We start from the raw sequence: 69,606 nt of genomic DNA on the forward strand, positions 1-69,606 counted from the left end.
GCCTTTCTTGCACAATCCTCAGCAACTCGGCTTTTGTTTACCAGTTCAAAGAAAATTTTGATCTCCATCAGGTCTACTGTATTCGGGATGTCACTTCGCAGACCACCTTCATATTTTATGCATTTTTATTCTTCAAAATTTTCCAGAGCATCCTAACAAATTCTAGAGAACCGACATAATTCTTCAAACCGATTGGTGTACTCTGCCACTGACATAGGACCCTGCTTCAGCTGTAGCAACTCAAGCTTCTTCGCCATCCTTACTGAGTTTGGAAAATACATCTTATAAAACTCGAATTTCTGCTACCCTTCAAGGGTCCCAACTACCAAACCAAACACCTCTCGATAATTCAAATCGTTTCCAATATCAAATCATTTCAAAATCAAACCAATTCCAATATTAAATCTTTTTCCAAAACCAACCAACTCCAATATATAGCAAATCATTTACAAAAACCAAACCTCACATCATATACCATATATACAATTCATCAATAATTTATTCAGTTCATTCCTATCTTAAGGTCTTCTAGCCTAAGTTTTCACGTGACATTAAACATTAACTACGAGAAACTAAAACCATACCTTGGCCGATTCCTCCCTAAACTCGGAACACCTCAAAAACCTCTCCTTTAACAAGCTTCAAACTTTCAAACGTCAATTCCTCATGCTTAATCACCCGGATTTCATTCCAAACCATCCAATTGAACTCCAAATAAACAAGAACACAATCTAATTCACACAATATCACTATAATCATCACAGGGTTCACCAACTCAATGATTCACAAGGGTTCAACAGTTTCTTACTTTAATCTATTGGACAAAATCTAGTAATTTTTCACTACTAGAGTTCACCTAAACCATCAAAATCATTCAATTCCTCAATACTCAAACTCAAAATTTACGAAATTGAGGAGGGAAAGAACTAGGTGAGAAATGCAAATTTCTTACCACTTTGTTTACCACTTTGTTCAGATAGAATTGAAGAGAATTCTGAGACGAATACGTGGTTGCTGACGGCTTGTCAATTGGAGCTTCGAATTGAAAGTTATGGACGATTGAATTTTTTTGGAAACGTTAGGATTCTCTCCCCGATTTCTCTTCTCGACTCCCAAGGCTGAAATGAAAGAAGGAAAGCTCGTTTTCGGTGTTTAATAGGTTGGGTCTTAGACTCGGTTCAACTAGTTCGGCCTATTAGCTTGATTTTGAGCCAAAATCTTTAAAATTAGTATTAAAATTAATATTTTTAATATTTCTTCTCCTCTAAATTATAAAAATTGATTTTTCTAATTTTTTTTATTAATAATTAATTTATTAGTTAATTATTTATTAATTTTACGAGATTTACATGATGCGTCTTAATCCTATTTTTTTAAAATTCTAATTTTTGAAAAGTTGTTCAAGTTGACTTATAGTCGTTATAGAGTTAATTTCCTATACTTTTTCTTATATTTTATATCATGTTTCAAATATAAAATTTAAAAAATTTTATTTTTTATTTTTTGTTGATAAACTTTATTATATTTTTACGCTAATGCGCTTTCTAATAATTTTAATGTTTTAATATTTTTACTCTCTCAAATTCAAATTCTAAACAAATGACTAGTAAACTTATACTTGTTTCTGTTTTATCCGAATGCAACTAGTAGCATGACAATCAATCAATCATATTATATGTTTTGAATACAATATTCTCATGATTTTCACAAGAATTAGAATCAGAGAAGTGGATCCAAATAAACTAGTGCCGATAGTAGCAGAGACTGATTAAGATACAAGGTGTGTTAACAACGTCAAAGGATCATGCTATTATTGTCAATATATATAAGTAGATCTGAGAATTACAAATGATTATCCCAATATAATCCTTTATAGTTAATTTCCACAAGCAACAACATAAGTCAATGTGATGCCTTACCATATATGTTTAAGAGGGGGTGGTGAATAATCATCATCATAATTAATTTTTTGTCCAAATACTAATTTAGAAATGGCATAGGTAATACAAGTATAATTGATGACTTAATTTATTTAATCATATAGTTTTTTGTCATCCTAATATAGGGACATGGTTTAATTAATTAACTTAAGTTGAATTAAGAGGGCACAAAGTGAAACCCAGATGGAGTAATGTTGGCAACAGAGTTAGTTATCCCAAGAAAGCGCAAGGTTGAAATAAGAGACCCAACAGAAGGAAGGTTTGAGTTGCAATCAGAGAGTGGTGTTGGAACCATGAGGTTGCAACCATTGAGCATTGATGATAAATCATATACAAGTGAATCAACAGAATCCATCTTCATTGAGAATTTTCCGGCACCATTGGTTGTTGCATTAGAAAGCACCTTCCCTCCACACATTAGTTGCACTTGAGCATCTGATAAATATATCAAATATTAATGGCGAGACCAAACTATCACATAATTAATTAATTCAAAAATACTATTCATACACAAAACACTCTTAACATCTATACAAAATGGTGTTTGCTACTGTACGATAATAAATTTATACGTACCGATACGTTTAAAATATGGACAAGTAATAACAAGCCACGTGGAATTTATTTTCCACGTCAGCATTTAATTTTTTCTTTTTTAAATATATATAATATCACCACTTTTACTAATATACCTCTTTAATTAAATAAAAATAAAAATATATTTTTTATTTAATTTTATAGAGAGTCTTAAACATCCTTACTTTATTTGATTAGATAAAAATACCCTTTTAAATCAATCAAATTTTAGAATTCAATTAATCCTAATTTTATAGTTTCAATTAATTTAAAGAACAAAATAAAAACATATTAAAAAAAAACAAAAATCAATCATTCTTCGTCTTCTCCAATTCTCCTAATCATTTATCCCCTCTAAAGCAAAGCAAAACATATCAAAAAAATAAAAAATTAATATGTTCTTCATCTGTATTAAAGAGCTTCGTAAATGTCCTTAATGTGGTTGTTTGTTGATGTTTTGCGGCGATTTTTGCAGGATGAAGGGAAATAAGGTGAAGGTGCAGAGGGAGGTGAGGAAGGAGTTAGATCAGGGTATCAGTTTGGTCAAAGCTCCTTTGGCCCTTCAGCAGGATCCGTCTCTCACTTTACCAAAGATCAAAGTCATGGTTTTCCAACAGCAATCACACCGAATCAACCTATGGAAGAGTGATTCGTTTGGCAATGCTGGCCTTATTTTGTTCCGGTTCGATATTTGCGGCTGGATTAATGGCCTTCTATGGTTTTCGAGATCAATGCAGTCAACTATTGTTAGGGTTTTGCCGTTTTGGTGTGCTTCAGAGGGGAGGGGGCACGAATGATATTAGGAGAAGATGAAGAACAGATTGATTTTTTATTTTTTGATATGTTTTCCTTTGCTTGCTTTAGAGGGTGATGAATGATTAGGGGAATTGGAGAAGACGAAGAACGATTGATTTTTGTTTTTTTTAATATGTTTTTATTTTATTGTTTAAATTAATTGAAACTATAAAATTAGGATTAATTGAATTTTAAAATTTGATTGATTTAAAAGGGTATTTTTGTTTAATCAAATAAAGTAAGGATGTTTAAGACTTTTTATAAAATTAAATAAAAAATAATTTTTTTATTTTTATTTAATTAAAAGGGTATATTAGTAAAAGTGGTGATATTATATATATTTAAAAAAGAAAAAATTAAATGCTGACGTGGAAAATAAATTCCACGTGACTTCTTCTTACTTGTCCATATTTTAAACGTATCGGTACGTATAAATTTATCATCGTACCATAGCAAACACCATACAAAATACAGTTGTTACAAATTAATTGTGTATTTAAATTATTTTTTAATTAACAAAACAAAAAGAACACGTGTTTGGTTGTTAATAAAATACCGGTGTAAAAATGGTATTTATTATAAAAAGCGTATATTCGGCAGGATTGATTAATGAGTGAATTAATTAAGGCTATTGTTTATAATCAGTACAACATCAAACAATAATGCTAAAAAGACAGAAATAAAAAACCAGTTAAAAAGTAAGTTGCACCAATTAATGATGCTAAATAAGGTAAGTTCTAATAACTGTTTTTGACTAATTTGTTTTGGCTATTAAATATTTTCGAACATCAAATTTGTGCAAATTTTAACTAATATATTGAAATTAGGTCGAAGATGGGTTGAATTGAACCGAGTCAAACTTAATTCAAGTCATAAAAATTTAACTCGACTCACAACTCGACCATTAACAAATAAATGATGATTAATGAATTTTCAGCCTTACTTGAAAATGCTGGGGCTCCATCCCCATTATCATCAATATTGTCCTTCAAATTCAAAGTGCACAACACTGTCCCTTGAATGTTAGCTGAACCAAGGAGATCATTTAGAATCCCAAGCTGAGCTTTGGCTTCAGGAATTGCCATTGCAACAACAACTAAGAGAGACAACATAACAACAATTTTCATGGCCATGGCTATGAGAACTATATCTTATGATAAATTTTGGTTGCAACAATTTAGTTGTGTAGCTAGACAATTTATACCGAAGAGAAGCACCAAATTTTTATCATGCTTCAATAACATAGTTGGAATTTGGGTAATAGTGGGAAAACTTGTTATCTAAGTGACCTATACCAAAATGACAATATTCCTTTCCTTTCTCTCAGTAATTATTTTCAACCATACAACTTTTTTTCATTTTATTTTATTTTTTTTATTTTTATAAGCACATGTTTTATGAGCTGCATTTTTGCATGAATAGAATTATGCCATTATGTGTGGTCTATCAAAAACGTAAGCAACTAAAGTTTTATGTCTTCAAAGTAGAGTTCCCACTAATTTAGAGCTTTTTAACATATAATCATGTTTCTTATATCACACGATTCCTCCAACACTCGCCGGTGCTCATCACTTAAAAGGCATGGAGTGAAATGAAGATTAAAAGAGTATGATAGTCTTCAAAGAACGAAAAGTTTAAAATAGAATATGATATATAGAATTTATTATTCTATTAGTATTAATCTTTTCATTCATTATAATATTATTAATTTAATCAATAGAAATTGATCAAAATCTTTTTAGGCTTCATTTCATTTTACTTAATGGTAATGCATGCTAAGGAAATAATAATTTATAAGTATTTTATTTAATTTAATATTTATAATTTTATGTATATAATATTTATAGATATATATTTATTATATTTATTATTATTTAATTATTTTAGCGATAATTATAGGATACAAAATAAGATAATTTTATACTTTTTTTGGTTAGTTTTTTTTATTGTCTCTTAAACTTTCTTGTTTATTTAATATAAACTACCAACTCAAGCATAGTCTTAAATATTTCATCGTAATTTTTTTCCAATAATTACGCCATTATGACAGTTCACAATATTAAAGGAATTCACAAATCTTAGTCTCTCAAGATATTGTTCTTATAGTGAAATCAAGAATAATGCATCGATGGTTGAAGGAACTCTAAGAAGGATTGATTTCAATTCATTTTTTACGGTAGATCCAATAGATTTGTCAGGAGGATTGGCAGATACTTAAAAAAAAGGAGTAAATATTCATATTGTCAACCACGATTCTTTTTTAATACACTTTGTACTAGAGGAGCAGTTATCTTCAAGTGAAAATAGAGAAAAGGTAAAGAGATGAACAATACTATAAAGTGCTGCAACTGTTGGAGAATGGAGGGAAACAAATAGCTGTGGTTGGAGATTTTAATGCGATCAAGGCATATCATGAGAAAGAAGGTGGAAGACCAAAACCAGCAGCTACTATTCAAAATTTTAATGACTTTATCAACAGAGGAGAGCTGGTAGATTTGGTTATGAGGAAGACAAATTTACTTGATCAAACCGTCAATTTGGAGGCAATTTTGTGAAAGAACGACTTGATAGAGAGCTGGTAACAACGACTTGGCGTTCAGTATTTTCATATGCTATTGTTTTACACCTAGACAAGAATGGTTCAGGTCATAAGCCGCTATTGTTGTGCTCAAACAGAGAAGAACGAAAGTTAGAAATCATATTTAGGTTTTCAGAAGAGAGGTGGTGTGAAAATGAAGAGGTGAAAAACTTGGTTAAAGAAGTATGGGTTGAGGACATTTTGGGCTCTCCAATGTTTAGATTAGCAGGCATGCTCAAGAAGTGCTAGCACAAATTAGTTGAATGGTAGAAAAAGTTCTCCTTCGAACTCAGAATTTATTATTTCCAATCTTAAAGAGAAAATTACAGTAGAAACGGCAAAAGGAGAGCAGGGGGATCGAGTGGCTATTCGGGTATGCGAGACTGAATTGGAGGATGCTATGGAGGAGGAAGAACACTATTGGAGAGAGAAATCTAGAGTGCAGTGACTTCGGCAGAGTGATCAGAATTCTAAATTCTTCCACTCCAAATTCAAAACTCGGAGTAAAAGAAATAAAATTCACATGTTATATGATGAAGAAGACAAGGCAGCCACGGAGCCAAACCACATTGCAAAGATAGTAGAAAACTATATTAAAGATCTGTTTACTTCTTCTAACCCCAGAGACCCGAAAGAGGCACTTCAAGATCTACCTAATAAAGTGTTTGCTACTATCAATAGAGCCCTTACAAAACTGGTTACTCATAGAGAGATTAAGATTGCAGTTTTTTCTATTAATCTATTCTCAGCCCCCTGAAAACGACAGATTTATGCCAAATTCTTTCAATTTTTCTGGAAATCAATTCAAGCTTATGTGAACTAAGCAATGAGAAATTTTTTCTCAGGAGGTAAAATTTTAAAAGCTTTCAATCATACTCATATCTATCTTATCCCTAAAATCCTACATGCTACATCTATGAAAGAAACAGGCCAATAAACCTTAGCAGTGTATTTTATAAGATCATTTCAAAAATTCTGGTGCATAGACTACAATATGTTATGAGCAGAGTCATCAGTAACAATCAGAGTACTTTTATTAAAGGCGACTGATTAGTGATAATGTCTTGATAGCACATGAATTTATACACTTTTTAAAGAATAAGATTTATGGAGAGTTTGACTTAGCGTTGAAACTCGATATGAGTAAAGTGTATGATAACGTGGAATGGAGTTTTATTTGAGATATCATGAAACGACTCAATTTCTGTGATAAATTGATGAATTGGATTAAGGAGTTGGTGACAACAATTTTTTACTCTATTACTATGGATGAGAACCTCATAGTTTCTTTAAATCATATAGAGGGCTGTGACAAGGCAACCCTTTATCTCCCTACCTTTTCTTATTTTGTACAGAGGGATTCTCCTACCTGCTCCACAAAGAAGAACAGAGACATGATATTTCTGGATTGAGACATAATCATTGATGTCCAAAAGTCAGTTATCTTTTCTTTGCAGACGACTCTATTAGAGCTACGGAGAAAAGTGCTACCACCTAATTGAGATCCTATAAGTCTATGAAGAGATTAATGGATAAATGGTCAATCTAGATAAATCCTCGATTTTTTCAGCAAAAACACTCTTATCTAAGTTCGTGATCAACTAGCTAGTACTTGCGAATTTCCCACGTAGGCAATGAAAATAAAAATTTGGGATTGCCGGCAGTTATGCAAAGATCTAAAAAGGATAATTTCAACTATATTAAGGATAAAGTCTCTAAAAAATTGTAACACTGAAAAGGGAACTTCTTTCTTCAAGTGATAGGAAAGTACTAATCAAGACAATGACAACAGTAGTTCCTATTTATACCCCCAGTTATTTCAAATTTTCAGAGACATTGATTGAAGATATTCATAGAGCAATGATGTAATTTTAGTGGAGCCAGAAAAATATAGAGAGAAGGATGCAATAGATTAACTAAAAAATTTCATGCAGATTGCAACCTTAAGGGAGTTTAAACTTCAAATATTTAAAGGCATTCAACCCCACTATGCTAGCTAAACAAGGATGGAGAATTCTAACTAAGTTCCATTGTCTAATCCATAAAATCTATAAAAGCAAATATTATAGATTTTCTAACTTTTTGAGAGATGAAGTTGAAAATAATCCATCTTGGAATGGAGGAGCGTGTTGGAGGGAAGGAAGGTGATGGAGAAGGGTTTGCTATGAAAAATTCACAGAGGTGTTTCAGTAAATATTAAAGAGGATTCATAGGTTCCCGAGTTTACTGCTATAATCCTTATTCCTAATGCTAATACAGGACACACCAGAATGAGTTTTAAAGTTAATTTAGCCAGATAGAAAATAAAATCAGACATTGATAAACAACATTTTTAGTATAGAAGTAGCAACAACCATACTCAAAATAGTCATTTAAGAAGGAGAAGACACACTGACCCGGATGAAGACGAAAAATGGGAGTTACTCAGTGGCTTCAGGGTACAATGTTGCTTTCTAATTCTTTCACCCTCTCATCGAGTTTCACTTGAACAATGTCAAAAAAGTTCACTATGGTCATCAATTTAGAAGCTAAAGTGTCCATCAAAAATTAAAAGTTTTTTGTAGAAGGTGATGCACGAAGACTTACCAATTAAGAAGAAATTAAAGTCAAGAATTGTTGTAGTGAACTTGAACTGTCCAAGATGCGGATTGGAGGAAGAATCTGTTTTTCATTGTCTCTAGTCATGTCCCGACGCCATTGAAGCTTGGAACGATAACCAACTGTCCAGTGCTCTCCGAGCTGAAGATCCTTAATAATGGTGGATACAATTGATTGAATCCCTTTAGAAGAGTGGAGACTATTAGCGATTAAAAGTACTAACAAATCACACAACATGGGAGAATTGGAGAGCAAAAGAATAAAATGAATTTTATTGGCTCCCGAAAAAACTCCCTTTTAATGGCAGAAGCTGCATGAAAAATTCTTGAAAACCCACGAGCTCATTTCTATTTTCTTTTAATGGTTTCATTTTGTTTTAGTTAAAACTTTTTATTTTTTCCTTTTGATTGTAGTTTAATGTAAACTAATTATTCCATCTAATAAAATTATCTATCTTTTGACAAAAAAAAAAAAAAAAATCCAACATGCAATAGTTTGATGGGGTGTTTAAGTGAACAAAAATCAACTTTAGAATGATATAATTCTAGAGGTTGATAGTTTGATTAGTTGGAGGATGATTAAAGAAAAAGATCAAGACTTATCCTACACAACGAATATTATCTCAAATATCATTGAACTGATTCCAACTTTTAATTCCTTCTATTATAACTTTGATTCCAACAAAAAAAATTCACTAACAAATTCTTAAAAGCTTATTAATTTCACTAACGTTATAGGAGTTAGGAGACTAACAAATTAATTAGGAATGGCAAAATTCCCCGAGACGCGAGAATTTCTGCGGAGACTGCCCTGAATGAAAATCTGACTGTGAGAAATTTTTCCCGCAGGATGGAGACGGGGGATAAAATTTTCTCGATGCAGGCACGGGGACCCGAGCGGAGATCTTCTCTCCATCCCTGTTAATCCCCGAAATTCATAAATTTATTGAATTTTCCTTAATAGTTGAATTATCCTAATCCTCATTTGCATAACCCTTCTTCAATTCAGAGATCCCTAACGCTGTCTATACTCCATCCAATCTCTCTGTAGCCATTCCTTCGCCACTCTCTCTTCTCACCGCATCGTCACACCTCACCATGCCATCACTCTCATTGCGTCGTGCTCTCTATTTGCGGTGTTCCTTTTCGTAACTCTACAGTCGTGTCTATTCTCCTCTCTATTCCTGCGTCTCCTACCTCATCCACTGTTCTGTCCTCTGACTCGCTGTTGTGTCCCCCACTGCGTCATTTCGAATGAAGTCACTATCTTGTCGTTTAGATTTTTTGTATAAAATCTTGTTGTTTTTGTATAGGATGGATACTTACAGCTCTATTCATATAGAAATTAATAATTAGTTACAACTATCAGATAGATAGAGAATGAGACTCTATAAAAAATGGGGATGGAGAACAATATTTTCTCACGGCAGAAAATGGAGACAGAAACGAAAAGTAAATCTGGAGGCAAGATGAGGAGCAGGGAAACATCCCCACCCCTACCCTGTCTCGTTGACATCCCTAAAATTAATCCAGGAACAAATAAGTGATAATGTTTAATGTACAAGTAAAGAAATTTGCAGGGAGTGGACGAGTGGTTGGTTAGCTTCCTTACACCAATTTGGCACATTTGGTTGATGATTATAAATTAAAATATCTTTTACGATATATTCATAAGAATAAATGCAATTATTAAAAGATCCTTGGCAATGCAAGAGACTAAATGTGGGATTTGAATCCTCTAAATTTTGAATTTAACTTTAGAAAGTAAAGTATGATTTATCACCATTTATTTTATAGGTGGGATCAAAAGAATACATGAGAAAGAAAACATTCAATGGTGAGAGATCTCACTTTATCCTCTAAAATGAAAATCTAAAATTTAGAGGATCCAAATTCCGAAATGTAGGGGTAATACTATAGAAAAGAGCGGAATTTTGATAAAAAGTGAATATTATTTTTTTATTAAAAAATTTTATTGAACAAAATTTGTTATGTGTAACACACGGTTTTTTTTAAAATTTAGTGTAAAGTATTAGTTTGATTTTTAATATTTTGGTCAAATTTTAATTTGGTCTCTAATATTTTAAACGTTTTATTTTTATCTCAAAATGTTTTAAATAGGTTCAATCTGACCCTACCATAAAATTTGACTCTAATAATTAATAGAATGAGTACTAGTTAAGTCATATTTTTTTTTTTGTATGATAAAAAAATATAACCAAAACCTTTTTATAACATTTCTTCGCGTCAATTTATTTTTTTATAAAACTCTAAATCCTAACCATCAAACATCAACGCTTCAAAATCAAAGAAAAAAGTGATCGTTAGTGGATTAATTTTACTTACATATTGAAATCGAATGTTATTAGTTCTTCAATATACGAAATGTTTGTATCAAATTTAATGGTGGAACAATATTAAACCCATTTAAAAGTTTTTTAAGATTGAAATAGTACGTTAAAAAATTTTTGGGACTGAAGTAAGACGTTTGAAATGTTAGGAACTAAATTAAAATTTCATCCTAATATTAGAGACCAAAATAATACTTTATCTTTAAATCTAATATAAATATTTACTTTTCATCCAGTTTTTTTTGTGACTATTTCATCCAGTTTTATTTGTCACTAAATTTTTTTATTTGTGATTAATTAGTCATTATTTCATTATTTGTAGGTTGTTTTTGTGTTATATGCTTGTTGTGTTGAGCTTTTTTTCATCCTTCAAAAAATAAAAACTAAAAAATTTGAAACATTAAAAATTTCAGAGTTTTAAGATGCATTTAGCTTGGTTTTTATTTTAAATATTTTTTGTTCTTAGAATTTTATAAAATAAAAAATAATAAAAGTAATAAAATTATGTGTTTAGAAAGAAAAAGAAGACGGACAAATGAATATGCTCATTCCTCAAGACGACGACGACGACGATGATCAAGTTAACACATTTACTCACTGTCACTAACAAGCTTCCTCATTCTTCCAAATCATGCTATTCGATTTGGAACCCTAATCGTTCCTTGTCTCTCTCTTCCCCTTTCCATTCCCACTACTATTCTCTCACAGGTATGTACACCTACCCACATTCTCTTTCTCGCTTTCTTTCTCCCAATTCCCACTTCTATGCAACAAAGTTCATTTTTTTAATGCAAAAACCGTTCATTTCAAGCTTTTATACTTGTTTCAGATCACAGGGTACTCCACAGGGTTCTTGAACAATGCAGAGTTTCCAGGGATTCCAAAACTGCAGCAAAAACCCATGCAAGGCTTGTCGTACTTGGGTATGCTACGTACCCATCACTTGTTTCTTCTCTGGTTTCAACCTATGCTAACTGTCACCTACCCCACATTGCAAATCACGTTGTTCATCATGTTTTCACCCGTGTTTCGAACCTATTCAACATGAACTTGATACTTGAAAGGTTGATGAAAGTTGGGCAATGTGGTGTTGCCAAGAAGGTGTTTGTTAAAATGCCTGTTCGAGATGTTGTTTCTTGGAACACCATGATTGGAGGGTACGTGAAGAACTCGCGGGTTGTTGATGCACTGAGCATTTTCAGGGGGATGCTGAATGCTAAAGTTGAGCCCGACGGGTTCACATTTGCTTCTGTGGTTACTGCGTGCGCACGCCTTGGGGCTCTTGCTAATGCCAAGTGGGTGCATACTTTGATGGTGGAGAAGAGGATTGAGCTGAACTATATACTTAGTGCTGCATTGATTGACATGTATGCTAAGTGTGGTAGAATTGATGTTTCAAAATGTGTTTTTGAAGATGGTGTGCGCAATCATGTGTCAGTTTGGAATGCTATGATTAATGGGTTGGCAATTCATGGGCTTGCTTTGGATGCAGCTGCAGTGTTTTCTAGGATGGAGATGGAAAATGTTTCACCTGATAGTGTTACTTTTATTGGGATTCTGATAGCTTGTAGTCATTGTGGATTGGTTGAAGAAGGTCGCAAGTACTTTGATATGATGCAGAATCAATTTTTAATTCAGCCGCAACTTGAGCATTATGGAACCATGGTTGATCTGTTAGGACGATCAGGGCTTTTGGATGACGCGTATGACATGATTAAAGCAATGCCAATTGAGCCCGATGTTGTTATCTGGAGAGCACTTTTGAGTGCTTGTAGAAACCATAGAAAGAAAGAACTTGGTGAAGTTGCAATTGCCAATATATCACGTCTTGAGAGTGGTGATTTCGTCCTGCTATCGAATATGTATTGCTCTTTAAAGAACTGGGATAGTGCTGAGAGGGTGAGACAGATGATGAAAAAGGGAGGAGTTCATAAAAAACAGGGTAAGAGTTGGATTGAATTGGGGGGCAGCATTCACCAATTCAAGGCAGCCAATCACTCGCATGCTGAAATGAAAGCAATTTACAGTGTGTTGGAAGGACTGAACCAAAGGGCTAAGCTGGAAGGCTTTGCTCCCATGACAGAGTTGGTTTTGATGGATGTTTCCGAAGAGGAGAAAGAGGAAAATTTAAACTTTCATAGTGAGAAGTTGGCCTTGGTCTATGCCGTGTTGAAAACTAGCCCTGGAACTAAAATCAGAATTTTCAAGAATCTTCGTATCTGTCAAGACTGTCATAATTGGATAAAAATTGTGTCCAGAATATTAAACAGAGAAATAATCGTGAGGGATCGCATCCGTTTTCACCAATTTGAAGGTGGTTTTTGCTCTTGCAGAGACTACTGGTAGAGGTAGCTATTCGAAGTAATACTTAGACACTTAGGCATTTATAGCACTTGAATCTTTGGCGTGCCTCTCAATAAGGGTAATGTTTCCTTTACCTCCAGCCGATCGCATACCATCAATGTTGATTTTGCAACAGCTATGGTTGCAAGCAAGGGTGATCAAGTGGAAAACCTGAGGATTTCAAGTTGGCATTTTGAACTTGCCCATGTTAACAATGCATCACTTGGGTACCATAAAATTATTGTTACAACTAATGCCAAAAAAAATGTCGTTGTTACAACTTAGAAGTTAGAAGCACTGAAATTGAGAGTTCCTATTATTATGATGGTATCAAGTGCCTAATTGGGTAGCATTGGAGATTGAAATGCTCTGATTGGACTGAATGACACATCCTATTATTCTGCCTGGGCTATGCATGATTGTGTGAAAGTCAACGGAAACCAAGTTTATTGGCATATTGCAAATCATCCAGTACCTTTCTATGTGGGTAAGAATATGCTTTTGGCATGCATTACCAAGTTACCAGAATTAATTGCTTACGATGATGCCATTAGATTACTTATTGTTCTGAGAAGTGAGTGTTAGGCCATTGTGTTCTTTTTAATTAGGGGGATGAAGAATGGGTGGAGGTCAAATTAGGCTAACCTACGTCATGTGGATATGAAGACCCACCAAGTCACCAACTTCTTAAAATTATGAGAGACCAAACTATTATGCATAAAAATGAAATAACAGTATAAACATAAGATTTAATATATGCATTGTCTTCATATAAATGTCAAACTGTTATTGCATTTGTTTGCAAAAAGTGTCCAATTTTAATCCTTTTGAGGTTGGGGAAAAAAAAAACTTAAAAAGAGCGTATATTTTGGGGAAAATAAAGGATAAAAAAAGAATATCATGTTACCAACCACAGCCATTTCTCTTGTATTTCTTTCCCATTGGACTCTCTTTCTCAAGTCATGCCAAACTACTTTTCCTAAAATGTCCCTAATCTCAGGCCATCATGTTTTACATGATCAAACTTTGTGCTTAAAAAATGTTTCCATTACAATTCAACTTTATAAACATTTTGGCAAAATAGAACCTTACAATTTGTATTCTCTATTGGAAATGTTGACACAGCATGTCAGCACTATCATTGATCTTATTTTCCCATCTTCACATCATTTTGCACTGGTACTGGTTGCAGGTCTAGCAATCCTCTACTTTGCATACAGAAGAAAAGCACCAATTTACTTGATAGACTTTACCTGCTACCGTCCACCTAGTTCTCATAGGCTACCTATTGCCATGTTTGAAGAGAATAGTGTTTTAGATGATTTAGATCCAGAGTCTGTTGCTTTCCAGTGCAAGATCATAGCGAAATCTGGATTCAGTGAGGAAACAGCCATTACTCCATCTTTAGCACAGATACCAAAAGTAAAATCTCTTGCCTTAGCCCTTGATGAGGTCGAAACCATAATGTGTTCAGCAATCTCAGACCTGTTTTGGAGAAACAACATCAACCCGAAATCCATCGACATACTAATCACCAACAGTTGTGTGTTCTGTCCTACACCATCTCTTAGTGCCATGGTGGTTAACAAGTTCAAGATGAGGAGCAACATCATGAGCTTCAACCTATCAGGTATGGGGTGTAGCGCCGGAATCATATCGGTCAGTCTGGCTAAGGACTTGTTGAGGGTTCATAGGGGCTCATTAGCTCTAATTGTGAGCTCAGAGACCCTTAATCTGAATTGGTACACAGGTAAAGTACACTCCATGTTGCTGACTAATTGTCTCTTCAGAATGGGTGGTGCTGCTATATTGATGTCTAGCAAGGTTAATGATAAACATAAAGCAAAGTATGAACTACAACATATTGTTAGAACGATCAATGCTAAAGATGATCAAGCTCATAGATGTGTCTACCAGGATGTGGATCCAGAAAACAAAGAAGGTATTGCGATATCAAAGGATGTTGTCCATGTGGCCGGAGATACATTGAAGAAGAACATAGCTTCACTAGGGCCATTAGTTTTGCCATTGAGAGAGCAATTCCTATATGTAATTTCTATTATATGCTGCAAGGTGTTGTATGGAAGAAGATCAGGCATCTATACTCCAAATTTCAATCTCGCCTTCGAGCATTTCTGCATACACTCCGGGGGAAGATCTGTCATAAATGCCATTGAGAGAAGCTTGAGGTTAAGGAAACAGGACGTGGAAGCATCCAACATGACCCTTTACAGGTTTGGAAACACGTCGTCTTCTTCGATTTGGTATGAGCTTAGCTACACAGAAGCGAAAGGGAGGATGAAACGTGGCGATAGGGTGTGGCAAATCGCCATTGGAAGCGGATTCAAGTGTAGCAGCGCGGTGTGGAAATGTTTACAGGACGTGACCCCGGACAATGGCAGTGCTTGGAGGGATACAATTAACATGTACCCTGTACAAGTAACTGATATGAAAATAAGCTGAAGCTGCTAATCACTATTGTGGAGTTTTAGTTCCTTGTACACATTTTGTGTTTTGCTGCTTTCAACTTTCAAGCTCCAACTTCTTTATTCCTTTTCAATGATCTTTAATTTTTAAACGAATAAGGTGTAATATCTGCAAAATTCTTATCAAATAGCACTAGCTAGGACTTCAGTGAAGAAACAAATCAAGTGATAGATTTCAAAAGGGATCAAGCATATAATGATGTAAGAGAGTACAATTTTATTTATTAAGTCCCGCATTTAACCTCTTCTTTACTTCTGTCACTGTGTTATAAAAATTCATCCATTTATTCTCATAACACGTTTCCACCTAAAATTAAAAATTTTAGCAGAGAAATTTTTTTTGGAATACATGCTACAAGAGGGTAGTATAATACAATATACTATAAAATACAATTGAAAAAGAAAAATATATCTCTAATGAAACAAGCTTGCCATGGCATTGATGCTGCTTATTTTGATGCCAAATATACAGGCACGGACCTACATGGAACCATGGGGGGGCACTTGCCCCCACTCTCATTTAATTTTTTTAAACAAAAAAAAATATATACATATATAATATGCCCCCATTTTAAATTTTAAATGATCCCATTACAAATAAATTAAACTAATTATTTAAAACCTTGAATCCATTTTATCTTGCTATCATTTTGATTATGAGTTAACCTAATTAAATTTAGTCTTCTCTCATTCTCAAATCCTAGTCGTCACTCATTTATTCTCTTAAACTCTCTTCTTAGTTTCATATTTTCAACATTTTTTTTCTATTCCTTGTTTAGTGGTCATCTTGTCTTCATCAACAGGTAAATTTTAAATTCTCTATTTTGTTTTATACAGCTCTCTATGATTTTATGTTTTTTTTCAATTTTATTGTTTCTCTTTTCATATTTTCGATTGCAAATTTTAATTCAAACAATTATAGTTTAGGTATTAATCTATTTTTATATTCTCTTCATGAATTTATATATTTTATTTTATTTTTGATTTAGTGATCCTTATTATTTATTTGTTTATCTTTTATTCTATTCTATTATATATAATTATGTTGCATATAAATTTCTAAAGTGAATCGATCAATTTACTAATTTAGAATATATATTTTTTATTTTTAGAAATAATAATGGAAAAATATTTTAAAAGAAAGCTACCACTAGAATCTGAAGTCACTTCATTAGTCTCTTCTAATAAAAAAAAGTTTTTAAAATTCAATGTAAAAAGTTTCATAGTTGATCCTGAACAACGACCCAAAATTTTAAATTATGATATAAATGACAGAGATGAAATTAGACAAATTTATTTGTGAAAAGATCATTGTCAACCAAGAGAATATAATTTTCTACAAACATATTTTGGGACTTTTTTTGGTAAATTTAATGCTGATTGGTTTGATGAATTTAGCAATTAATTGGAATATAGTATTTCATAAGATGCTGTTTTTTATCTCTATTATTATCTTATGAAATCTGATAGTGCGAGTAGTAATGCTTTTATAAAAGAGCTCTTTTTAAATTTAAATTAATATATCTTTTGATAATAATGTGAATTATTTTTGCCCCCTTACCATAAATTTTCTGGGTCCGTCACTGCAAATATATGTATATCCTATCCATTGGAGTAATAAATAGATATCTATATATATATATATAATCTTAATATAGCTATCTAAGCAGGCCAGATTTTGATATTCTGTGCATCTTTATTTTCTTTTTCTGTGTGATTTTCCTTTCTTCCTGACTTTATTCTGCAGAGAGAGAACCGTCAAGAGAGCCTTTGGAATCGCCGAATAGCCTTTGTCGGAAATCAGAGACCATTCTTGGAAGTCCTTCGCGGAGGGACACGGTGGGCTGCCAGCCGAGAAGCTCTTTGGCTTTGGAAATGTCTGGCTTCCTCTTATGAGGATCATCCTCTGTGTTTGGCCTAAACTCTATCTTGGCATTTTTGTCTATGGTTTCTTGCACAACCTGCACAAATTAAACCAAATACTCAAATTCATATCATGTCCTTTTGAGTTCTTATACAAATATTTATGAAAAGGTGAAATTGTCTTTATATGAAGTTGATAGTTGAAAATTATTGAATGACAATTTAGTTAAATATATCAAATCATTTAATGATTCAACTATCAACTTTAAATGAAGACAACTACACATGAGACTTCACCATATGAAGATGATGAAGCAAGATAGTTCAAGTTAGTATATACATATACCTGAGCAAGTTCAAGCATGGTGAATTCACCAGGGTTGCCGAGGTTGAAAGGGCCAACATGATCACCTTCCATTAGTCGCATTAGGCCTTCTACCTGTTGGGTACACAAACCCATGTCAAACATTTCCTCTAATCTTCTTAAATATACTCATTTCATATAGAGAACAAGGACTAACTCATCGATTGAAATTCAATCCAATAATAGATGATGGATCAATTGCAATAGTACCTTGTATAAACTATAGGTAAGAAAACAAGAATTACCAGGTCTGAAACAAATTGAAAGCTTCTTGTTTGTTTCCCGTCTCCATATACAGTCATTGGTTCCTTCCTCAATGCCTGAAAAATCGTTTGGAACAAGGAGCAAATAGTGTAGCAACTAACAAAGCAACAAAACCAAACCCAATAAAACTAAGGTTGAGAGTTTCATTTACCTGAGCAACGAAGTTGCTAACCACACGTCCATCATCAATGCTCATTCTTGGTCCATATGTGTTGAAGATACGAGCAATCCTTACCTATATATACAACAATTTAATTAATTTCATTGATTAATTAACTAACAACAATTTGAAGATATTAATGTATATGAAGTGTGAACAAATTACAAACCTCAATACCAGCACCTCTGTGATAATCCATGCTCAAAGTCTCAGCAACTCGCTTTCCCTCATCATAACAACTCCTTACACCTATAATTAATACCCCATAAATAAATTAAACATGCAATAGCAATGATATTAATGAAAACGTGATAATAATTTTTAAGTCTCATTACTAATATATAATATATACCAATTGGATTAACGTTGCCCCAGTAAGTCTCAACTTGAGGGTGCTGAAGAGGATCACCGTACACCTCACTAGTGCTTGTAAGCAAAAACCGGGCGTTGATTCTCTTTGCTAACCCCAACATGTTTAGAGTTCCCATCACATTCGTCTTGTGCACACATTAGAATCAAGGACTCCAACTAATATGTGTGTAGTCATTATAAATGGTGAGCTATTGTTTATTTATTTATTATTTTTTTATCTATGTTTACTAAAGTTTCTTTTAAACTTTATATAGAAGTATAAAACCATCACTTGGTATTGTGTCTGATAAGAATAAAAATGAGAAAAATAAAAATAAAAATAAAAATCTGATAACTATAAAAATGCAAAACCAAAGCACTTTATTGAAGAAACAAAATTGACATGATAGAAATTAAAAACATATATATAAATATAAAGAAGAAAAAGGAAACTTTAATTAAAAAAAATTATTTTTTTTAAAAAATAGACATTTTATTATGTGCTTAAATATTAATAGTTTTCTTTTATCTAATTAGAAAAATCATTTAACTCAATCATCTACAACATAAAAAATGTTACAAAATAATGAAAATTAATCTATTTCCAAAAGTATAATTTCTTAAATTTGTAGAGTCATCTGTTCTTGTATCTATCACACTCATGCATTTTTATTTTTTCTTTCATATTTCTTGTTTAGCATATTAGTACTAATACAAATATCTAAACCAATTCATGAATAATATGATCCTTTTATTAACACCATACTTAATATATGTGAATATTTCTTATCTGTATGTGATGTTAAAGGTCATGCATGATCAGACAATAATAAGAATAATAATTGGGTAATGATTTGAGGAAGGATATGATAGTCTTGACAGGATTATACTTGTAATGAACAGGTGAAGCAGGACAAGCCAAGTGATAGATCTGATCAACCTCCAAAAGTATTGGCTCAACGACGTCGTGTCGTATCAGCTCAAAATTAGGGTTCCTAAGGTGATGCAGCACGTTCTCCTTTCTACCCGTGAACATGTTATCGATCACAATCACGCTGTCTCCTCTCTCAATCAAACGGTCAACCAGGTGACTCCCCACGAATCCAGCCCCTCCGGTCACCACTATCCTCTTCCTCCGCCCTTTGACGCCGCCGGGAACGCGAACCACGTCGGGTTTGGAAGTTGCCTTCGTTGCGTAGCTGGAATCTTCTAGAAGGACGCGGCGTGTCGGGAGCGTGGCGGAGGGCTCGGAGGAGTCGGCGACGATCGGGAAGGTGTGGAAGAAGAGTGCGGAGATGGCGATGCCGACGAGGAGGAAGGGGATGCGGTTGCGGAAGGCGCGAGACATTGGTGCTCCGGGCTGGGGAGGGTGCGGTGGGTCGGTGGTGGGCTTGCGGGCTCGGCTTTGGGCTCTGTGGATAAGTTCAGAGGCGGGAGAAGAGCTCATGCTGAGATAATAGTGTTAATTAATTCTAATTCTAATTAATTAAAACGGGTTTGTTATAGTTACTTAGTTACTTGTAATATAAGAAAAGGGATAATTGAGAATGTGAATGTGTTGGTGAGTGAATGAATGCATGGGTGGGAAATGGAGAGTGAGGGGTGTGTGTGGTGTTTGTGTTGGTGGTATTGTGATGCATGAAATTTGGCTTCATAATCGCTCTTCATCGTTTCATCAACCATTCATTACCATTGTTGTGGTGATCATTGAGGAACCACTCTCATGCATGCATATAATGATACAAGATTGAGACACAAACCACGTGTATGCATTCTCCATTATTAACTAAAACAGTTCAACTAGGTGTCGCGTCATGCTCTTTTCAATATTTAATTTGTTCATTGTAAGACGGGATATTAATTAATTATTATTTAAGAGTATATATATAGAAGCATAATATTACCTGAAAAGGAAAAATATAAAAAATAATCCAATCAAAATTGGTCTTGAGTGGACCAAACCCAAAAATGTTAAATTTTATTTATTTATTTAGGTTCAAGTACTACTATAAATGTAATGATTAATCTATAGCTAACTTATAATTATTTTCAATTTTGACGGAGTTGGCTCGAAATTTAAAAATATTTTTTATGTTTAAAATTAAACTATTAGCATTTGGTTGAAAAAAATGAGTCTTTTTTTTTCTTCTTGCTTAACTATCTCTCTTTAATTCATTTGACTTAAAATGATTAAATATATTTTTTGTTTTTTTTTATATTTTTTAATTTGATAGATCAATAATTAATTTTTTATAGATCAGAGTTTTATTTAAAGATTTATTATTGGCCAATAAGTTGTTGGATATATAAAATAAAATTTACTTAAGTGAACTAGTAAGTTGATCACTAAATCAATTCAATTCGATTTGATTAAATATAGGATATGTGTAGTTGGAAGAATTATAAATAATTCTTAAAAATTTTAAGATGAAAATATCATATTCTCATATTTAGTTCAAAATTTAAAAAATTATTCTCAAACAAATTTAATTTCAAAAAATTAAAATACAATCATTTCAATTTCTACTTTCTCCCATTCCTATAGAAATAGAATACAAGTAACAAAGTAATACTTTAACTACGTTCGCCCATAAAAAAGATTAGCATGCTCCATGACCATGACACACAAATGGAGTAATGATTAAATATATTGTTGTTACTAGGACGACGCAAAAGTAATTAAGCGCGAAATTAACATGGCCCAATAAAATCCTTGAAGAGGAAATCCTACCTGGACCCAAACCAGAATCCACCACCTCTAGCTTAGAAGTTAGAATGAACCCTTCCTTGACCAAAAAAAAAAAAAAAAAAGGAGAATGAACCCTTCTACTAGGCGGGGTTTCTCTCTCTGATAGAGTTGTTATAAAATATGGATGTGAAGGGTTCTTGTGGCGAATTGGGGATAGAGATAGACTGTAGAGGGTTGGAAAAGAGTTGCGGGGTTTGGTTTAGGCCTTCAGGCCCTGCATGGCTACATTCAATGCTCTCTTCCTTTTTTTTTTTGATGGAATCATAGCACCTCTGGTCCGCTTATTATTTTTCCCATGTACAAAACTATGTGAAAATCTGACCCCAAAAAAAAAATGTGAAAAGAGATGTGATTTATACTGTTGTGAATGTCTTGACCAAAAAAAAAAAAAAAAATACTGTTGTGGATGTAATAATTCGATACCTCCTATTTTTTTTTATATTGTTTAACTTTTTTAACAAACAATCGGATTGTCCAATTTATAATTTTAAAAATTAAAAATTTTTTAACATTAAAATTAGACCATTCGATTTTTATTTTTAAAAATAAAAAAATTTAAAAATACAAATCAAATCCTCTAATTTTAGTGTATTTTCACTTTTCAAATAAATCAGACAATCTAATTTGATTAATATCAATTTAAAAGAAGTATCATAAAAAAAAATACCAAAACATCTAATAACAATGTATTACACATTTAATTAATATAAAAAAAATTAGCCCTTCTATGGTCACCACTCTTTACAGCCTCTCAAAAAGTTTAATTATTCTGTTAATCCTTATAGTTTTACCAAATTAGCAATTAAATCCCTATTTTTTTTACTTTCAATTAGATTCCTCCACGACTTTTAATTTTGTAACGAAATCTTTTCTAATGTAAAAAATATTAGAATTAACTTAATATTTCTCTTCAAATAAAAAATATCTATAATTAAAAACCTAATTAGATCATCGACCACATTTTTTAGAAGAAATATTCCATTAATTTTAACATTTTTGACATAAAAAAAATCTAATTACAAAATTAAAAATAATATAAGAACCTAATTAAAAAAAGTAAGGAATCTAATTGCAAATTTAACAAAACTATAAAAACTCATAAAATAAGTAATTAAACAGAAATAAAATTAAAATTTAGAGTAAATACCTTTTTCGGTCCTTAACCATTTATCAGATGGACATTGCGCCCCCTAACAATTATAAAAACATAAATCGGTCCTCATCCACTTTCGTATTTGTTCAATCCAGAGATCGGTTGACAGCAAGTTAACGCTGACGTGTCAGGTAACTGTGTCTACGTGGTTTTGTCTCCTTTATAATAGGGACAAATTGGCCCTGAGCAGCTCAACAATCTCACTCCTCTTCTCCATTTCCTCTCAACTCCAAAACCCTAACCCCAACACCCCCAATCCGCCTCACCTCCTCTTCGGAATTATCATCAAAATCATCATCACCGCGATCATCATCAAAATCACCGTATTCATTTCTCGTCATCCTCATCACAATCATTATCATCATCAATAATATTATCATCAGAATCCAAAAATTCAAAAACCAAAAACATAATCACACTAAAGAAGTATCCTGATCACTTGGAGGAAAAATCCATTTGTTTTTTGGAAAAATTACTAGAAAAATAAAGGTTAAAAAAAAAAAAGAAAAATGTGAGTGTTAAAATAAATGAAACTCTATGATGTTGTGGTGGTGGTGGTAGTAGTGAGTGATGAAGAGAAATGAAAAAATAAAAAAAAATACATAAAGGGATGAAAGGGAGGAAAGAGAGAGTAGGAAAATATAAATTTTTCATTAATTATCATGCATAAATGGTGGTGATGATATTGTTAATGACGATGATGATTGTGAGTGCAGTGGTGGTGGCAAAGAGGGAGGATGAGAGAGAGGGAGAGTGTGAGTGCGGTAGCGATGGAGAAGAGGGAGGAGAAGAAAGAATTTTAGAAGAGGGAGACGGTTGAAGAGTTTAGAGGGCGATTTATCCCTATTACAAAAGAGACATTACCAGACACGTCAGCGTTAACCCGTTATTAACCGGTTCTAGGGACTGAATTGAACAAATACAAAAGTAGATAAAGACCATGTCCATCGGGTAAATGGTTAATGAATGAAAAGGACTTTTACTCTAGAATTTATGTTTTGATTGGATACAAACAAAACTGGGAAAGAGTGTAGATAAGAATAAGTTAAAGTTTAAAAAGTCATTTTTATGGGAAGAAAATGATTGAAATTACTCGATAAACATTTCTTCCCTATACTAATTTCGGAAAACATTGAACACTATGCCCAAATCGATTCGGTTAAGGGGGTGATGGAGAAATGAGATAAAACAAAATCGCACCTGTTTTCATAAGTCTGCACAATTCTATTAAAATATATATTACGGATCTAAATCTAACTATTAATGTACATGCAATCCAGTGTTACAAAAATGGATAGTACTCATGATAATTATTTTCACATATGTAATTTTACATCAGACCTACAAATAACCAAATATAAAATGTATTGCAGGGATAGTATAGAGATTGATTGGTTGATAATAAGGATTGAAGCTAAAATCGCCTGATGTCTTTAGGGGGCCTGAAATTAAGAGGATGGGTTTCAGGAGTGGCAGTTTCATCTTCTTTCCACATTTTGATTGTCTTGTCAGCTTCACATGTTATAAGCCTTGAACCCGTTACATCGTAGGTACAAGCATAAATACCAGCTTCACTGTCCAGGGAACCTACAAGGTTGTAGATAGAGAGAAAAAAGTGTTGGTATGTATGTGTATATCATTATTATTAGATCTGAGTAAGAATACAACTTAAGGCCTAACAACCATACCAGGCTGCACAATTGTCTGCGCTTGCTGGAAATTGTGACCACTCTTCCAATCCCAGAACCAGAGACTCCCATTGTCACCTTCAACAGATGAATTATAAGGTTAACGTTGAATAATAAATCATAAATAATACTATGCGAGAAAGAATTATGCATGTCAACGAAAAACCCCTAAGCAAATAGTTATGAAAAACCGGCACAGATAAATTGAATTTATTCTATCAAGCATTTCGAATAGAATTTTGCTGTTTTAGGGTTCATACCTCCTGTAACCATCACACCCTCCTCGTTGACAGCCATCGTATTGATGATAGTTTTCTGTTGAGAGCTGCACATGAAACAAGTAACAATTAGAACCCATGTATTGCAAACAATGTTTTGAACATGACAAGTGAGATACTATAAGATGGCTGAAAAAAATATTAGTTTTCCATAGGAAACAATCCAAGTCCAATTTACATTAATGATCCCCATGATCACATGGGTTTAGTAACATTAAATAACTGAACTCACAGCATATTGTGAAAAAACTCTCCCTTTGGGAGGCTGAATTTCTTAATATTATCAGCTGATGCTGATGCAAAAGCTTGCCTGCAGCCAACAACAATGAAAAGAGTGAGAAGACAGAGAAAAAGAGAAGGGAGGAGAGAGGAGGGAAGGGGGTCGAAGAACTAACAATATCGGAGATTGGGACATACTCTTTAGGATGTTGTGCCATGGCTCTAACAGATTTTTTGTGGTTTGTAAGGGTTAACATTGTTTTACCTGCAAGAATACATCACATGTCAGATAGATAGCAAAGATGCACAGGAAAAAGCAAGGGAATATGAAAAAACAGCATAACCAGATACAAACAAGAAGATATAAAAATTAAAATAAAACCATAAATTACCATATCTTAGATCCCACATCTTGATGGTGCTGTCATGAGAACCTGTAACAACTTGGGGATCCTGTGAATAGAAAAAAGAAAATTTAGACTTTTGCTCCAAAGTTAAATTTAAAAGTTGTAGTCTGTGTTTCCATTTAATTATCAACAAACCAAGAACTAAACCAGTCTGAATTCACCTGACTATCTTCTGAACAGAGAGGGAAATCTAGCCAACTATATAGATAATTGACCATTGAGAATATCAAAGGACAAAATAACAGAAAACAGAATAATTTACATACCGTTGCCCGTGTAAATACAGAGCAGACAGTATTATCATGTCCTGAAAGAGCATGAATTTGCATTTTACTACGGATGTCCCAGACCTGAAAAGTTAATGTTGCCACTCCTTAGCTATAATCTTTGTACATAATAAAATTCAAAAAAATATATGATACTGTTCAGCAGGTACATGGCATCCATCTAACGTGTCAACAGGTAATTTTATCAACAGCATCCATACCCGGCAGACAGAATCACGCCCTCCAGTAAGTAAAATGTCAATTGTTGGATGAAGAGCCAAGCAGTAGACACCACTAAGATGACCATGATAGGACCTAATAACCTTAACACAGCATCACGAGTTTTAGTAGCATATTGTTGATAGATATTCTGTAATTGTTGAGAGAGAGAGAGAGAGAGAGAGAGAGAGTGAAGTAGAATTCCTTACCTTATTCTGTTCAAGATCCCAACATTTAACTTGTTTATCATCACCAGCAGAGAACATGTAAGTATGCTTGCTGCTGACAGCAAGGCCTGTAAAAAATCATACCATTATAATTGACCTGATTCACAATTAGACACTACTAATAATGTTATAGTATTTTACCTCTTATTTGCTCGATGTGGCCAGTCAGTGTGAGCTTTAGCCTTCCACTAGCTAAATCCCATATCTGCTCAGATGAACAATTAATTAAGCAGAGGGGCAGAACGGGAACAACAGTTAAAGAAATTATATTCTTCACATGATAGGTACATATTTTTCCAAATCCGTAGCTTCAATTTTTTTTTTTGGGTTACGTATTTCTAGCTTCAATTTTTTTCCCGACAGGTTTCTAGCTTCAATTTACAGCAAGGTGAATATGGTAATTACAAAGTTAATATTCATAATAATTAATTCATCAACATGAGTAAAGGTAAGTCTGACAAAAGGCAACTCCTCAACAGAATAATAAAACTACCTTTCTAAGTACCAAATGTCTCGTCATTATCAAACATATAAAGCAGTTAAAGTACTATCAAAAAGAAGATATTTCTTGAGATGAAATTACAACGAAGGAATCCAGATCAATATCAACAACTAAACCTCACTCAATACCATTTTTCCATTTTATCTACATACTTCGACATAACAAGCAACTATGATATGCATTTCATAATCGATTACCTTGATGGTACGATCTGCAGAACCAGTACAAAACCATGTATTGCTGGGATCAACTGCAACAGATCTCACCCATCCTAAGTGACCACTGATGACCTACAAGAAATAAAACAAGGTTAAAATCAATCAATTAAAAAATATATCAAAACAAAGTTCCCTTAAACATTACACCAGTCATACTGCATTAGAAAAATTGGCGAAGGGTGAGCTTTTAATGTGGTAAAGATGAGAATAACTGGATGGATGACCGGCCATAAACACATGGACAGAATATGAAACGATGATATAAGAAAGATAGTTGTAGTGCCTATTGTTGAAAAGATGGTGGAGTTTTGTCTTAGGTGAGTTGGACATGTGCGGAGAAGACCGACAAAGCATCCAGTTAGGAGATAGATTACATGGAAGATATACAAGTGGCGAGAGGTAGAAGAAAACTTAAAAAAACGATAAATGAGGTAGTCAATACGCAATAGAAATCTATCTATCAACGGTCTCATTACGAACATGATACATGATAAGAGACAATGGCAATGTTTGATGTATGTAGCCGATTCCACTAAGTGGGATAAGGCTTTGTTGTTGTTGCTGCTGTTACTATTTGTTAAATATCTTGGTTTTTTATAAGTCAACTTAGACCAGAAAATGGGCTTTAGCTAGTTCACAGCAAACCTATGCTTGAAATAAATTAGAAAATAAGAATCTTCTTGGGTTAAGTTCGATTTTGGTCCCTATGGTTTTGACCGAAAATCAAAATCGTTCCCAAGGCTTTTTTTTTTTTTTTTTACATTCAAAATCGTCCTTAACGTTGAATTTTATTTTAAAATCATCTTTCGGACAAAAATACCTTCCTCCTCCCACTCACCATCATCCTCAGTTCCCAATTTTTTCAGTTTAATTATCCTCACCTTCCCAACTCAATCTCCTTCCTTCATTGTCAACTTATAACCAGCCCCAACTACAACCCTCATTCTGCATCTCCTTCTCCATCCTTTTCCATCACCTGGCAAATCTGACGGCTTCTCCGGCGACAGCAGTATCGGAGCATGTTGGCGACGGCGAAGGCTGCTCCACAACAGCAACAACAGTTGAGGAACCCCGACCTTGTTGTCTCTGCTTCTCTTTCTATCTCGCTCTTCTCTCTCTATCCTTCCCTTCATGTCTTCGTCTCTCTTCAAACTTCCTTCCAGCGACAGCAGCGCGATGGGTCTACCCTCGCCTGTGCCACATCTCCTCCTACTTCCTCTCTTCTCCTTCTCTGCAATCTGCCTCTCTCTCCCTTCGTCTATGTCTATTTCTCCATCTCCCTCTTTCTCTCTTTTTTATTTTTAATTAAATCAATTAATTGTTGTGTTGTTGTTGTTGTTGTATGTGTTGATGGTGTAGCAAAAATTTTGGTGATTGGGGATGGTGGAAGAAGCAGAGGGGGAGAATTTTACATGAATAAGGAAAATAGGTTGAAGATGGATGAAAAGGGGAAATAGAAGGATAAACTAGAAGAAGTCAAATTGAAAGAAGGTAAGCCCTTTGCTCTTGAATTCCACAGATTGAAATTTGAAAAGGAAAGGAAAATTTATAGTTCAACGTTGCATCTTGTTCTAAGGTTGTGTGAAGAGATGCAGATCTACAGAAGACTCTCATGGGGAAAATGACTAACGCTGGAGAGTTTAAAGTGGTATTTCTGTTATTTAAAAAATTATTGTGTTCAAAAGGATGGCTTTAAAACTAAATGTAATGTTGAGGACCATTTTGACCGGAAAAAAAAAATCAGGGACGATTTTGATTTTGGCCTCAAACCTTAGGGACGAAAACAGTACTTAACCCAATCTTCTTTTGTATATAGTGTAGATACACCTCTGTTCAACAAAAGCATAACTCAAAAGTGAAGGTTAACTCTTGGAAACAATAAATGTGACAAATCTATTGGGTCAGGTGTTAGTGTGTGGCATTGGGCATATCAGGCTCCTTGGAGATAGCTAGTAATTAATTATGCAGTCTTGAAAATATGCTACCACATTTCAGTGTTTCATTATTCTAGACTCCACTTTAATTGGTTTCACCCTACAAATCAAGATGAAAAATTTCTCCTATGTTTGGGAGAAATGTTGCAATCACAGAAGGTGAAACAAAGATTTGTATCCCTCATTCCCTCTCAAACCCCAGGCAAGTTCTGGTATAGTAAAGGGAAAACTACAAAAAGGATTACCAAGTCATGGATGATTAAATTTGTTCTGATTCAAGCGATCAGAGTATGTAATCAAAAGACCCTAATACCAATCATCCATTATTCAAATCTAATTAAAAGAAAATACTCAGTAACTCACCCTGTAATTCTTCCATGGGGCATGCCAATCAGGACGTGGCCATTTACTTGGCATTCTTTCCATTAAAGCAGCTGTGGATAAATTCCTATATAATAATGTAGAAACTATAAGTGTTTTGTCAAAAGTGCCAATCCAACAGAACTGTCAACTATATATTATATGTAAATCTGAATTATGTAATGTATATAAAAACAATCCTACATAGCCAAATGCAAATGTAAATACACATATTGAGGTAAAAAAATTACAGAAGATAATATACATAACCAACAAAATGAGCATCTCACTCTTAGAAACATTGTAAATCATCTTAGAATATCTTGAGCATTGAAAGATTAAAAGTGGCCAAAGTCTGAACCTTTCAGATGAACCAGAAGAAGCAGAAATAACTGCTGTGCTTTTGCCTGTAAAACCACGATCATTCCTGTAAAATAACACAAAAACATAAGAACCACTGGTCTTCAATGACAGCTTTTCAAAAGCTTGCTGTATCGGAAAATGTGTTTCAGTTTTGAAACCAACAGATTTTCTTACTACAACTAAGAACCATCCGCACAATTGTTAATGCAAACACTCTATCACTTTAGCAAGCTTCTATCAGCTTCTGCAATCTTCCAACATGCTTAAATATAGTATAGTTCTAACTATCTTGAAAACCAAACTGGTGTTTTCAAGCATTATTTTAGAATATAGAGTAGGGGCATTATATATTATAGAGTAAACTACCATTTCTACTCATAAAAGTTTTAAACACTGACAAATCTACCCACGAAAGAACGAAATTAAAGTTTTACCCATGAAAGATGGGTTCCGTATGACAAAATTATCCAAACCCTAAAATACTATCCAAAAACCCCAAACTACCCTTCTTAACCTAACCTAACCCACCCTAATCCCTAACCCTTTACCACTGCTAAAATTTTTCCAGATCTCATCCACAACCGTCAGTGCCACCTTCACCACAACTCAGCAGTTGAGTTGAAAGCGACAAAGATGGCATCAGCAAACGGCAAAAACAGAGTTGGCCAAACTAGGAGCAGAGTTCTGTTCATGGATCACAAGCTTTATCCCTTTTAACTTGGTGGCAAGGCAAACGGGGAAAGAGACATAGCCGCCAGTTCCAACAACGATATGGAGGTCGAAATCACGCAAACGGAAAAAGCAACAGATGAGGGATCTTAACAAACGATAACGGAAGAAGAAGAGGTTGTGAGGGGCGATGATGGGGCGACTCAACCTCACCGAAGGAACCGAGGCGAAGCTGTAACCTGCGGAAGGGACTGCAGTGCTTTCCACGCTGTTTGGAGTGCCAACGAAGAGGAACTCCGTTGTGGGGTTGGCCAGTTTGAGCTCATCCGCGATGGCCGCTGCAGGGTACATGTGGCTGCCGGTGCCGCCGGCTGCGAAGACCACTCGGAGGTTGTTGTCCGCGGCGGCGAGATTCAGGGTTAAGCATCAGAGATCAGAGAAGGAAAGACTTGCCTGGGAGTTAGCGGTTGCCAAGTGACTAAGTGAGAATAGGGGAATGTGGTGATGGTTCAGCTTTGAACTTGGGAAAGGATGCGAAGAGTTTGGTGACAGTGGCTGCGGTTGTGGATGAGATTTAGAGAGGAAGAATAATAGTGGTGGTAAAGGGTTAGGGATTTGGGTGGGTTAGGTTAGGTTAAGAAGGGTAATTTGGGATTTTTTTTTTTTTTTGTAGTTTTTTGGGTTTAGATAGTTTTGTCTTACGGAACCCATCTTTCATGGGTACAACTTCAATTTCGTTCTTTCGTGGGTAGATTTGTCAGTGTTTAAGACTTTCATGAGTAAAAATGGTAGTTTACTCATTATATTATTAAAAATTTTCCAGCAGAATATGGTTCAAACCTAAACTGCTCTATATGCTAATATATCAAAGAATAAAATTTGTAAGTAATTGAAGAAGCATAAAAAAGCAATTTCTAATGATTACAAGACACAAATTATTGAGTTTAAGTCTCCTTCCTACAAATAGGCATAGAAAAGTTAACTAAAAATAGGCAAGGAAGGTATACTTACGAAGCTGTTGACGGCATAGTTGGACCAACAACCAAAGCATTTTGGGGTCCTCCTTTCTGGGGATCTTTGGAATCTCCTGGACCTGTCAAATAAGAGAAAAACATCAGCATGTTGGGCACTAAATAATGGAAAATTCTTAAAAAACAATGCTAAATTCCAAAACCTAAAAGGGTTATAGGGCAAGCAATACTAAAACCAATGATGGATTATTTGGCTGGGAGGCATATGCCCCCTACAAAGTTTTAGAAACTTTGTTATAGTTATATAATTGTATGTATCGTTTGCCTGCATTTTTCATTAAATTTGACCCCACATTTACATCTGGTATCATCTTTGTACCCCTACCCAAATTTTCCGGATACCGGGATACGTCATTCCTAAACACCAAATGCATTTAGGTCATAATATATAAAGGAGAAAATCGAAGACGACAATTAAATAATTAAAGCATAAGAAGACCAAGTTTATTAACTATAAAATCACAAACATCATGATTGATTGGCATCCTTTAAGATTAATTAAAATGATCTTCCGTGGACGATTTGTAACGGTGCATACCTCAAGGAAATTAATTTCATGAACACCATAAAGTCAACTGAGCCTTTTCTTTTCCCTCTCTAAGGCACATATATTAAAAATGCACACACTGAGACCAAGATGATCATACCCGGAAGAGCAAGTGCATTAGATGGCCCCGGTTGAGCTTGACCTTGCGCCGCGGAATTAGCTTGACGAGGAGCTTGAGTAGTAGAGAGTCTGATTCCACCATACTCCACAAGTACCTAAATTTTCATTCCAAACCACATAACATCACTCCCTAATTTCACTCAAGCTACAAAGATTAATCCACAAACTACATTACGCTCACGCTTGCATCTTAGGGTTTGGTATTTTGGCTATAAAAATTAAAATGAAAATGCCGCAATTACGAAAAAGTAAGACTAACCTTGTGGGTAGTGCGAATTCTCTTGCTGCAGGAGGAAATCAAATTCAGGAATGAGCAAACAAAGAAGTAGAAGAAAAGTGAAGAGTTTGGGGGTAATTGAAAAGAAGAAAGGAAAAGGTGGAACCTGTGGGGATCGGGAGGAGCGAGGTGAGAGTGAGTGGGAGAGAAGAGATCGAGTGCGCGCTTCAGGGACTTGAAGCTGAGCTTCTTCAGTGACTGCGGCTCGACCGGTTCAACCTCCGACGACAACGTAGCACCTGTCATCGCCCTTTCTTCTTCTTCTTCTTTAGGGTTTAACTGCTATCCTCGCCTTGTTCCTGAGTCTTTTTCTTTTCTTTTTGCCCCTTTTTTTAAGGTTCGCTTTGAATTATTTGAAAAATGAGAAAGGTTCGCTTAATTTTTTAAGAAGGAGAATACTAAAGGCTTGTTTGGGTGAGTTTGTAGAAAAAGATCCTTTTTTTTGAGTTATTTTTTTTTAAAGATTTTATGAAAAAATAGAAGTAATTTTATGTTTGGGTATTTTATGTAAAAAGATTTTTTTATTTCTCAATTATGTTTGGGTATAATAATATAAAAGTACTTTTTATTTATTTATTATATGAAAAATATTTTTTTTAAAAGAAAAAATGTTTTTTAAAAAAGGATGTAAATTACAGTTTCTCAAAAAATATACTTTTTTTTTAGTACTTTTATTTTTACAACTAGAAATTTGACAAACACACTAAAAAATAAAAAAGGATATTTTTTCATTAAAAAATATCTTTTTTATCAAAATAATGACGTCCAAACAAGCACTTAAATTTTTAAATAGATTATATTAACGAAATTAAAATGAGAAACTTAATCCGATTATATATATATATAAACACTCCTCTTTTTTATATGCTGTAATATATAACTAATCAATATATATATAAATTATTTTTATTATATTAAAATATTAATATCGGTGGATATTAATATAAAAGACTTTTATTTATATTTTTTTATTTTATATTTATTTATTTATTTGTTTATTTATTTTATAAGACATTATCAGTACAAAGTTCTAATAAAAATTTAACAAGATTTAGATAATAAATTTTTATTATATTAAAATTCTCTCATCTTAAATTTAATGTTCTTGATATATTTAAAAACTGCTACACATCCATATAACCATATAACTAAGTTGGCCCAAGCCCAAATAGAAACAGACACATTAAATGGCGAGTGAAAACCCGCGCCAGACGAAAGAAACCCTTCCTTTTTCATTCGCGCTTCATTATGAAAAAACGTTATATCTTTTTCAACACGAAACCAATAGACGAAACGACTCATTCTCTTCGAATCTCTCTCAACATCACTCAAATTTCAATCACATTCTTTGTGGAAACCACTACTGGAAAGGAATCAGAAGAAGATTTCGCAAGCAACAACCAGAAACGAAAAAAACGGCAACAAAGACTACCAAAGGTATGAGAAAACTACTGTTCATTTAAAATCTTGCAATGTCGCGTTTCTCCTAGTTGCATTTTAGTTTTACTAGATTGATTTGCTTCATTTAGTACATCGAACTATTGTGAAAGATTTTTACAGTATAACTAGGCCTTGGAATTCAGTGGATAGTGTAACTAGGGCTTTAAGATATATGTGCTTGTTCTTACTGGTGTGGATAGTTTAACTAGAGTTTTAAAATTGGTTGTTAATAATCTTCAGTACTTTTGCATGGAAGAATACTATTCTTGTTGATTGAACGTTGATCATCATTTATTAACCATATGAACGTTTTTCGGTTCGGTGGCCTTTGTGATTTTGGTTCTGTATATGAATGAGTTTCGGTTCGGTGGCTTGTGGCATTTTAATTGACTTGATTAAGATATATATCCTTGTGCTTGTTGATGTATTGAATAAATTATTGACCAAAATTTTTTATTATTGTAAAATTGTCTCATTATATTGGATAGACTTCAACACGAATAGTAGTTAACCTTGATACTTAAAGAAAGATATCAAGTTTCAGTAAGAGTGTTTAAAGAAGTCAATTTGCAAATGTCATTTTGAAAGACACCTAATTCATGAAATTTGAAAAATTTTTCTTTTGGAAGATGTTGATTTGATTAAGATATACGTGCATGTTCTTATTTGTGTGGATAGTTTAACTAGAGCTTTGAAATTAATTGTTACTATCTTCAGTACTTCTTTTGCATGGAGGAATACTATTCTTATTGATTGAAAGTTGATCATCATTTATTAACCACATGAACATTTTTCGGTTCGGTGGCCTTTGTGATTTTGGTTCTGTACATGAATGAGTTTCGGTTCGGTGGCTTGTGGTATTTTAATTGACTTGATTAAGATATAAATGCTTGTGCTTGTTGATCTATTCAATGAAGTATTGACCAAAATTTTTCATTACAGCAAAATAGAACAAGACAATGGCAACAATGAAAAAGAAACCACACTATAACGTAAGCAGATTAAATATATTTATCTGCTTTCATTCAAATAATATCTATTTTGTATTATAAATATATCATCACATTCTGTTTCAAAACTTGCAGAAAACATTATTCCAGATGCCAAACAAAGGCAATAGCAACAGTGTACAGGGAAATGAGTCAAGAAGAAAAGATATAGTGGAAGAAATGGAATTTGGTGCCCTGGCAAATGTCCCAGAAATGAATGTCTCTAATACCCTGTTGAAAGAATTGTTTGATCGCTTTGATGAAGAGAAAGGATGCCTAAAAACTCTCCAGGGGAAAATATACATAACTCCTCGGAAAGTAGCAGCTGCCCTGGGCATAACCAACGGAGGTAATACACTTTCCACTTACTGCTTATTTTCAGTTCATTGGTGTCCAGAAAATTAAACTGATTGTTTTTTACTGATTTTTTCTATTAAAATATTGTACGAAATCGTTTTCCTGATAAGGTTGACTACAACAACCTAAATCCAGCAGACAAGGAATGTGATGGATATGAGTGTAGAAGGGGAGGAAAACCGGAAAAAAATTCAAGAGGACTTTTGTTGTCTTCATACAAAAGTGCTTCTTGCTCCCCACAATGGTAAGTGTGGCCTCCCCGATCTATAAGCCACCGATCTTTCATGTGGACAACATTTGGAAATGGGATTGGGCAAAACATGTGCTCAACTTCTTGATGAAAGGAGTTGAAAACAAGAGAAAGGGGAGGAAACAGTCTGTTGATGGCTGTGTTTTTGTGTTAATGTTGATATACTTCCACGAAACCAAATTCCCTCGCCCGTTTGCACCTGATGCCCCCTGCACCGTGGGTGGCCCATTGGACAAGACAAATGATGCTTGAATGGATTTCATCCGAAGCAACAGAATCATTGGTAAATACTCTACTAAAATTCCCCCAAAAATTTGCTTTCAAATGCTTTTAAAATACTCTACTAACTAAATAAACTTCTGTTTTAGGTTATAATTAATTTATTTGTCCTACTTGTAATTGTTAGTTTGTTCATTTGAATATTTCTGCATTAAGAAACATTTTTCTTGATGATTAAATAGTTGTCATGTATTATTCACCATATGAATATTTTTTGGTTCGGTGGGATTGCTTCATTTGGTTCACCAGATTGTTAATGTGTTTTCTTGCTGATTAAATAATTGAGTCCTTATTTCTGTTTTAGGGACTTCTGTACAGAAAGGAAAAAAAGAAAGAAAAAACAAAAACAAGTAACTCGGATAAGAAAGAAAAAGGAAAGAAAAGAAAAAGAAAATTGTCGAGATGGATTCTTCATTGGAAGAGGAATGATTTTTCGAATCTGAATCCGAAAGCCAGTAAGTTTAATTTTCATATTGATTTCATTTAACTTGTATTTGCTTAAATTTATTCTTATGTGCTTGTTCTTATGTATTGCAGAGAAGAAGAAATAGAAAAAACCAGATCAAAGAAAAAAAACAACCACCGAAGGTGGTTAAAAAACAAACCAAAAAAATAAAGCCTATGCCGATAGATTCAGAGAGCACAAGTGAATCTGAAAGCAAGTAAGTATTCCGTAATTTTTGTGAGACGTTTTGTTGATTGCATATGTATCACTTTTTGTTCAGCAAATGAATTAATTTTGGTTCGGTGAGCTTCTAATTTTCGTTTTAGCACTTTAATTTAGTTCGGTTCGGTGGTGTCTGTCAGTTTGGTTGACTTCATTGTTAGTGTCTTGTCTCCGGTATAAATTCGATGTGTTTGTTTGTATTCCAAAGAAAATGAAATCGAGAAAACACCCATAATAAAAAGAAAACAACCGCAAAAGGTGGCAAAAACACAAGCCCAATCTGACAAGGAGTAAGTTTCTCGATTCATATTTTCTTTTATTGATACTTACGTTTTAGGTTCCTTGATACTTATTTTATAAACTTTCAGAATTGAACAAGCAAAAGACAATGTTGCGAAAAGAAGAAAACGAGCATTGGAGACGATAAGGGAAAAAAGATCAAAGAAAAGAAATGATGGAGCTCAGTCAACAAACATTGCTCCATATCACTTTGACTCACTAGAGGCACAAAATGAATTCTCTCAGACGTAAGATTCAGTTTATTATTCCCGAGTTCTTTTTCTTTCTTTGCTTACTTTTTCTATAACCTTTTATAATTCCTCTAGATTGAATTACTAATATTTATTTATCTTGCTTAGAGTGCCGACTGTAAATCTGCATAGCGAGCAACACTTACAGACTCAAGGAAGCTCTACACCTTCTGTAAATGCCGCAAGCAATACCAGGTAAATTGGTTCACTGCATATTGTACTTTCGGTTCAGTGGTTTCCCAAAAATGAATTTAATGTGTTTCTAGACATCTGCTTTTAATCTTGGTTTCTAATTTTAATTTGTTATCTTTTTTTAGGAAAAATACGCCAGAAAGCCCGGTAAAATATTTTAGAAAAAAGAAAATCTTCCCAAGAAAGACTTCTAAAATTCTACCAGTGTAAGTTAAAAATATTTATGTTACTCTTTTAGATTTAGGTAATAATTTTTGTTTAATTAATCACAAGAAAAATGTGTTTAAATGTCACTAGAGCTACACCTAATTCTGAGCTACAAATCGTTGAGTTTCGACAAGAAACTCGTTCTCAACCTTTGGAAGTGTGAGTTTTTCAATGTGCAAATTCCTATTTTTCAAAACAAATTCTAATTATTCAACATTAACTTTATCCTTATTTACATTCCTTAGACATCCTCTTGCATTGTCTCTTCCAAGTTCTGTTCACGAAGAGTTGATCAGAGATGACTTCATCTATGTCCCTCCACAAAATGAAACACAACAAACTTCTAATAATGAGTAAGTTAATAAATATTTATTCACCACATGAATCTTGTTCAATGTTTACTGCTTATACATGGTTTAATTATGGTTCAGTTGAAACCAGAAATGAATTCAATGTGTTCTTGTCTTTGGACTCTCTTCTGTTTATTACATCTGCCCTCCAGAACCCAAAAAGCAGGATGTTACAGTGTCTCTTATGAGTTCTATAATTAAAGACTTAATGAAAGATGACGATGTCTATCAAGTTTCTGATGAAGAGTAAGTTTCACATAAAAATTCTTTTTATTAATTTTAATGGTATTGGATAATAATTCTGGGTTGTTATTGAACTGTTTTCTGTTTAATGCAACAGCCCTGCCAAAGAACAAGAGCAACAATCCAAAGAACCTCCGGTGGCACAGCAATCAGAAAAAGAAGCACCTGTTAATGTGTAAGCATAAAATTCTTTAATATCACTTTTGTTTAATATAATTTTAGTTCACTATAAGTTTGGATTTAGGTTTACTATTAGTTTGAATTTTGATTCACTATAATTAAAAATAAGACCTCTGGAATATGATAATAGTTTGGGATAATTATATAAAAAATCAATTAATAATGATTAATGTCATTTTTGTTAAATATTATTGTTAAATATGATAATAGTTTGGGATAATTATAGAAATGTTTACTGTTTAATGCAGCAGACCTCTGGAACAGCAACAACAGCCCTGCGAAGAACCAACAGCGCAGCAATCCGAACAAGAAGCACCTGTTGATGTGTAAGTTTTACTGCTTATATAAATACTGATAATGTTTACTGCTTATACATGGTTTAATTATGGTTCAGTTGAAACCATAAATGAATTCAATGTGTTGTTGTCTTTGGACTCTCTTCTGTTTCTTATAGCTGCCCTCCAGAACCCAAAAAGCAGAGTGTTACGGGGTCTCTTACAAGTTCTGTTATTGAAGAGTTTTTCAAAGATGACAATGTCTATGAAGTTTCTGATAAAGAACAATTCCAAGAACCTCCAGTGGCACGGCAATCAGAACAAGAAACTCTAATCTTGTCATCATTTGATAGGTATATTACTTGCTTTTCTTTAATATCATTTTTATTTAATATCATTTCGGTTCCCTATATGTTTGGATTTAGGTTCACTATATGTTTGGATTTCGGTTCATTATAATGATTAATATCATTTTTGTTTAATATCATTGTTAAATATCTATCATCTTGCAGTGCTGCTCAACCTAGGCAAAAGGAAAATGAAAGGCCTTCCTTTAGCCTTGGGATAAGTCCACCAGCATCTCAACCAACTCAGCCCTCTCAAGAGAGTGTTTCACAACTTGAAATCCTGGCAGAGGCGGTGGTAGATGCTGGAGTGACAGCAGCATTAAAGTTGCTAAAGCAACAACTTCAGAGCCAACCTTACCAGCTGCTGAAGTTTTCAAAACCCCGGAGAAAAAGATAAAAATCTCGAAGGACTTGATCGAAAAATGTTATCATTGGATAACACATGTGAAAAAGACAAATGACAGTAGCAATGAATATGAAGCAATATTTGTCTTGAAACATGAGGTGCTTTATGAGGGGTTAAGAGAATATTTCATGTCTCTAATGCCCAAAGAACAAGTGCATGCCTCAGTAAATTCTTTCCCAATTGGGTTAACAATAATAATTTTTTTAAACACTCTTATACAGTATATCTCATAACTTTTTTTCGTATAGGTTGTCAGTATACATAGCATGATTCTCAACCAAATCAAAGTTTGGTGATATCAGGAACAAATATACATTGTGCCGCTGGATATTGTGGTAAGCTAAATTTCTTATTCACTGCTGATTCCTGTTCAGTTCAGTCAAAATGTTAATATTGGTTCACCTTATTCTTATGTGTTCTGTTGAGTTCTTTTGCATGAAGAAAACTTTTCTCTTGATGATTGAATATTTTTCATATTTTATTCAGCATATGAATTGTGTTCGGTTCGGTGGAAATGTGATTTAACTGATGTTCATTTTTCATAATTTTATGTTGGGAACACATAGCGTGGAGTACACTGATAAGAGGACAAACAAGGCCTACAAGTTTTATATTGAGCAGTATGCACACCACCGCCAGTTTCTTGACAAAAGGAAACTTGCATCGCATCCATTTGTAAGTTGTAATTTCTAAAAATTCTTTGATAATTCTCTTGTTTGCTGTTGTTTCAACTGAAATATTCTATAATTTTTTGAAACTTCAGCTATTTGTCCCACTTTGCAATGGAGGGCATTGGTGATTGTGGATTGCTGATGTCAACAAAAAAAATTCTATGTCCTTGACCCTATCAATAAGCTGCCAGAACATATACCTGATTCGAGGAAGAAATTGAACAAATTTGTTGTAAGTTATTTTCTTGTAAATTATTCAAATTATTCTGTACATAAGAGGAGTTCGGTTCACTATTGTTGGTTCTCTTTATTTACTTTTTTTTATCTCTTTCAGGTTTAATAATTTTCCAGATGAGGGTATACGCTGGGGCGGAACCCTTAATGGAGGATGGACTGGGAGAGGAAGCAGAGTATATCCAATTGAATGGTCAACGTACAAAGTAAGAATCTTTCTCTTCTATAGTGCTATTTTTAATGTGTTTTATTTTGTATACTATTGATCGTATTATACTCAATTCTTGCTTAGCTATGATTGTGGAATATACGTGATGAAATGGCTCGAAACAATTGATCCACAAAAAATCAAAAGCGGGAAGAGATATAAATATAAAGCTTGGACACAAGTAAGTACTTTCTAAATTAATAAACTTCTTTCTTTTCTTATTTCATTCAGTTCAGTTGATAGTGTAACTAGGGCTTTGAAGTTGGTTGTTACTCTGTTCAATAGTAATTTCCCATGCAGAAATACTATTCTTATTGATTGAAATTTGATCACCATTTATTCACCACATAAACAATGTTCGGTTCGGTGGCTTTTACAATTTTGATTCACCAAGTGAATATTTTTCGGTTCGGTGGCCTCCTTTTAATTTGTTCAGGGTTTAGGGTTACTGTGATTGCATTTTTACAGTATAACTAGGGATTTAAATGAAATTTGTTGTTATTTAATGTGATTTTGATTTACTTGATATTTAATGTGTTTAGGGTTTAGAGTTATTGTGATTGCATTTTTATAGTATGATTAGGGCTTTGAATGATATTGTTCTTATTTTATTTGGGTTCATTTCTTATGTAACTAATTCATTTCAATTGAAATGTAGAATGAGATTGATGACTTCAGATACCAATATGGTCTAAATCTTCTGTTGCATGAAATAAACAAAATCAGAGACCAAGTGATTTGGAAATCTGAAGCAATAAGACTCTCCAAGCCATCTGCTGTCCTCTCCAGCCCTTATTGTAAATTCACATCTGGGGATTTAGATAGCAAATAGCATATACTAGTTGTAATTAACAATATTTTGTTTAACTTGTTAAAAAAGCAAATGATGCTTCTTTCAAATGGATATATGTCAATGTTAATGTATATAATTCTTAATAACAATGTATGTATCAAATGTTAATATTTATATTTGATTCAAGATGGATTACTCATATGAGATGTTAATTTATATATCTATTGGAACTGTTTGGCTGCTGTTTTATTCTAGGTTCTCAGTGATTGTAATCAGTGTATTTACCAATACATTACGAACGCCAAAAGAACACAGTGAACCGAAATTAATACATTGGGAGAACCGAAAGTTTCAAACATACTGAACCCCTAAATTCTAAACCCTAAACCCTAAACCCTAAACCCCTAAACCCTAAACCCCTAAAATCCTAACCCCTAAACCTTGAACCCTGAATTCTGAACCCCTAAATCCTAAACCCCTAACCCTGAACCCTGAACCCTGAACCCTGAACCCTGAACCTTGAACCCTAAACCCTGAACCCCTGAACCCTGAACCATGAACTCTAAACCCTTGAACCCTGAACCCTAAACTCTAAACCCTGAACCCTAAATCCCTAAACCCTAAGCCCTAAACCCTAAACCCTAAACCTAAACCCTGAACCATAAACCCTGAACCCTAAACATTGAACCCATAAGCCCCTAAAATCCTAAACCCAAAACCCTATACCCTAAAAATCCATCCAAGAAAGAGTTTTAAAACTCCACCAATGTAAGTTAAAAATATTTATGTTACTCTTTTAAATTTTTTTAATAATTTTTATATAATTAATCACACGAAAAATGTAACTAGCACTACACCTGATTCCCGTTTTTCAAAATAAATTCTAATTATTCAACTTAGAAATTAATACACTAGACGAATCGAAAAACTGCGTATATCAATATAGAATTTCACAAAAAAAGTGACTACTCATTAAAGACTAACAACAGCCAGAAATTAACCCTGCTATAACCAAGGTGAACCGAAATTTGCTCATGGGTGAACAAAAATTTACATTAATAAAAACTAAAACTTGTACAATCCTCTCTTGGATAATTCATATCTGATGCATTATAAAGAGTGGAGCTTGACTGAATCGATGATCTGGAGTCTAAAAGGTTCAACTACAAAAGACATAATTAATTGTATATTAGCAAAATGAACAATTGAACTTTTAACAAATAAAAAGCAAGTCAATTTTACCTTGCTTGGAGCTGTCTTTTTCTTTTTCTTCATGGCATTTGAGATCTTTTTTTTAGGTTTGATCCAAGTCTGTTCTTGGGCCGACCTCTTGTTTTGACACGTGGTGGGCTTTGAAGGTCATTCACATTGCTTAATGTCGCTTCTTCGTGTGTTAACAAATTAAACTTCTTCTTTTGCTTCTCTCTTGATATTCTTCCATCTCTGCCATGACCTTGTCAAATGCTCGGTGCAAAATTCTGGTCAACTCTTCAGACTCGGATGCAAATTCACATATATTGTGTGACCGAAACACCAATTCGTCAAATCTCTTACTTCTTGGCTCTAGTAGAGGTTCATCTTGGCTGCTCTTGATGTGTGTATGCCTCCTCTTTATGTTCTTGCTCCAGTGTTCCAATATGTATTTCGGTGCCACATTATCCACTCGCTCAAAGCTTAGGACGCTTAGAGAATGGCGGCACAATATGCCCCTAGACTCAAACAGCAAGCAATGGCACTTTACATCTCGTGATACTGCGTCGTAGGTGACGACAAACTTGTTGAATGTGAAGTTGGAAACCTGCTCTATGACTTCATATGTTGTGAAACCTAGGGTGGAATGCATTGACCTTGTGATACAGTTCACTTTACTTCATTGAGCTTGAACTTCCCTGAACTTCTCATGGGTATATACATGCTGAAATTGTGCCTCTATTGCTGATTTTGTTATGCACGGTATCACAGTGTGAAAAAATCTGCAGCATCGAATTCTCTCTCTGCTTGCTCTCTGCTTGCTAGGCAATTGTCGTATTACTTCACAAATTGTCTCAAGAAGCTATTCCGTGTGATAAACTTGTTGAAAAAGAAATGCATGCTCTCTCTCCTTTGTGTGCTTCTCATTCCAGCCCAAAAGTGGTGATCCAAGTAAACTGGAATCATTATATGCTGATCCTCATACATCTCTGCAAACCAAACCGAACCCATAAGGTGTGGTGAACCGAAAATAGATATGAGCATGAAAAAAAGATATGAGCATGAAAATAATTCGAATTGAAATCTCAATCACCTGAAAGCCACTTGTTGCCTCCGTGGCCGTACTTTCTGAGGAAATCGATCCAGTTTCTGTCAAATGCTTCTTTTGTGTACGAGTTCCAAACAACATGGCTCATCTCTTGTTTAATTTCATTGTGTCCCTTGTAGCCATTTAATTTGCTTGGGATCTTCTTCATAATGTACCAGATGCACCAGCGGTGAATTGTTGTTGGCATGCACAGCTCAATTGCCCTTTGAATCGATGCGCATTGATCGGTAAGAATACCTTTTAGTGCCTTCCCTCCCATGCAACGTAGCCAACACTCAAATAGCCATTTGAATGATTGGATATCCTCATTTTCCATCAGCGCGCATCCAAGAATTGTCGACTGGCCATGGTGATTCATGCCCACAAAAGAATCTAAAACCAAATTGTACTTGCATAAAAAACAAGCAGACCGTGGTGAACCGAAATATATACACTCACTGAACATAAAAAATATATATGAATGAACCGAATACATGTTTGTGTTATAGGTGGTGTCAAATGAAACCACGTCTCTGAAATAATCAAATGCAGCCCTGCATCAGCCCAGAATGCATGTTTAATGCAGTGATCGCCTTCAACGTTGAGCTCAAAGAAGAAATTTTGGTTCTTCTCTTTCATTCTTACTAGGTACTTCCCAAATTCTTTGGCATCGTCTTCTTCGAAAATATTCCGTACTTCTCTTGTGATGTAATTCCTCACATCCTTTTCAATAAAACCTAGTTCACGGTCACTGCCAGCTGCTGCCACAAATGATTGGTAAGTTTTGCTCGGTCTGATTCCGGCTTCCTCGTGGGTTTCGATGGTGCGACACACAAACATGCTAAGCTCCCTGTGTTGTTTGAGCATCTCAGCATGGTCTGGACAACAAGGATGTGAGTGATTCAAAACAACTTTAGAAATTGTCCAAAGACCAACATCCTTCATTATGTGTACATAAATTATGCCCGGACAATTTAACCCAGCTGAAGGGTTTGTCTTCAAAATTGGAGATATCTTGGATTTCTATCTCCCCTCTCTGGTGCATACAATTAATTGATTCTTAATCTTATCTCCGTCCCAAGTCGTGTTCCTTATTTTTGTAGAAAAACTGGCAAGTTTGGAATAATGTTTGTAGAACTTTCCAGCTTCTTCTAGTGTCTTGAAAATTATTCCCACCTTTGGGACAAATTTTTCATCCACAACACAGCTGGTCTGCACGGTGAACGAAATCATAATTATGGTGAACTGAAATATTAATTATGGTGAAAGAATTATATAGTGCTTAGGAAACAAAACAGAATATATTCATCTAATTTTTTTTACTCCTTTCTGCATACAGAACCGAACACATGAACATGGTGAATCAACTATTTAGTACTGACCAAACTGAAAAGTTACTCACAGTTACTCGCAGTTACTCACACTCACAATTACTCACAGTTACATATTATTAATTTAATTCAATTCAATTCAGATATAGATCACCTCAGTCCATTCAATTCACTTCAAATAAAATTAGCAATTTCATTCCATTGAATTAGATTCAAAATTCAATAATCCAAACCTCATCAAATTGATATGTTTCAGAAGAATTATCCAAATCGCACTCATTCAACTAATCTGAAGTTGATTGATTCATTGTTTCAATTCAGAAGTACAGATCAAAGAAGAAAATGAAGAAGAAGATGAATGACGAAGCTAATTACGTTGAAGTTAATCCATATCCATAATGTAGAGAAGAAAAATGCGAATAGAGGAGAACAATGAATTTAATTAGGTTAAAGAAGAAGAAGGAGAACATGAAGAAGAAGAAGAACAACAACAACAAGAAGAAGAACGTGAATAGAGAAGAAGAAGAAGAAGAAGAAGAAGGTACTTGGATTACGTTATATGGAAAATTTTACATTGAGAAAGGTTTACGTTGAGAAAAGTTGATCACGCAAAAGAAGGATTACGTTATATACTGATGAGCGGATATTTTATACGCTTTTTGGGGTTAATTTCATATAGTTTTTAGTATATTCTAGTTAGTTTTTAGTCTATTTCCATTAGTTTTTAGGAAAAATTCATATTTCTGGACTTTACTATGAGTTGTGTGTTTTTCTGTAATTTCAGATATTTTTCTGGCTGAAATTGAGGGAGCTGAGCAAAAATCTGATTCAGGCTGAAAAAGGACTGCTAATGCTGTTGGATTCTGACCTCCCTGCACTCAAAGTGGATTTTCTGGAGCTACAGAACTCGAAATGGCGTGCTTCTAATTGCGTTGGAAAGTAGACATCCAGAGCTTTCCATCAATATATAATAGTTCATACTTTGCTCAAGGATAGACGACGTAAACAGGCGTTCAACGCCAGTTCTCTGCCCAATTCTGGCGTCCAGCGCCAGAAAAGGATCAAAAGTTGGAGTTCAACGCCAGAAATGGATCCAAACCTGGCGTTGAACGCCCAAAATGGCCTTATGCACGTGAATTGCTTAAGTCTCAGCCCCAGCACACACCAAGTGGGCCCCAGAAGTGGATCTCTATACCATCTGTTATAGTTTACTCAATTTCTGTAAACCTAGGCTACTAGTTTAGTATTTAAACAACTTTTAGAGACTTATTTTGTATCTCATGACATTTTTAGATCTGAACTTTGTACTCTTTGACGGCATGAGTCTCTAAACTCCATTGTTGGGGGTGAGGAGCTCTGCTGTGTCTCAATGAATTAATGCAAGTATTCCTGTTTTCTATTCAAACATGCGTGTTCCTATCTAAGATATTCATTCGCACTTCAACATGAATGTGATGAACGTGACAATCATCATCATTCCCCCACGAACGCGTGCCTGACAACCACCTCCGTTCTACATCAGATTGAATGAATATCTCTTAGATTCCTTAATCAGAATCTCCATGGTATAAGCTAGATTGATGGCGGCATTCATGAGAATCCGTAAAGTCTAAACCTTGTCTGTGGTATTCCGAGTAGGATTCAGGGATTGAATGACTGTGACGAACTTCAAACTCGCGAGTGCTGGGCGTAGTGACAGACGCAAAAGGAGGGTGAATCCTATTCCAGCATGATCGGGAACCTCAGATGATTAGCCGTGCTGTGACAGAGTATTTGGACCATTTTCACAAGAGGAGGGGATGTAACCATTGACAACGGTGATGCCCCAACACACAGCTTGCCATAGAAGGACGTGCGTGCGTGAATCAGAGGACAGAGGAAAGCAGAGATTCAGAAGACAAAGCATCTCCAAAACTCCAACATATTCTCCATTACTGCATAACAAGTAACTTTTAACCCATGCTCTCTTGTTCATTCGCAATTCAACTGATAAATATAATTGACTTCCTGACTAAGAATTGCAAGATAACCATAGATTGCTTCAAACCAACAATCTCCGTGGGATTCGACCCTTACTCACGTAAGGTATTACTTGGACGACCCAGTGCACTTGCTGGTTAGTGGTACGAGTTGTGAAAAGTGTGATTCACAATTCGTGCACCAAGTTTTTGGCGCCGTTGCCGGGGATTGTTCGTGTTTGGACAACTAACGGTTTATTTTGTTGCTTAGATTAGGAAAAATTTCTTTTTTTTTGTTTAGAGTCTCTTATTATTGTCGTGTTAAAATTTTAGAATCCTTATTTTCTTTTTAAAATATTTTTCAAAAATAATTTCTCTATTAAATCCTGTGCCAAACTTTAAGTTTGGTGTTTTCTTGTTGATTTTTCTGTGTTTTTCAAAAAAATTTTAGTTTGGTTTTCTAAAAATTTTAAGTTTGTTGTTCTTCCTTCATGTTCTTGTGTTCTTGTGAGTCTTCAAAGTGTTCGTGAGTTTTCCTTGTGTCTTGATCTTAAAATTCTTAAGTTTGGTGTTCCTTGGTGTTTTTCCTCCAAAAATTTTCGAAAACAAGGAGCATTAGATCTAAAAATTTTAAATCTTGTGCTGTCTTATTGTTTTTCTCTCTCTTCTTAAAATTCAAAAATATCTTTTCTCTCTATTTTAAAGCATCTTTTTCGAAATCTATTTCTAAAATTTAGATTTTTATTTCAAAATTTAAAACCTTTTTCAAAATCATCATATCCTTTTCAAAATCTCCTAACCACTTTCTCTCTATCACTTTTTCGAAAATCTTTCACTCATTTTTATTTATTTTATTTTGATTTATTTTGATTTCGAAATAAATAAATAAATAAATAAATAAAAATAATTTTTATATCATCTCCCTTTCTCCATCATGGACCTAAGCGGAAATGAACAGTCCAGGAGGACTCTGGGATCATATTCTAACCCCTCTACTGCTTCATATGGGAGTAGCATATGCATACCCTTCATTGGAGTCAGTAGCTTTGAGTTGAATCCTCAGATCATTATCATGGTGCAGCAAAATTGTCAGTATTTCGGTCTTCCACAAGAAGAACCTACAGAGTTTCTGGCCCAGTTTCTACAGATTGCTGACACAGTACATGATAAAGAAATAGATCAGGATGTCTACAGACTATTACTGTTTCCATTTGCTGTAAAAGATCAAGCTAAGAGGTGGTTGAATAACCAACCTAAGGCCAGCATAAGGACATGGGAACAGCTGACAGAAAAATTCCTGAATCAATACTTTCCCCCAAAACAGATGACACAGCTAAGGCTGGACATCCAAGGCTTTAAACAAGGAGATAGTGAATCTCTTTATGATGCCTGGGAGAGATACAGAGAGATGCTACGAAAATGCCCTTCTGAAATGTTTTCAGAGTGGGTTCAGTTAGACATCTTCTATTATGGGCTTGCTGAAGGAGCTCAGATGTCTCTAGATTACTCAGCTGGTGGATCTATCCACATGAGAAAGACAATTGAAGAAGCTCAAGAGCTCATTGATACAGTTGCCAGGAATCAGCATCTGTACCTAAGCAGTGACCCTTCCATGAAAGAAGAGGTTAAAACAGCAACTGCTGAACTCAGTCCTGTGAAACAAGCTGCTGAATTCAATCAGCAATTGGATTTTCTAACAAAGCAGTTAGCCAAATTCAAAGATAGACTACAAGAGACAAGGATGGCTAATATACATATGGACGAACAGTTTAAGCAAACAAAGCAGCAGCTATCAAGGCAAATAACAGAAGAATGCCAAGCAGTTCAACTAAGAAGTGGGAAAACATTAAATACCCCACCTCAAGGTAGTAAAAAGCTAAGAAACGAGCAAACCACCAAAAATTCACCTGAGGACAGTAAGAGCCCAGAGAAAAGTAATTCTGGAATTAAAACGCCAGAAATTTGGTGGAAAGCTGGCGCTGAACGCCCAGACCATGCTCAGGACTGGCGTTCAACGCCAGAAATAGGCAAGAATCTGGCGTTGAACGCCCAAAATGGGCAAGACCTGGCGCTGAACGCCCAAAATGGGCACAGTTCTGGCGTTCAGACGCCAGGAACAGACAATGAGTTGGCATCTCACGTCACTCCAGCTTCTAACTCTGGCACTCAATTGCCAGTGAGGGATCAGACACACACATGTGCTGATGACAACCCCTCTGAAAAGGCTTCTTCAACCACTTCTGTAGGCAATAAACCTACAGCAACTAAGGTTGAAGAATATAAAGCCAAGATACCTTATCCTCAAAAACTCCGGAAAGAGGAGCAGGATAAGCAATTTGCTCGCTTTGCAGATTACCTCAGGACTCTTGAAATAAAGATTCCATTTGCAGAAGCACTTGAGCAAATACCTTCTTATGCCAAGTTCATGAAAGAGATCTTGAGTCATAAAAAGGATTGGAGAGAAACAGAAAGAGTTCTCCTCACTGCAGAATGCAGTGCAGTCATTCTGAAAAGCTTTCCTGAGAAGCTCAAAGACCCTGGGAGTTTTCTGATACCATGCATATTAGAAGGTCAATGCACCAAGACAACTTTATGCGATCTTGGGGCAAGCATCAACCTAATACCTGCATCCACTATCAGAAAGCTTGGCTTAACTGAAGAAGTTAAACCAACCAAGATATGTCTCCAACTTGCTGATGGCTCCACTAAATACCCATCAGGCGTGATTGAAGACATGATTGTCAGAGTTGGGCCATTCGCCTTTCCCACTGACTTTGTTGTGTTGGAAATGGAGGAGCACAAGAGTGCTACTCTCATTCTAGGAAGACCCTTCCTAGCAACTGGACGATCCCTCATTGACGTCCAACAGGGGGAAATAACCCTGAGAGTCAATGATGATGAGTTTAAGTTGAACGCTGTCAAAGCCATGCAGCATCCTGACACATCAAAAGACTGCATGAAAGTTGATCTTATTGACTCTTTGGTAGAAGAGATCAACATGGCTGAGAGTCTCGAATCAGAGTTGGAAAACATCTTTAAAGATGTTCAGCCTGATTTGGAGGATTCAGAGGACATGAAAGAGCCTCTGAAATTTCTTCTGGAAGAGGAAAAACCTCCTAAACCCGAGCTCAAGCCATTACCACCATCCTTGAAATATGCATTTCTGGGAGAAGGTGGCATTTTTCCAGTGATCATAAGCTCTGCTTTAAATTCACAAGAAGAGGAAGCACTTATTCAAGTGCTAAGGACACACAAGACAGCTCTTGGGTGGTCCATAGGTGACCTTAAGGGCATAAGCCCAGCTAGATGCATGCACAAAATCCTATTGGAGGATAATGCTAAACCAGTGGTTCAACCACAAAGGCGGCTAAATCCAGCCATGAAAGAAGTGGTGCAGAAAGAGGTCACCAAATTACTAGAGGCTGGGGTTATTTATCCTATTTCTGATAGCCCCTGGGTGAGCCCTGTCCAAGTCGTCCCAAAAAAGGGAGGCATGACAGTGATTCATAATGAAAAAAATGAACTGGTTCCTACAAGAACAGTTACAGGGTGGCGCATGTGTATTGACTACAGAAGGCTCAATACAGCCACCAGAAAGGATCATTTTCCTTTACCATTCATAGACCAGATGCTAGAAAGACTGGCAAGTCATGATTATTACTACTTTTTGGATGGCTACTCAGGCTATAACCAGATTGCAGTAGATCCCCAGGATCAAGAGAAAACAGCATTCACATGTCCATCTGGAGTGTTTGCTTATAGAAGGATGCCATTTGGGCTGTGTAATGCGCCTGCAACCTTCCAGAGATGCATGCTCTCTATTTTCTCTGATATGGTGGAAAAATTTCTGGAAGTCTTCATGGATGACTTCTCAGTATATGGAGACTCATTCAGCTCCTGCCTTGATCACCTGAAACTTGTTCTTAAAAGATGCCAAGAGACCAACCTGGTTTTAAACTGGGAAAAATGTCACTTTATGGTGACTGAAAGAATTGTTCTTGGGCATAAAATCTCAAACAAGGGAATAGAGGTGGATCAAGCAAAAATAGAGGTAATTGAAAAATTACCACCACCTGCCAATGTTAAGGCAATCAGAAGCTTTCTGGGGCATGCAAGATTCTATAGGAGGTTTATAAAGGATTTTTCAAAAATCGCAAAACCTCTAAGCAATCTGCTAGCTGCTGACACGCCATTTGTGTTTGACACAGAGTGCCTGCAGGCGTTTAAAATTCTGAAAGCTAAGCTGGTCACAGCACCAGTCATTTCTGCACCAGACTGGACATTACCATTTGAGCTAATGTGTGATGCCAGTGATCACGCCATTGGTGCAGTGTTGGGACAGAGGCATGATAAGCTTCTGCACGTCATTTATTACGCCAGTCGCGTTCTAAATGATGCCCAGAAAAATTACACAACCACAGAAAAAGAATTACTTATAGTGGTTTACGCCATTGACAAGTTCAGATCATACTTAGTAGGATCAAAAGTGATTGTGTATACTGATCATGCTGCTCTTAAATATCTACTCACAAAGCAGGATTCAAAACCCAGGCTCATCAGATGGGTGTTGCTTCTGCAAGAGTTTGATATAGAAATAAGAGACAGAAAAGGGACAGAGAACCAAGTGGCTGATCATCTATCCCGGATAGAGCCAGTAGAAGGGACGCCCCTCCTCTCTCTTGAGATCTCTGAGACTTTTCCAGATGAGCATTTATTTGCCATTCAGGAAACACCATGGTTTGCCGATATTGCAAACTATAAACCTGCAAGGTTCATACCCAAGGAGTACAACAGGATACAAAAGAAAAAATTAATTACTGATGCAAAGTACTACTTGTGGGATGAACCTTATCTCTTTAAGAGATGTGCAGACGGAATAATTCGTAGGTGTGTGCCTAGAGAAGAAGCACAGAGGATCCTGTGGTATTGCCACGGATCTCAATATGGAGGCCATTTCGGAGGTGAGCGAACAGCCACCAAGGTCCTCCAATGTGGCTTCTATTGGCCCACACTCTATAAAGATTCCCGAGAGTTTGTACGTAACTGTGACAGTTGCCAAAGAGCTGGTAATCTGCCTCATGGTTACGCCATGCCTCAACAAGGAATCTTGGAAATTGAGTTGTTTGACGTATGGGGAATTGACTTCATGGGACCCTTCCCACCATCATACTCAAACACTTATATTCTGGTAGCAGTTGACTATGTATCAAAATGGGTTGAGGCCATTGCCACACCCACCAATGATACTAAAACAGTGCTGAAGTTCCTCCAGAAACATATCTTTAGCAGGTTTGGTGTCCCTAGAGTACTCATCAGTGATGGGGGCACTCACTTCTGCAATAAACAGCTTTACTCTGCAATGGTTCGGTATGGAATTCGCCATAAGGTGGCTACTCCATATCATCCACAAACTAATGGGCAAGCTGAAGTCTCTAACAGAGAATTAAAGAGAATCCTAGAACGGACAGTAAGTACCCGTAGAAAGGATTGGGCACGGAGCCTGGATGATGCTCTGTGGGCTTACAGAACAGCATTCAAGATCCCTATAGGGACCACTCCATACCAACTTGTGTATGGTAAGGCATGTCACCTGCCCGTGGAACTGGAACATAAAGCCTACTAGGCAACCAGATTCCTAAATTTTGATGCCAAATTAGCAGGAGAAAAAAAATTGCTCCAGCTAAATGAGCTAGAGGAATTCAGATTCACAGCTTTCGAAAATGCCAAGCTTTATAAAGAGAAATAAAAAAAGTGGCATGACAGAAAGCTGTCATCTAGAATCTTTGAGCCAGGACAGAAGGTTCTGCTGTTCAACTCTAGACTCAGGCTATTCTCCGGGAAATTGAAATCCCGGTAGAGGGGACCATACGTGATTACAAGTGTATCACCATATGGTTATGTGGAGCTTCAAGATATTGATTCTGATAAGAGGTTCATTGTCAATGGACAGAGAATCAAACACTATCTTGAAGGCAACATTGAGCAAGAGTGCTCAAGGCTGAAGCTAGACTAAAAGCTCAGCAAGGTCCAGCTAAAGACAATAAAGAAGCGCTTGCTGGGAGGCAACCCAGCCATGGGGCATCAATCCTCTAAAGCATTTTGCCCTATTTTTATTTTTATTTGTTTATATAAAGTTCACTGACACTTAGGTGAGGAATCATTTATATAAGTCCACAGAGTTACAGAAGGATTCGGCACACAAAACAGAGAAAAAGAGCTCACTGGCAGGAAAACGCCAGTAAAAGTGTATTTTGGGCGTTCAACGCCCAAAATGGGCATCCATTGGGCGTTGAACGTTAGTAATGGTAGCAATCTGGGCGTTCAACGCCAGAAATGGGCACCCACTGGGCGTTGAACGCCAGTAATGGTAGCAGCTGGGCGTTGAACACCCAGGAGAGCAGCATTTGGGCGTTGAACGCCCAAAACAGGCAGTGTTTGGGCGTTCAAACGCCAGGATGGCAGGGAGGAGGCAAAAATCATTTTTCTTCATATTTTTTCATTCTAAATCTTGATTTTCATACTTCAATTCATGATTTCTTGCATAAACATGTTAAGAACCCTGATTTCTAAAATCCCTAATTTTTAAAAATCCTACCTTAAAAATATCAAATGTATTTTAATCCATAAGCACCAGGCCTCTTTGCAAATTCAATCCAACTCTTTTCAAATCTTTTTTTTTACAAATCTATCTTTTCAACTCATCAATATCTTTTTCAAAACCTCCACTTTATCTTTTTCAAAATCTAAATCTATCTTTTTCAAAAATCTTTCATATCTTTTCAATCTTAAACTATATCCTCTCTTATCATATCTTCTATCTTATCTTTTCCAAATCAATCTTTTTATCATATCTTTATCTCTTTTTTTCGAAAACCCACCCTCCCTCCCTTTAAATTTGGGTTCAGCCCCCCCTTTCCATCAACAATTGCACCTAGCTCTCCTTCTATCCCTCTCCTTTCTTTTCTTTTGCTTGAGGACAAGCAAACCTCTAAGTTTGGTGTGTTTATCCGCGATCACTAAGATCATGGCTCCTAAAGGAAAACAACCCACTCCAAGAGGCAAGAAAGAGAGCGTTCCAAAACCACTTTGGAATCAAGGGAAGTTCTTATCTAAAGAACATTCAGACCATTATAATAAAATAATGGGTCTGAGATCAGTGATCCCGGAAGTTAGATTCGATCTGAAAGAAGATGAATATCCGGAGATCCAGGAGCAAATTCGAATCAGGAACTGGGAAGTCCTAGCTAATCTTGAAACGAAAGTGTGAAGGAATATGATCCAGGAGTTTTATGCTAATATGTGGCAGACTGACAAGCAAAAACTATCTGGAACTGCTTTCTATGAATATCGGACCATGGTCAGAGGAAAGATTGTTCATACCACCCCTGACAAGATCAGAGAGATCTTAAAGCTACCTCAGCTGAAAGATGATCCAGACTCCTTCAACAGGAGAATGATGAGAACAGACAAGGGCCTGGATAAGATTTTAGAGGACAATATGTATCCCTGGAGCCAGGTGGACCACCAACACAAAGGGTGTCCCAAATCAACTCAAGAGAGAAGATCTCAAACCAGTCGCCAGAGGATGGCTGGACTTCATTGGGCATTCTCTGTTGCCTACCAGCAACCGTTCTGAAGTCACAGTTAAAAGAGCAGTGATGATCCACTGCATCATGATGGAAAAAGAAGTGGAAGTTCATCAGCCGATCTCAGCTGAACTCTACAAAATTGCTAAGAAAAATTCTAAAGAAGCCATGTTGGCTTATCCAAACGTGATTTCTCTGCTCTGCAAGGATGCTGGGGTAAGGATGGGAATAACTGAGTATATCTCAGTTGAGAAACCAATTACCAAAGCATCAATGGAAAAACAACAAGCACAGGATGATCCCACCAAGAAGAAAACACAGGAATTTATCCCAGAAATCCCTCAATCTGAATACTAGGAGTATCTTGAGACGTCTATCACCAAGATACAGGAAGCTATGGAGCAAATAATAAAAGAACAGAAGGAACACAGTCAAATGCTGACCTATATGTTTAAAGAACAAGAGGAGCAAGGGCGTGACTTAAGGGAATTGAAGCGCCAGAAGTTATCTCTTGAAGAATCAAGCACCCCACGGATCAGAGGAACACCTATTTCCCAGAACAAAGGTTGTTAAATTCCAATTTCTGCTTTAACTCTGTGATAGTGTCATTAGAGAAGTTCACCTTAGGAGTCATATAGTAGTAATTAGTATCTATTTTGATCTTATCTCCAATTAAGCCATAGTTTATTTTTCTCATCATCAGCAAACATGAATAAAATAGTAGATCTTTTGAATAAGAGGCAATAAAATTTCGAGTTTTAATAAGAGAAATTCTAATTAGTTACATGTGATGGCAATACTTTCTGTCTTCTGAATGAATGCTTGAATAGTGCATATGTCTTTTGAATTTGTTGTTTAAGACTGTTAAATATGTTGGCTCTTGAAAGAATGGTGAACATGAGACATGTTATTTATAATCTGAAAAATCATAAAAATGATTCTTGAAGCAAGAAAAAGCAGCAAAAAAAAAAAAAGCAGAAAAAGCCAATAGCCCTTAAAACCAAAAGGCAAGGGTAATAAAAAGGATCCCAAGGCTTTGAGCATCAGTGGATAGGAGGGCCTAAGGGAATAAAATCCTGGCCTAAGCGGCTAAACCAAGCTGTCCCTAACCATGTGCTTGTGGCGTGAAGGTGTCAAGTGAAAACTTGAGACTGAGCGGTTAAAGTCAAGGTCCAAAGCAGAAAGAAGAGTGTGCTTAAGAACTCTGGACACCTCTGATTGGGGACTTTAGCAAAGCTGAGTCACAATCCAAAGGGTTCACCCAATTATGTGTCTGTGGCATTTATGTATCCAGTGGTAATACTGGAAAACAAAGTGCTTAGGGCCACGGCCAAGACTCATGAAATAGCTGTGTTCAAGAATCATCATACTGAAATAGGAGAATCAATAACACTATCTGAATTCTATGTTCTTATAGATGCCAATCACTCTGAACTTCAATGGATAAAGTGAGATGCCAAAACTGTTCGGAAGCAAAAAGCTACTAGTCCCGCTCATCTAATTAGAATCTGAGCTTCACTCAAAAACTCTGAGATATTATTGCTTCTCAACCTATTAGTCTCCTATTTTATTTGTCTAGTTGCTTGAGGACAAGCAACAGTTTAAGTTTGGTGTTGTGATGAGCGGATATTTTATACGCTTTTTGGGGTTAATTTCATATAGTTTTTAGTATATTCTAGTTAGTTTTTAGTCTATTTCCATTAGTTTTTAGGAAAAATTCATATTTCTGGACTTTACTATGAGTTGTGTGTTTTTCTGTAATTTCAGGTATTTTTCTGGCTGAAATTGAGGGAGCTGAGCAAAAATCTGATTCAGGCTGAAAAAGGACTGCTAATGCTGTTGGATTCTGACCTCCCTGCACTCAAAGTGGATTTTCTGGAGCTACAGAACTCGAAATAGCGTGCTTCCAATTGCGTTGGAAAGTAGACATCCAGGGCTTTCCAGAAATATATAATAGTCCATACTTTGCTCAAGGATAGATGACGTAAACTGGTGTTCAACGCCAGTTCTCTGCCCAATTCTGGTGTCCAGCGCCAGAAAAGGATCAAAAGTTGGAGTTCAATGCCAGAAATGGATCCAAACCTGGCGTTGAATGCCCAAAATGGCCTTATGCACGTGAATTGCTTAAGTCTCAGCTCCAGCACACACCAAGTGGGCCCCAGAAGTGGATCTCTATACCATCTGTTATAGTTTACTCAATTTCTGTAAACCTAGGCTACTAGTTTAGTATTTAAACAACTTTTAGAGACTTATTTTGTATCTCATGACATTTTTAGATCTAAACTTTGTACTCTTTGACGGCATGAGTCTCTAAACTCCATTGTTGGGGGTGAGGAGCTCTGCTGTGTCTCAATGAATTAATGCAAGTATTCCTGTTTTCTATTCAAATATGCGTGTTCCTATCTAAGATGTTCATTCGCACTTCAACATGAATGTGATGAACGTGACAATCATCATCATTCTCCCACGAACGCGTGCCTGACAACCACCTCCGTTCTACATCAGATTGAATGAATATCTCTTAGATTCCTTAATCAGAATCTCCGTGGTATAAGCTAGATTGATGGCGGCATTCATGAGAATCCGGAAAGTCTAAACCTTGTCTGTGGTATTCCGAGTAGGATTCAGGGATTGAATGACTGTGACGAGCTTCAAACTCGCGAGTGCTGGGTGTAGTGACAGACGCAAAAGGAGGGTGAATCCTATTCCAGCATGATCGGGAACCTCAGATGATTAGCCGTGCTGTGACAGAGCATTTGGACCATTTTCACAAGAGGAGGGGATGTAACCATTGACAACGGTGATGCCCCAACACACAGCTTGCCATAGAAGGACGTGCGTGCGTGAATCAGAGGACAGAGGAAAGCAGAGATTCAGAAGACAAAGCATCTTCAAAACTCCAACATATTCTCCATTACTGCATAACAAGTAACTTTTAACCCATGCTCTCTTGTTCATTCGCAATTCAACTGATAAATATAATTGACTTCCTGACTAAGAATTGCAAGATAACCATAGATTGCTTCAAACCAACAATCTCCGTGGGATTCGACCCTTACTCACGTAAGGTATTACTTGGACGACCCAGTGCACTTGCTGGTTAGTGGTACGAGTTGTGAAAAGTGTGATTCACAATTTGTGCACCATATACGTTATATGAGACGCGTGTAAAACAAACGAGTGTGTGGGTAGGGGAAAATGCGTGGAGTGGAAAGTACTTGGATACCATCCATGTAATTTTTACATGGATGTAGAGCTTTTCTGATCTAGAAATAACTACTTATTATGGATATTAAATGCCGAAATTTATTTTGATTTAATGAATCTTGGAGATACTATTAAAGTTGAAAATAAAACATCCCAAAAAGATAAAGTTAAAGTCATGATCTTCCTTCGTCGTCATCTTGACGAATGATTAAAAAAATGAATATTTCACACTAAAAGATCTTGCAGATCTATGGAAGAACCTTGAAGAAATGTATAATCATCAAAAGATAATAATACTTCCTCAAGCCTGATATGAATAGACACACTTGCGTCTACAGGATTTTAAATTCATAAATGAATACAATTCAGCAATGCGAGGTAAATGAAATTATGTGGAAAAAAATAACTGATAATGACATGTTAGAGAAAACTTTTTCGACCTTCCATGCCTCGAATGTGCTCATGTAGCAGCAATATCGAGAAAAAGAATTTAAAAAATATTCTGAGCTAATTTCTTGCCTTCTTGTTGCTGACCATAACAATGAATTACTTTTAAGAAATCATGAAGTGCACCCAGCTAGCGCTGCCCCATTTCTTGAAGTAAATGCGACAAATTATAATCACAAAAGAGGTAAATGACAAGGTTTTAGTAACAAAAAAATTATGAAAGAAAGAAAAATTATTTTCACAATAAAAGATCTCACCAGAAATGGGATAAAAAAAATAATAGGCAAAATAAATCAACAGATGATAAATAATTTCGTTGTGGTGAAAAAGACTATTGGTCACTACCTATCGTATCCCAAGGCACTTAGTTGATCTTTATCGAGCATCCTTGAAAAAAGATGATAAAGGAAAGGAGGCAAATTTTGTTTCAAAGGGATGTTGTTGAAAATTACACTACTAATTATGAAGTATCTGATTTCTTTGAGAATTCTGAAAGAAATATTGGTCATTTAATCAATTGTGGAAAAGTTTAATATTTGAGTTCCTTAAGTACTTATATAAATAAATAATGTAAAAATTTTTTTGTTAAGTTTTATTTCTTATGTATTGGAATTTCAAGTATGATGTATATAAATAATATTTAATAAAATATTAATGTTTATGATCATTAAATGTGTCAAATTCCATAATAATAATAATAATAATAATAATAATAAAATTTTTAGTATATGATACTATATACAGTGCTTCTTAAAAAAAATAATTTTAATCAGGAATATAATTTTATTACGCATGTACTTTTATTCATTTTATTATTATTATATGTCTTTGAAAAATGGTAAGAACATATAATGAAGATATTTGCCTTGCGGATAATGCAAGTTCGCATATCATTCTCAAAAGTAATATATATTTTACTCATCTTGTACCAAAAGAAGAATGTGTTAATACCATTATTGGCTGAGGCAATTTGATAGAAGGCTCCAGAAGAGTTATAATTTTGTTTTCAGAGGAACAAAATCATAATAAATAATGCACTATTGTCTACTAAGTCTCTAAGAAACTTGTTGAATTTTAAAGATATTTGCTGAAATGGATATCATATTAAAACAATGAATGGGGAAAATCATAAGTACTTATATATCACAACTCATGATTCAAATAAAAAAGTTATATTAGAAAAGTTACCCTCACTTTTATCTGGGTTATATTATATTAAATTAGTGCAACTGAATTACATGCCATTGTAGACCAGAAGTTTACCAATCCAAATAAATTCATAATTTGGCATAATCGATTGGGCCATTCTGAAACAACCATGATACAGAGAATTATTGAAAATTCCATGGACATTCACTAAAGATCTAGAAAATTCTTAAATCTAGTGAATTTTGTTGTGCTGCATGTTCTTAGGAAAAGCTAATTTTAAGACCATCACCAGTAAAAATTGGATTTGAATCACCTGAATTCCTAGAAAAGATTTAAGACGATATATGTGGATTTATTCATCCACCTTGTAGATCTTTTAGATATTTTATGGTCCTATTAGATGCATTTTCGATATGGTCCCATGTGTACTTATTGTTTTCTCGCAACCTGACATTTGCGAGATTATTTGCTCAAATTATTCGAATAAAAGCACATTTTTTCAGAAAATTCAATCAAAATCATTCGTCTTAATAATGCTAGTGAATTCACTTCCCAAGCCTTTGATGTTTATTGTATGGCCAATGGTATAAGTGTTGAATATTCAATAGCTTATGTTCATACACAAAATGAGCTAGCAGAGTCACTTATTAAAAGGCTCCAATTGATTGCTAGACCCTTACTTATGAGAATAAATCTCCCAACCTCTGCTTGAGGTATGCTATTTTACATGCTGCAGCACTTATTCCTTAATGCCAACAAGTTACCACCAATTTTCTTCTCTGCAATTAGCTTTTGGCCAACAGCCAAATATTTTCCATTTGAGAATATTTGGGTATACGATATATGTTCCAGCTGTTCCGTCTTATCGCACCAAAATAGAACCCAAAGAAAATTGAAAATATATATTGGATATGATTCTTCCTCTATAGTGATGTATCTTGAGATACAAACAGGAGATGTGTTTAAACTTGATTTGTAAATTGTCATTTTAATAAATTAATGTTTCCAACATTGGGAGAGAGAATAAGTCACTTGAGAAAGAACTTAATTGGAATGCATCATCGTTAATGCATATAGACCCACGATCAGAGCAACATGAACTAGAAGTTCAAAAGATTAAACATTTACAAAGAATAGCAAATGAATTGCCTAATGAAAATAAGTAAATCCTATATACCAGTTGAAAATGCCTCAATTCGAATTGATGTTCTAGTTAGACAAATAGCTACTGAAACAAAATTATGATAAAGGTAAAGATATAATTAAAAAGATAAATGGTACTACTGTTAAAAAGATAAAGATATAGAAAAGACATCAGAAAGTGTCCAAAATTCTGATATAATTTTGACGAACAGAAAATGTTCAGGTACCTGAAAATTCTGAAAATGATGAGATCTCGATAAATTATGTCTTTATATGAGAAAAATGAACTGAAATAAAATAATTGTCAATGAAACATTTGCTTGTAATGTGGTATTACACATCATGCATGAAAGTAAGGATCTTGAGCCAAGAACAGTCGAAGAATGGCGACAAAAGAATGATTGGCCAAAATAGAAAAAAGCTATGAAGGCTGAGTTAGATTCACTTGCAAAGCGTGAAGTCTTTGGACCTGTAGTCCGTATACCAAAAGATGTGAAACCTGTTGGATACAGATGGGTATTTGTGAGAAAATGAAATGAGAAAAATGAAATTGTACACTACAAAACTCGACTTGTGGCACAAGATTTTTCGCAAAAATCTTGTATAAATTATGAAGAAACATATTCCTCTGTAGTAGATGTAATAACATTGCGTTATTTGGTCAGTTTATCCACATACCATAAACTATATAAGCATCTAATGAATGTGGTGACAACTTATTTATATGGATCATTAGATCGTGATATCTATATAAAAATTTCTGAAAGACAAAAGATATCTAAACATCAATTGGCTGAGTCAAATTGTAAATATCTTTATATGGTCTAAAGCAATCTGGACAAATGTGGAATAATCGTCTTACTGAATATCTGGTAAAAACTGGATTCAAGAATGATGATACCTGCCTATGTGTTTTTATAAAGAAATTTGCATCTAGATTCATTATAATTGCTGCGTACGTTGATGATTTAAATATCATTGGAACTCCTGAAGAGATTCCAACTATAACACCCTAACTTTTAGCACCTTATGATCGTACTAAAAGCTCAGGCGTTACTTACCTCTACCTTTTTAATTTATAATATCTTTATTTAATAACGAGCCTTTGCGAATACGAACCGAAATTTTATTTCAGAAACGGTGAGTCTATACTTTAAACCTTTTATTCACAAAAATATATATATACCCACATAGCATCATATACATAGACATAATCCAAGATTCTCAAAATACAAGCCTACCCCTCTAAAAAGAATCAAAGACAATAAATGGCGAGGGGAAAGTCTAAGACTAGACCAAACACAGAAGATACGGATACATATGTACATAAAGCCCTGATGTTCGGTCGCAGCTCCGCGCCAAAGATTCTTGAACCTGTTGCTGAAAGAGAAATCTGTAGGCATATGAGAATGTCGTCCTCGCATGTTATCAATAGGAGAAGTGAATGATGTAAAAGTAATGAACAAAATGCGAATAATTGACTTTACTCTATAGAACTATTCTTTTATCAACCCTTTGAAAATACTTTTTAATTTTACTTTAGACAATTAATTGCTTTCATTATTTCTGAACTTAAAACAAAACTCATTTAAAACAATAATTCTTAAATACTTTAGTACATAAACTAATAGTACCAGAAATCTAATTGAACACACCAGCAAGGTAGAATAAGACAACTAGCACAATCACAAAGAAAATACAACAAGCAAAATACAACCAAATGCAAATACGCAAACAATATGATGCATGTCTGTCCTAGGCAGGCCATGAGCTCACGCGTCGGTAGTCTGCCCGCAACCCGACGTTACTCGAGGGGAACCCCAATATGGTTTCTTTACCGTGTCAGTTAGGATATCTTGGCATCATGGTAGAAATAGGCTATCAATTAGGCGAACATTCTCGCATTAGCAATCTTAGATTATCAGTCAGGCGGGCACTTTCGCATTAGCAATTTAGCACAAAGGCCCATTCAATCAAGCAATATGCTATTAATTAGGCAGATATTCCCGCATTAGCAATCTTAGGCTATTAGTCAGGCGGGCACTTCCGCATTAGTACTTTCATTCTCTTTCTCTTTATTATGCCTCCACATCACCAATTACATACACACACCTCTGCATCACCTACATTACTAAATGTACCTCCGCATCACCACTTAATTACACATACCTCCGCATCACCAAATAATCAATCACTCTTACCTCCACATCACCACATAGGTATACTTTCAATCTTAGCATTAAAACCTTTAATTTCTATATATCCAAACTTCTTTAACGTTTAATTAAAGAAAAATTCAGTTTCTTAATAAAATATTTCAAAACAAAATGCTTTTCTTCACAATTCGAAATCATAGCATAATTTATTCTTTTCTTAACAAATCGAAAACAAATAATATAGTTTTTAAATTCAACTTTCTTTTAGATAAAGCTTTAACAAGCCTCAGAGTTTTATAAAATTTATGCAGCATTTCTTCTAAAAATCTGGGCTTTGCCACCCTTCGAGGGTCCCTACCAAACCATTTTCAATTCTCGAAAACCCTTTCTGATAATTCAAACAAATCAAATTCAATACTGTAAATCCATTTTCAATTCTCAACACTTTCAATAAATAAAACAACCCAGGTCCAATATTCAAAACATTTACAAATCTGAAATCTAACCAGTTCCAATATCAAAATCTTTTCCAACTCTCTATTCATTACTAATAAATCAAATTTTTAATACAAAGACCATTTTTTCAATATAAATAAAGTTTAATTATTCTGTTGGTCCCTATAGTTTGGCCAAATTTTTAATTAGGTCCCTATAGTTTTTTTCCTTTTAATTGGGTCCCCATACCAATTTTTTTGTTTTAATTGGGTCCCTATTCGCAGTCAACGTTAAATAAAACGTTGACCTATGATAAATTTACCAAAATACCCATGTGTATAACCCTACATAATCCTTGCCCTCATCCTAAAACTCCAGAACCCTGTTCTGTTCGTCATTCTCCTCTTCTCCCTTTCTTCTTATTTGTTGCTGAAAATTTCTCATCTTGCATGGATTCCACCCAACGTTCTTCGAGAATTTCGAGTTCAAGAAGTCTCAACAAGAGAAGACATTTGTGTTATTGTAGAGAGGCAGTTGTTGTTCTATCTTCTTCTGAAGTGGCCAGCCATGGAAGGAGGTATGTAGCTTGTGGACGAGTGCCAAGGTGCAGTTTTTTTTAGTGGATTGATAATGAAGATGATATGAAAGGTGAGTGGTTGAAGCAGAAGGAGAGGAGGAGTCGTTGCTTCTGTGGAGACTCTTTGATTCTGAAAAGTTCTAATACACCCAAAAATCCAAATAGAAGGTTTATGTACTGCCCAAGTAGAAGATGCAAATTTTTTGAATGGGTTGATGAAGAAAAGAAGGTTGGCGATGTTTGCTTATTGGCTTCACAGTATCACTCTGGTCGGGTAGAGGGTGAAATTAGGGGTGAAAATGCACAAGAAAGGAGGGTTGATAGACTTAGTGTTGACACGGAGAGGTTAAAGGTGGAGATTGGAGAAGTTGATGACTGTGTTGGAAGAATCTGTGTAGAGTTGAATTCGGTCCAGGAGGAACTTCGAAAGTTGGAAGAAAACATGAAGAAGCAGAGCAAGATGCAAATAATGTTATTTTTTTGTTTTGTAATCCTAATAGTTGCAGTGCTATGTGGTAAAGTTTAGGGATGATGTGGTCATTGTTGGCTTTAAACAGAGCAGTTATAAAAAGTGTATGTTATGTTATTTAGATTGAATGGATGAAACTTTTTTTTGTTTGTTGCTAAAATATAATGTTGTGATATTGAATGAAAATGTATACAACTAAAAACAACTGCTATCAGCCTATCACAGATGCATCATTAGAATAATATAATTCACAAAAGTGGTCATTAACATGTTCCACACATTAGATAAGTTCAGTGGATCCAACTTGCACTAGTCACAAGATAAATGCTCCACCTAAAATGTACTATCAAAAGTGGTCCACCACAAAGCAAAATAAACAAAAAAAGTGGTGTTTCCAATACCAAAATACATCCACAATATACTATAATACACAAAAGAAGCCCTACATAAATCCACAGTAGGAGGAGCTATATAACCCTAAAAACTTCAATCATCTGTGAGGTCTATGTGTTTAGCAGGATTGGCTGCTCCCTTTCTTATCCCCATCTTCAATCTTTCACTTCTTCTCATCCCAAAAGTCTTAGTCTTAGGCAAAGGCTGTGTAAATAGTGCTTGATAAACCCATATTTTATGATGTATTTTGTGCTCAATTTAAGTGATTTATTCAATCCTTCACCCACTTATTCATGTAAATTGCATGGTTTTACTTTTCCTTCCTTATTATGTGATATATGTGAAAAATATGTTTCCTATGCTTCAGAAATATTAAAATTAATCATCCTTTATTACCATTCAATGCCGTGATTTGTGTGTTGAGTGCTTTCAGACTTTATAGGGCAGGAATGACTTAAAGGATGGAAAAGAAACATACAAAAATGGAAGGAAAGCACAAAAATGGAGTTTTGAAGAAAATGGCAGCGACGCGAACGCATGGACGACGCGGCCGCGTGCCCAGTGCGAAAAGGCAGCGACGCGAACGCGTGACTGATGCAGACGCGTGCCTTGAGCAAAAGCACAACTGACGCGGAAGCGTGCCTGACGTGACCGCGTGGAAGAGCAGAACTCCAGATGACGCGACCGCGTGACCCACGCGGACGCGTGACAGACGCCACGTGCAAAAACTGCAGAAAATGCCCCCAGCGATTTCTAAAACCATTTTAGCCCAGATCCAAGTCCAGAAAACACATATTAGAGGTTATAAAATGGGGGAATGCATCCATTTAAGAGGGGGCCTGCCGATTATTCACTTTTCATAATTTAGATGTAGTTTTTAGAGGGAGAGATTCTCTCCTCTCTCTTAGGATTTAGGATTAGGATCCCTCTTAAAAGAATTAGGATTTCTTATTATTTCAACTTCCTCTCAGGTTCAATATTCCTTTTACTTTATATTTCCCATTTACTTTCAGATACTTTAATGCTTTTATTTAATTACTTATGTTGCCAAATTGGCTTATGAACCATTCATGTTAGGATTTTCTTTATTTAATATAAATTGAGGTATTTCAGATTTATGATTCTTATTTAGCTTTTTATATTCTTGGCTTTAATTGATTAACTGGAGGCTCTTGAGTTATCAAACTTATCGTGATTGTTAATTGTTATTTTTGCTAATTGAATTGAATTCCCCTAACTCTAGTCTTTCCTTAGGAGTTGGCTAGGACTTGAGGATCTAACTAATTAGTCCACTTGACTTTCCCTTGCTTTCGTAAAGGTTAACTAAGTGGGGTTAAAACTCAATTCTCATCACCATCGATAAGGATAACTAGGATAGGACTTCCGAATTTTCATACCTTGCCAAGAGTTTTATTAGATATTAATTTATTAATTCCTGCAATTTATTTTCCTTGTTCAAACCTTTCAAAACTCAAAATTCTACCTTTTCCATAGCTAATAATAAGTCATACCTCCCTGCAATTCCTTGAGAAGACGACCCGAGGTTTAAATACTCGGTTATCAATTTTATTGGGTTTGTTACTTGTGACAAACAAAACTTTTGTAAGAAAGGATGATTGCTTGGTTTAGAAACTATACTTGCAACGAGAATTTATTCTGAATTCTAAACCGTCAATCATTCGCTCTTCAAAATGGCGCCGTTGCCGGGGAATTGCAAACGTGTGCCTTATTATTGGTTATTGTAAATATTTTTCTTTTACTTGTTTATTTGTTTTTGTTTTTCCCTTTTATTTCTATTAGCTACCATGAATTCTCACCCCTCTCGCTTTGAGTTTGGTTCTAAATTTGTTGAAAGGAGTGGAAGCTATAACAGGAATATGCATCAAGGTCTAAGCAATCAAGGATGGATGGAGCCAAGAAGATCTGATCAAAACCCTTTAGGCAACAACACCCTCCCAGATATCATGGGCAATGACCACTCTACAATGCATACTAAGCTGATAGATATGGTGGATCCCCTTGTAATTACCAACAAGCCCCACCCTGTGCGTATAGATCATCCTCTCAACATAGCTTTGAACCACCACACTCACAAGTTTCTTTTCACCATTCACCACCGTATGACCCTTATCCACCACAATCCCAATACAATTACTCCCAAGAACCACCACATTCTTATTATGAACCCTCTCCCCCAACCAATGAACCCTCATACCCACCCCAACCTCCAATGGATGACAAATTTCGTGTTCTTCTTCAAGGGCAAGCGAAGATGCAAAGGGACGTACTAGAACTCACTACTGCCTTAACCGAGGTAGTAAATATAATAGCTTCCCGACATCTGAGCACTCAAAGTACTCCCATGACTGCATGTGGAGAATCAAAAGAAGAGCGTAGCATGAAGGAGATGCTAGAAACTTCGGTAGACAATGAGGAGCATGGCTTTGTATTGGAACAAGTGGAGGAAGCCATAATAGTTGTAGAAGAAGAAGTGGTTGAAGATTTAGGAGATGCTGAACCTCCATGGGAATCGAGAACTGTAAAGGATTCCGCTGAGAACTTCGAATTTGATGTCAAGGAGGATAGTGCAAAACCTCCAAAGCATATACCTTGTGAAAAATTGGACGGAACAAACCAAGAAATTGATTCCATAGGCAGTGATGATCATGAATCAAGCTCTCCTAGTCACGAACTTACATCCACAACTGAATTCCTTGAGCCTGAAGAACCTTATCCAAGTGGATACGAAGATGACGTCGAGGTAGATTTCTCTCAACCTCCAACGTATGACTTGAGTGACGAGGAAGACATAGAAGACTTTGATCAGGACACAATTGCAGTTGAAGAATTTTGCAAGGAAGTGGAGGAATTCACAGAAGAATACAAGGGAGTAAAGCTTACAGAACCACTGGAAACACCTATCCCAAGGCCCTTACCACCTAATACAAGCTTCAAGTGGGTACAATCCTTAACCTTTATCTTTACTTTTCCACTTGAATATGGTTTGCTTGAAACAGATGGCCAGCTTAAATCTCTCTGCGGCTTTAAGAGTAAGAGGGAAATGGCTCGTACTCAGAGCTGGTGTACCAGATTCAATAAGGTTCCACGCTTCAATTCAAAGTGCACGGATTGGTATCAAACTCAATTGAGTGGGTCTCGGAAGGCGTTTGGTCATCTTGGTGAGAATACAATTTCTAAACCACTCGGATGGAAGAATATAGATCAAGACAAAGGCAGATTTAAAAGCAAAGTTTGGGATCCTGGAATCTATTCTGACATTCGTCACCCCGGGAGCCTGAGAATCTGTTTGAAGCTGCTCAAAAGCTTTACATGCCTAGTTTGGGATCCCGGAGGTTGTTGGCATTCCAAACATTGGTGGATATTTCTGAATGAATTTAAGCACAAGCCACCATAACAAGAAGCTCATCAAACGTCCAACTTAAGGACTTTAACTAAAAGTGCTAGGTGGGAGACAACCCACCATGGTATGATCGTTTCTTTTTCAATTTTATTTCGTGTTATTTGTTTTTATTTTATTTTATTTTCATTGAACCTGGAAGTATTCATAGCATCTACATTAGCACTGCATATTGCATACTGCATAATTGCATAAAAAAAAAGTTTTACGCGACGCATCCGCGTCACAAGTGCATTGGGAAGAAAAGGAAAGTGAACAGAAAGTCACGCGAAAGCGTGGCTGGAGGCGTGCCTTTGGCACAAATTGTTCCACGCGACCGCGTCGCTAACGCATTCGCGTTAGTTGCGAAAAGAAATACCTCCCACGCGTCCGCGTCACTCACGTGAACGCGTGACCTGGAAATCGGCGTGAAGATCCAACGCCCAGAAATCTGGGCTGGAATCGTGCGACTAGTGTGCGTTTAGCACAAAACGGCCCACGCGTTCGCGTCCCCGACGCGAACACGTTATTTGCAAAACACTCATCCCACGCGAAAGCGTGAGTGACGCGTCCTCGTCGCGTGGATATTATGGCCCCCTAAATGGAGACAGGGAGTTGCGCTGAAATGACGCTGGAAGTGTGCGTCTAGCACAATTTTCAGCGACGCGGTCGCATGCCTCACGTGTCCGCGTCAACCATCCTTTACCCAGCCTACGCGATTGTGTCAATCACGAGACCGCGTCGAACCCATTTCACCCTAGTCACGCGATCGCGTGCCCCATGCGTTCGCGTGGATTCAAAATCACTAACCCCTTTTCACGCGAAACCCTACCCGTCGTGCCTCATAACCCCCCATTCTTCTTCTCTTCTCTGCAACTCCCTCCCTCCTCTGCAACCACCACCACCGCACCCAACCACCCAGCTCCGACCACCGCGACCACTGCACCACCCCCGACCACCCAAAACCCGCTGCGACACCCTTCCCCCTCTCTTCTTTCTTCCCTTCCCTCTCTTCCACCCCTCTCAACCACCACTGCCCCTCCCACCGCGACTAGCACCGACCACCCCGCCACCAACGCCGCCTCCTACCACCACAACCCTCACCTACCTCCCTTCTAACCTTACCCCCTCCACCATTAACCCCAACCCGAAGCCCCTGCCACCGCCCCTGCTCCACCACCGCGCCGCCGTGCTCCCCCCAGCACCGCCGCACCAACCACCACCATCTCTCTGCCCTCACCTCTGTTCATACACATACCAGGTTCTGCCGAACACCAAATTCTCTATCCCTTGTAGCTATTTGCTTATTTTTCAGATTATGTTCGAATTAGGCTAGTTAGAGATGCATGTTTGTAGTGGATTCTAGGTGGTTAGGTAGCTAGGATGTGGTTAGTGGATTTAGGCCTGATAATTGCGCCGTTCTTGCCACTTGTTTTATCTATTTCGCAATTCTGATTTTGCTATGATAATCATATTGTTCATACATTGTTCTTCCATGTTTCTTGCTGCTGTTACATTGCTCTTTCATGTTCATATTATCTGTATCTATTTGCAGCTTTATTTTAATTTATATGAATTGCTTTTTCATGCTGTTTATTTCCGGGAACATCCAATTTTAGCCAGAATGCTACCCAATTTTCTGCAAATTATTTTCATGTATTGAGTTTGAAAACTTACTATTTTGCCTTACTTGGCTACAACCAAACCGATTCATGACTGCCCGGGCTGGCATTCTTATTCCTTTTGGATCCCCAAGTTAATAACTTGCACTATTGATGATTTCATGTTAGTTTTGCAACTTTTCTATCCTTCTGAATTATCATCAATCCACTGAAATTTTTGCCTAAATATGAGTTGATTATTCTTTAAATTTGTGAATTTATTGTTACCTAGGAAATATTTATCATGCCACTCACTTTAATTTTCTTTGTCCTAACTCACTGCTTTCCACTTTCTAACCTCCTTTTACTCCTAACCATTTTAACCTTCTCACTTCTCTTTTTGCTTTTAACCTAACTACTTTAACTTTTTAACTCAAGGCATGATTATTGTTTTTCCTAATTAACATGAATTCTACTTATATTATATTTTGGATTGTGATTTTTTTTCACCTCAGATTTTTCACTCAAATTCAGTCCAAAATGTACATATATTTAACTCATCTCATAATTCTACTGCTCGTTTGCCTTTATGCTTACATTGATAAATCCTATTTGCCTACTTGTTTTCCTGCTTTTGTTCTTTAATTATATCTTGCAATTTCTACTTTTCAGGATGTCTGACCCTCAGCGCAAAGAAAAAGGCAAAGCAACCACTGGCAAACAGAAAAGAGGCAAATCCTCTATGTCCATCCTCGACATTATGCATGATGACTCCTGGCGGGAAAAGCACTTTACCCCGCAGGAGAAGGCTGACCAACTCCTCCCTACCAATGATCCAGTTAAATTTGCAAACAGATACTGTGAGCTAAAGTATCCAGTGTTTGCCACTTCCAGGAACCTGTACCTGGAAAGAACTCTGAAAATTCCAGAAGAACTACAGCAGTACACCTCTGAACAGATAAAACA

At 35.6% G+C, this 69,606-nt stretch overlaps 7 protein-coding genes across 7 annotated transcripts; 3 read left to right on the plus strand and 4 right to left on the minus strand.

Annotated features, from left to right (window-relative positions):
- Positions 1–1,927: 1,927 nt before the first annotated feature.
- On the minus strand, positions 1,928–4,484 carry LOC107639041 (phylloplanin-like). Its single transcript, XM_016342454.3, has 2 exons — positions 4,255–4,484; positions 1,928–2,375 (listed from the first exon to the last, which is right to left on the minus strand). Exons 1-2 carry the CDS (start codon positions 4,442–4,444, stop codon positions 2,098–2,100), a joined length of 468 nt encoding a protein of 155 aa, XP_016197940.1. The 5' UTR covers positions 4,445–4,484; the 3' UTR covers positions 1,928–2,097.
- Positions 4,485–11,363: 6,879 nt separating this feature from the next.
- Positions 11,364–13,183, plus strand: LOC107639042 (Tetratricopeptide repeat (TPR)-like superfamily protein). Its single transcript, XM_016342455.3, has 2 exons — positions 11,364–11,545; positions 11,667–13,183. Exons 1-2 carry the CDS (start codon positions 11,410–11,412, stop codon positions 13,181–13,183), a joined length of 1,653 nt encoding a protein of 550 aa, XP_016197941.1. The 5' UTR covers positions 11,364–11,409.
- Positions 13,184–13,527: 344 nt separating this feature from the next.
- KCS21 (3-ketoacyl-CoA synthase 21) lies at positions 13,528–15,918 on the plus strand. The gene is made up of 2 exons (XM_016342457.3): positions 13,528–13,667; positions 14,373–15,918. Exons 1-2 carry the CDS (start codon positions 13,592–13,594, stop codon positions 15,641–15,643), a joined length of 1,347 nt encoding a protein of 448 aa, XP_016197943.1. The 5' UTR covers positions 13,528–13,591; the 3' UTR covers positions 15,644–15,918.
- A 1,448-nt stretch (positions 15,919–17,366) lies between these two features.
- Positions 17,367–20,271, minus strand: LOC107637642 (UDP-glucuronic acid decarboxylase 2-like). The gene is made up of 7 exons (XM_016341027.3): positions 19,537–20,271; positions 18,670–18,817; positions 18,487–18,566; positions 18,309–18,392; positions 18,139–18,213; positions 17,876–17,968; positions 17,367–17,627 (listed from the first exon to the last, which is right to left on the minus strand). The coding sequence occupies exons 1-7, from the start codon at positions 20,113–20,115 to the stop codon at positions 17,403–17,405; spliced, it is 1,284 nt and encodes a 427-aa protein (XP_016196513.1). The 5' UTR covers positions 20,116–20,271; the 3' UTR covers positions 17,367–17,402.
- A 3,483-nt stretch (positions 20,272–23,754) lies between these two features.
- PRL1 (pleiotropic regulatory locus 1) lies at positions 23,755–32,268 on the minus strand. The gene is made up of 17 exons (XM_016342458.3): positions 32,002–32,268; positions 31,878–31,902; positions 31,599–31,713; positions 30,932–31,013; positions 29,250–29,315; positions 28,892–28,976; positions 26,574–26,666; positions 26,016–26,079; positions 25,857–25,942; positions 25,650–25,751; positions 25,429–25,512; positions 25,148–25,208; positions 24,954–25,020; positions 24,769–24,846; positions 24,519–24,583; positions 24,259–24,336; positions 23,755–24,157 (listed from the first exon to the last, which is right to left on the minus strand). The coding sequence occupies exons 1-17, from the start codon at positions 32,139–32,141 to the stop codon at positions 23,985–23,987; spliced, it is 1,464 nt and encodes a 487-aa protein (XP_016197944.1). The 5' UTR covers positions 32,142–32,268; the 3' UTR covers positions 23,755–23,984.
- A 9,156-nt stretch (positions 32,269–41,424) lies between these two features.
- Positions 41,425–43,736, minus strand: LOC148566818 (protein FAR-RED IMPAIRED RESPONSE 1-like). The gene is made up of 5 exons (XM_088484444.1): positions 43,286–43,736; positions 42,798–43,184; positions 41,967–42,340; positions 41,592–41,676; positions 41,425–41,441 (listed from the first exon to the last, which is right to left on the minus strand). Exons 1-5 carry the CDS (start codon positions 43,734–43,736, stop codon positions 41,425–41,427), a joined length of 1,314 nt encoding a protein of 437 aa, XP_088340570.1.
- A 22,136-nt stretch (positions 43,737–65,872) lies between these two features.
- LOC148566819 (uncharacterized) lies at positions 65,873–67,057 on the plus strand. The gene has a single exon (XM_088484446.1). It carries the CDS (start codon positions 65,873–65,875, stop codon positions 67,055–67,057), a length of 1,185 nt encoding a protein of 394 aa, XP_088340572.1.
- The last annotated feature ends 2,549 nt before the right edge of the window (positions 67,058–69,606 follow it).

This window comes from Arachis ipaensis, chromosome B4 (assembly GCF_059453495.1).
Source record: "Arachis ipaensis isolate K30076 ecotype BB chromosome B4, ASM5945349v1, whole genome shotgun sequence".
Classification (NCBI taxonomy): Eukaryota; Viridiplantae; Streptophyta; class Magnoliopsida; order Fabales; family Fabaceae; genus Arachis; species Arachis ipaensis.

Bases quoted from the DNA above. Each gene is read 5' to 3' on its own strand.
- KCS21 (XM_016342457.3), top strand. From the start codon at position 13,592: ATGCATGATTGTGTGAAAGTCAACGGAAACCAAGTTTATTGGCATATT. The intron at 13,668-14,372 runs GTAAGAATATGC...TACTGGTTGCAG, and splicing joins TCCAGTACCTTTCTATGTGG to GTCTAGCAATCCTCTACTTT.
- LOC107639042 (XM_016342455.3), top strand. From the start codon at position 11,410: ATGATCAAGTTAACACATTTACTCACTGTCACTAACAAGCTTCCTCAT. The intron at 11,546-11,666 runs GTATGTACACCT...TACTTGTTTCAG, and splicing joins CCACTACTATTCTCTCACAG to ATCACAGGGTACTCCACAGG.
- LOC107637642 (XM_016341027.3), bottom strand. From the start codon at position 20,115: ATGAGCTCTTCTCCCGCCTCTGAACTTATCCACAGAGCCCAAAGCCGA. The intron at 18,567-18,669 runs GTATATATTATA...TATTAATTATAG, and splicing joins GGGCAACGTTAATCCAATTG to GTGTAAGGAGTTGTTATGAT. The intron at 17,628-17,875 runs GTATATGTATAT...TAATTTGTGCAG, and splicing joins CCATGCTTGAACTTGCTCAG to GTTGTGCAAGAAACCATAGA.
- LOC107639041 (XM_016342454.3), bottom strand. From the start codon at position 4,444: ATGGCCATGAAAATTGTTGTTATGTTGTCTCTCTTAGTTGTTGTTGCA. The intron at 2,376-4,254 runs GTAAGGCTGAAA...TATATTTATCAG, and splicing joins TGGAGCCCCAGCATTTTCAA to ATGCTCAAGTGCAACTAATG.
- LOC148566819 (XM_088484446.1), top strand. From the start codon at position 65,873: ATGGATGACAAATTTCGTGTTCTTCTTCAAGGGCAAGCGAAGATGCAA.
- PRL1 (XM_016342458.3), bottom strand. From the start codon at position 32,141: ATGACAGGTGCTACGTTGTCGTCGGAGGTTGAACCGGTCGAGCCGCAG. The intron at 31,714-31,877 runs GTTAGTCTTACT...ATGAAAATTTAG, and splicing joins GAATTCGCACTACCCACAAG to GTACTTGTGGAGTATGGTGG. The intron at 31,014-31,598 runs GTATGATCATCT...CTTATTTGACAG, and splicing joins TAATGCACTTGCTCTTCCGG to GTCCAGGAGATTCCAAAGAT.
- LOC148566818 (XM_088484444.1), bottom strand. From the start codon at position 43,736: ATGAAGGATGTTGGTCTTTGGACAATTTCTAAAGTTGTTTTGAATCAC. The intron at 43,185-43,285 runs GTATTCGGTTCA...ATTTGGTTTTAG, and splicing joins ACCACCTATAACACAAACAT to ATTCTTTTGTGGGCATGAAT. The intron at 42,341-42,797 runs GTGATTGAGATT...ATTCCACCCTAG, and splicing joins AGGCAACAAGTGGCTTTCAG to GTTTCACAACATATGAAGTC.